The 61,954-nt window shown below is 44.8% G+C and overlaps 1 protein-coding gene and 1 pseudogene across 1 annotated transcript; both read right to left on the minus strand.

Annotated features, from left to right (window-relative positions):
* Positions 1-1,000: 1,000 nt before the first annotated feature.
* On the minus strand, positions 1,001-25,674 carry LOC146042347 (interferon-inducible GTPase 5-like). The gene is made up of 5 exons (XM_083162326.1): positions 25,604-25,674; positions 24,222-24,267; positions 23,589-23,630; positions 10,239-10,335; positions 1,001-3,976 (listed from the first exon to the last, which is right to left on the minus strand). Exon 5 carries the CDS (start codon positions 3,958-3,960, stop codon positions 2,767-2,769), a length of 1,194 nt encoding a protein of 397 aa, XP_083018452.1. The 5' UTR covers positions 3,961-3,976; positions 10,239-10,335; positions 23,589-23,630; positions 24,222-24,267; positions 25,604-25,674; the 3' UTR covers positions 1,001-2,766.
* Positions 25,675-31,460: 5,786 nt separating this feature from the next.
* Positions 31,461-31,667, minus strand: LOC146044450 (U2 spliceosomal RNA; annotated as a pseudogene).
* Positions 31,668-61,954: the final 30,287 nt, after the last annotated feature.

Consider the following 61,954-nt stretch of genomic DNA (forward strand, 5'->3'; position numbering starts at 1 on the left):
AGGTGGGCAGGCATTGACCCCTTGACTATGAGCATTAACCCCTGGCAACGGACATTAACCCCTGGCAACGGACATTAACCCCTGGCAATGAGCATTAACCCCCAGCAATGTGAATTAACCCCTGCAATGAGCATTAACCCCTGGCAACGGACATTAACCCCTGGCGATGAGCATTAACCCCTGGCAACGGACATTAACCCCTGGCAGTGGGCATTAACCCACCAGGCAATAAGCAGGTAATTTACAATTTATTAGAAGCCTTACTGCAGGACATCGTGTGCAGCATCTTGTGTCAGAGGTATTGCGGTGAGTGGCATAATGCATTCCTCTAAACTATGTGATGCTGCACACTATGTTCCACAGTAATGCTTCTAATAAATTGTAAATTAGCTGCTTATTGCCTGGTGTCAATACTCATTGTCAAGGGGTTAATGTCCATTGCCAGGGGTTAATGCCCACTGCCAGAGGTTAATGCTCATTGCCAGGGGTTAATTTCCATTGCCAGGGGTTAATGCTCATCGCCAGGGGGTTAATGTCCATTGCCTGGGGTTAATGCTCATAGTCAAGGGGTCACTGCCTGCCCTCATCTTCTTCCCCCACACCCCTCCGCCTCGACAGACGCTAGAAGTCATATTTTCCCTCTAGCATCTGACAAGGAACACAGCGCTGCAGCGTTACCAGGAAGTGCCGGGAGCACTTAGCGCTGTGCTTCCTGTCAGACGCTAGAGGGCAAATATGACCTCTAGCGCCTGTCTCTTCCGAAGCGAGGAGAGTGTGCCTGTCGGAGGTGGGGTGTGCGGGGGAAGGTGGCGGCAGCAGCGGGCAGACTGACAGGTGAATAACAGTGGTTGAGCCACCTGTATTGCTCAGACGAGCTACCGGTAGCTTGCGAGCGACGGGTTTGCGACCACTGCTCTAGTACAAATGTGCCTTCTGGAAACTAAATCAGATTCAGAAACAAAACATACTTTAAACATTTATTGTAGGATTTATTACAGAATCAGTTGATAATGAAACAAAAACAATACACACACATTTTAATTGATTCTTATGTGTATATTAGCACCACAGAATATATACTGTATGAACTAAAATTCTAATAGCAAAATACACAATTGAGTGAATATTCCACGTGTCACCCACGTACACACAGAGCCCTCACCAGAAAACCCCACAAAAAGTTCAATCAACATGAAGAATGGTGTCACGTTAGCGCTTGTGTGTTCTGCAAACACAGATCACTTCTAGGTGAATATAACACCATCATCACCCGCTTCCATGACGTCAGTTCCCGTCGGAAATTTGTCAGATAGCGGCTGGAATAAAAGTCAGTCTAAACTGACTTTTATCACCGAAGGGGAGAAAAATCATTCAATGGTCTGCGACCATTGAATATTTTCTCTCCCGTTCAACTGCATGTGAGGGGATGTGTTTGCGTACACATCCCCTTGCATGCTAGCGATGAGATTTGGGCCCTGGGGGTGGGATAGGAGGTCTGAATCAGCCCCTACAAACCCAACAATATGTTTGATACAGATGCCTCCTCTTTATGTATAGACACGTAGCCAGGGCCGCCAAGAGAAATCCTGGGCCCCGGTACAACAACTTCCTAGGGCCCCCACAGACAGAGCTCCTCTGCAGACCTGTTGTTACGCCACTGCTTCCAAGGTGGATACAGGGACAAAAATGTACACCGTAATGTCTATTACACGTCACACACCCATTACATATTATACCACATGCCATAATGCTCATTAGATGTTATGCCACACACTGTAGTGAGAAGTACACATTATGCCATACACCGTAATACCTATTACATATTTTACCACATGCCATAATGCCCATTACACATTATTCCACACACCGTAATGCTCATCGCATATTAGGGGGTTAATATGCTCATTGCTATTAGATTAACCTGCTCTGCCAGGTGTTACATGCTCTGCCAGGGGTTAACATGCTTGTTGCCATGGATTTACATGCTCTGCCATGGGTTAACATGCTCGTTGCCATTAATTTATATGCTTTCCAGGGGTTAACATGCTTGATGTCATGGAGTTACAGTACATGCTCTGTCAGGGATTACATGCTGACTTCCAGAGTCGGATCTCAGCCCCAGCAGCATGCAGGGAGGCAGCAGACACAGAGCAACCAGCCACCCACCTTCCACCTTGGAACACAGTGACCTAGACATGGGTGGGGAACCAGGTCTGGGACTGCTGGGCTGGAGACATGGCATTGGCACCTGCTGCTGCCGGTGGTGGCTGCGATGGGAATGTGAGGAGTGGGGAACAGCTGACTCTGACGCACTCAGACCCGGCGTACTCGCCACCTAATTTTTTTTCAAACTGTGTGTCCAGACCAGGGCCCCCCTGACAGGCCCGGGCCCAGGTAAACTGTACCTGCTCCCCCCCTCTCTCGGCATCCCTGCACGTAGCCCCCATACGCCGGACTGAGCTAATGTTGGATTACTAGTAAGGCTGATACATTGTAATATATACATTCCTGTAACACGTCTGCTCATAATAGAAGTGTAATATAGCAATCTGCAAATAATTAGTATATAGAAATATATGGAAAGAAGGATCAGGTCCTAACAGGCACTAACAGGCAGTTACTCCTATTCATGGTCAAAACGTGTGCCAGCTGTACATATAATATACTTATCAGCAACAGTGTAGTGTTAGGGCACAACATGACTTTCTATCTGACCTCATTGATTATAAATGTATAGGGATATTATCTATTATGTATTGTATAGGTTTAAACATAATCCTCTGAAGCTTTGGTAAGAACTCTGGCTGCATCATCTGCAATCTCTTCCAGACACTTATTCAACATTGTGTATGTGTTATAAAAGGATATAGCTCCTGATATCAGACAGCCAGATAATGCCAGAAGAAAGAGTAAATTCTGAGCTACCTTCCCTTGTATTCCAATTTCTAATAGAAGACGAGCAACCATTTCTTTATCTACGCTTCTATTGAAAAACGGGGATTTAATTACAGATTTTAAATCATTAACATCCTTGTCAAAGGTTTTGGCTATGTTCTCTACTCCCTGCTCAGTAAGACCAAAATCTCTCAGAAATACATTTATTTCAGAAGCCAGGATAACAGTATCACAAGCAATTGAAAGACCGGGGATAGGAATAGCACCGCATCCACAAGAAGCCAATGAAAGCATCCATATCCGACCCTTAAAAGCTTTCTTTTTATTTTTTACCACCTCTAGGGAGATATTGGGCAGACAACGTCTAAACATGTCTTTCTTTATCTCTGGAAGATCATCATCTAGAGCCTGCTGGAGCTTAGGGAAGTCATACAGGTGCGGGAAGAAGGAAGAAATAAGGAATATCTGATTTCCTCCTATATGCTTCAGGCCATTATTGCAGTCTTCCCGAATTTTTTTCAATATGTTCTCTTCATTGTATGATGTTGGTTTCCTGTTTTTAGAGCAATATAAATCATTATCAATTTTTGATCGAACAAAATAATAATGTTTTCCCTGGGACTGGATGGCTTCTGCCAGAAGAACATCGTTTTCTGTAAATCTTTCTTTGCCAATTATGATAAAGGAATCATATTTCTTAAAGCCAACTTTCTCCAGATATTCATTTGCCTTGAACTTAGGAGTTCCAACTCCCGGGAGATCCCAGTAAAGGACATTCTCGTAGTTTTGGTGTTTATAAGGAGTTGGCTCCTTTGTGGTCTCTACCACTCCTGTTTCTGCAGCGAGTTCATCTTCATCACTAAGACCACGCATGGCATTAATATATGTGGACTTTCCAGATCCAGATTCTCCGGTTATAGCGATATTCAGCTTTACTTTATTTGCTTTCTCTATAAGTTCCTTAATCTTTTTAGCAGCTTCTTCAATATTATCATCCTTTAAAGTGTCTCGTATTTTCATGATGTCTTCTCCTGAAATTACTTGTTGTGGATCGTCTGACGTCATCTTTGAAGCTTTGTCTCTGTTATGTGGACATAAAACATTGACTGATCATCAGGAACTCTCATATTAAAGGCAACAGTCACAGTATTATATGAAATCTATAATACAAATAGCGCCAGCAGAGTAATGGGATCATCCTGTCCCTAGCAATGGTCTATTAGCAGAGTCGGCCCTAAGCAATTTGATGCCGAAGTCAAGTTTTTTTTGGTGCACCCCTAGCAGATAATTCAAAACAGCTATAGGATCATAAACACACACATATATTTTGAGGGTTAGGGTGCGGGGAGGGAAATGTTAGGGTTAGGCACTTGCAAGAGGAAGGGTTCTAGGCTGCTGGATGGGGTTGCATGTGTATTTATTGTTCCTATGAGTCTGTGAGTGCCACCCCATCTTAAACAGCTATATATATATATATATATATATATATATATATATATATATATATATATATATATATATATATATATATATACAGTATAACTGTTAATAAATAAATATCTAGATACACACACACACATACATACACATAACTGATTAAGGCAGCCTTCATTTTGGGCTGTGAGTGGTGGTGGCAGAAAGCTTCCCCGTTTGTTGCAGGGACCCAGTCTCCTTTTTCACTGCAGCCTACCAGTAACAGAGTCATAGGCTGTAGCTCCAATACATATGTGACAGCCGTCACTGTCCAGCCAGCAAAGCTCTTCAGTGCTGGCGGCTGTGATGGCTGTCATTGAATAGAGCAGCAGGATGATGTGGAAGGTGGTGGTGGGCCCTTTCAGAGATGTTGTGTTACCCCCAGAGCCCCCACTACCACACCAAGTAGGTCTCCCTCCTCTTCTCCGGCCATACCTGTATGGCCCCTGGTACCGATGCCCGCAGCAGTGAAGGAGACGAGCATCAGCATACTGTCATTAGTAAGTGCTGATTATCCTTCACTGTCATGGGCCACAGTAGTTCCGCCCCTGATGGAATTAGAGGAGGGGCTGCTGCAGCTGGGCATGCACAGCAGCCCTTTTCAGTGACAGCAGCCATACTTGTTATGGAAATATCTGACGGTCTCTCTCTCTCTCTCTACCCCCACCGGCATGATTATTACGGCCAGCACAGAGGAGCCGCGGAGTGCACCACACCTGGAGCTACCACTGCCGGCTCAGCTGTGCAAAACCACAGGCAGGTGGCGGCGCTGTCTGGCGGGTGCCCCACAAGCCACCAATGTTGAAGCTGAGCTGGACCTAGGTATTCAATGGATTATAGGCATTACATATCGCCCTAGACAATTGCCTAGTTTGTCTATGTCCTGAGCCGGCTCTGTCTATTAGTACCACATGATGATCTGGTGACTAAGTGGTATGGGTCATTAGGTAGACACAAGAAAGGTTGACACTCCTTAGTTTGACACCAGAAGGTAAACAGGCAAAAGGTTGATAGGGGCTGAAGGTCGACAGGGTCCTTAGGTCGACCAGCGGAAGGTCGACAATGCAGAAGGTCGACACATATTTCTGTATTTTTTTAGATGCCTAACTCTAGACTTCTAGTTCTGGACACAGCCCCTCGCATCTCTCACTACCCTCGTAATGCTTCGGGCACGGTGCCTCTCTATGCTCTGCACACTATTCTATTCTCACTCTAGGCCCTAGTGGATGTTAGGGTATAAACTTCTCTAAAGGTACCCCCATACAAATTGCATGTGTTTCGGCTCCAATTCAGTCCTGATGTGTGATCCCATTTGCATCAGATCGGAACTCGGAGATCGCAAGTCCTGCACTCAATATTTGTCACATGCGGCAGCCTCCAGCAGCCTTGGCTGGGATCACATGCAATATATTGTATAGTGGGGCCTTAAGTGAGTAACAGGGACCACTTTTCTTAACAGATTATAAAACATTTAAATTGCATCATGTACATGTTTTTAATTGTACATTTTATTCAATGGGCAAAATTTACTAAGATGGGAGATTTATTTTATATGGGGTGTTGCTTTGGGCAACCATTCTGAATCTACTTTCAACAGATCGTTGCGGTGTTGGCTCATGCACCGGTGAGGGGGGCAGGGGTGATATGGGGGGGGGCTCGGGGTGCAGCTCAGGGACGCAAATTTTAGTGGGGGGGGCGCAGCCTATGTAGTTACGCCACTGGTGGAGACCTGGAAAACGTTTGGGGGTCCTGAGGGCCGAGGTTGAGAACCACTGTTCTAGAAGATAAAAGATAGTATCTGATTGGTTGGCCATAGCAACATCCCATCTGAAATAGAACTTCCATCTTAGTAAATGTACCCCAATATCTTAAAGCTTGAACTAACTTTACTACTAACTACTAATATAATAAATAAATAGGCGCACCTGTAAAGGAATATGTTAATATACAATGTTAAAAACACATGTACATGCCATAGTTAAAATGTTTAAGCTCTCTTGCAAGGTAGCTTGGTTAAGGGCAAGGTTCCGGGTCCTTGATGCACCATGGTGAAGGTATAAGTGGACTCACTGTCTGTCCCTATACAGTTAACCCACCTATAACTTCACCAGCATACAGTTCCACCACCTTTATTGGTAGGGGGAACTATTCTCACCTCCACCACAGCCCTGCACAATAATTCCAACAGAACAGACTGTCCCAACAGCTTTCTTTTCTGGCATGGGGCATGTGATTTCAAGCTGTCACAAGATACTATTGCTGTGGGCATTGTCTATAAGCAAAACTACTGTGTCACATACATGTAAAAGGAGTACTACTGTGTAGCTTAACATGAATAAAGGGCACTACTGTGTGTCATAACGTGAGTAAGGGGCACTACATGTGGTGTAATGCGAATGAGGTTCTGCTACTGTGTGGAATCTTTAAATTGTGGGTACTATTGGGTGACCACTTTCCCTTTATAAATGATGGGAGTTAGGGTACACATTTATAGTTTGCTGGGGGGGGGGGGGGGGGGGTGCCATAAACCTTGTCACTGGCCCAGATTCGCCTAATGGGGAGTGTGCAGTACATGCAAAAGTGGACAGTATTTACCCTGCACAGAAAACATATAGGTGTATGTTCTCCCCTGGTTTGTTCCAGACACAAAATTAGTATTACTTGCTTTTGTTGCTTTACTTTCATATAAGAATCAGGCCGCTGGCGCTGAGTGGCTTAAACTCCATATTCACATTCCGTTGGTGCCCGTTTCAAACCTCATGGCTGTATAGAAATAGCCCATATAGATCAAGGCCTCTGTCACTTGGCGTTCTTGTGTCTCTCTGTTTATCAATAATAACATGAATAAATGTGGCTGTATGTTGCTCACATCTGCGCTAATGGTTTTCCAGTGTCACTGGGCGGTATTCAATGTGAATACCGGCAACGTGCAGCGAATCCTGTTTAGGATTCGCTGCACATTCGCCACTGCTCGCTGCGTTCCAGAGTCTCGCCGGCTCCGGTATTCAACGAGTCAGGGGCTCGCTGCCCCTGACCGGCGAATTTGAGCTCCTGCGGCTGACGCCGCAGGGAGCCTGAGGACGGTGGCAGGCAGGGAGATGGAAGTCTCCCTGCCTGCCACAGAACGTTTGTGGGGGGGAGGTGGGCTCCCCGGGTGCCAGGCAGCACAGGCTGCCCCCCGGGGGTGCCAGTAGGGGACCGGGTATATTCACTACACCCGATCATGCATATGTAATGATCGGGTGAAGTGAATATATGAATATCTAATGAGCGGCTCGGCTCGGGCCCCCTGCTGGCTGGTCTGTGTAAAAAAAATAATAAAAAAATATATATATTTTTTGATTAAATATATATTCATGTGCTTACAGCACATGAATAAAAATAGCATGCCCCTCCTCAGAATAAAATTCCAGATTTTTTTACACGAATTGTAAAGAACAAAACACTTTATTTTAAAAGTTCACATTCCACTTCACCATAAAAAGATAGCGATTGCTACTCGGTGAATCATGGCGAAAAAAACCTTGAAATGTATTCGCCATCTGGTCATTCAATAGGGTGATTCACCGTTTTAGTCCGAAATTCGCCTTACAGCACAAAATCGCCCTAAAAACCTGGCGAATCAGCCTCATTGAATACCGCCCATAGTATCACCGCTTCCCACGTACATGTCCCTTATGAAATCATGCTGGATATTCTCCTTAACGCAAGACATTGGTTTATGTTCCCGCTTTCCCTCTGTCAGTACCAGCTCTCTCCGCTTCTAATTGCATCTAACTTGTACTCCCGTCCTCTCGCTATGGGGGGTAATTCATTTAGCCCCGATAATTTAGGAGGTGTGTAAAATGGGGGTTGCCTCAGGCAGTACACACATTTTATCTTCAGGCTATTCAATTACAGTCTGTTTCTATTCAATTATCTATTTTAGAGCATTAACACAGAGGGGAATTCCCATGTAAGCAGGTCGCCATCCTGCCAGGGCTGCCGAGCTGATTTGTAACAAGTGACCTGGGACTTTCGCGTCATGCCCATTAGTTTGGTCAGGTTTAGTTGCTATGGTCGGCTAAACCCGACTATAATGAGGGCAATCCGCAGGGTCGATAACATCAGTTGTATATACTGTATACCTACATGATGCCCCATCACTTTAGATGGGAGATTGGTGATGAAAAACAAGTGAGGGCCTGATTCAGACCAGTTTGATAGGCTGTGCATACTCGCAGCCTAGCGGACAGGTCAGTGCAGCCCGCGGCTCCACTCCCTGCCCCCATGCCCGCATCCCTTCGCTAGCATGTGAGGGGATGTGTATGAGAACACATCCCCGCTCGTGCAGCCGATGGGGAGAGAAATCATTTGATGGTCACTGAATACGGGGAGGCGCTAAAGTCATGTGACGCCAGCCTCCCGCCCTGAGCAAGCAATGCCAAGCCTGCGTTCCCCTGCTACCGCCCCCTGTCAGTGTGAACACTTCAGCGGCGTTCGCACAGGGGGTCTGCACGTGCACATATCTGCTTATGTGCAGACCCCCACCATCAGAAACGGAGCCGAATTCGGCCCCGTGCGATCAAGCCTGAATCAGGCTGTGAGTTCCCCCCATACAATGTATAAAGCTTGGAGGTGTGGTGAAGTGATCTGCATTATCGGCCACGCTGCTCAACTGTGCAATTTGTGACATCACAGAGCTGGGGCGGGAGAATTGGGCGAGATGCATCCAGAAGGTTGACATGAGTTTTACATGATTTTTCAACCAATCAGCTCCTGCCTGACATTTTTCAAACACAGTCTGTGACATGGCAGGTAGGCGCTGATTGGCTGGTTGTTTATCACTCTCCATTTTATCACTTTGTATAGGGTTACCACCTCATCCCTTTAATTCCAGACACATATTAATTACACAGGTTCTGTGGCTGGCTGATTTCAAGACTCCATTTCAACTGGGGGTACTTATGTATTATTTGGACTCCCATGTTAAATGCACCCCATTTTTTCACCCCCCTACTATTCAACTACGCATGGAGTTGATTTTATATAGTGTGGTGAGCACAGCGAGCCCCGCGAGGGGAAGCGGTCTCATAAGAAAAACGGGAGTCCAGATATTACATAAGTACCCAACTGGGTTTTTTTATCAGCCACAGAACCTGTGTCATTAATATGTGTCCGGATTTAAAGGGATGAGGTGGTAACCCTACTTTTGTAGCTTAGTACATCTGGACCTATGGGAGAATATGAGTGAGCTGAGCCTGAAGCATGGCATGTGTCTACATCAGGGTTGCCGACTTTTAATAAATCCTCTCCGGGAGAAGCCCGGAGAGGAATCTAGCGTTACTCGTTTTGGGGGCGGGGCTTAACTGTGACGTCATTAAGCCCCGCCCCCATTACAAGAAATAGCCGAAATGACAGTTATCCATGGAGGGGGCGGTGCTAAAACGTCACGATTGTGCCGTTTTAGCTCCGCCCCCTCCCCTGAGACCCGCGGATTGCGGCAAATAAATGCCGCGATCGGGGGGCTCAGTGGGGGTCCCCCTGATTCCGGGAGGGTTGCCCACCCTTCCGGGGGCCGGGAGGAAGGACCCGATTTTCGGGAGACTCCCGCAAATTCCGGGAGGGTCGGCAACCCTGGTCTACATTTTTTCTTTTGACCACATCGACCTTTCCAGTGTCGACCTTTTGACCCTCTCAACCTTTTGACATGCATGTTGACCTCTTGTCAGTCTTCCATAGAAACGGTCTATGTAATAATCCCCACCCTCTTGTATTATGCAGCAATGCGTATTATTATACCACATTACTATTTAGCTGTCCCTTCTATTCTGACACTGTACAATAAGAGCATTTCATTAGGTTAGTTATCAGTCAGTGACCATACTCACCAAGCGATAGATCTACTCAATAGCGGGTGTGAAATCACAGTGATTTTGCTGCTGTTTAGTGATTGGACGGTGTCCTGCAGCTTTATTGAGCTGAAGCCTGCCACAGAAGCCACAGAGAAAACACACTTTGTATTACAGCTGAATATAATATAACATAGGCACATATTAAACATAGAGGGGGAAATGTACCGATATGAAAAACCTAGTTTTTCGTATTGGTATTTCCCCTATGACTGCATACGACTGTTTCAGTCGTATGCAAAGTCGTGTTCCGGAGGGGAATGTACAAAGCAGTCATATACGACTGCTTTGTAACCCTCCGTATACGGCCGCTAATACGAATTCATACAGGCAGTCTGCACGGATCAGTCAGATCCGTGCAGGCTGCAAGGTGTAAAAAAAATAGAAAAATAAATAAATATTTTGAAAAAATCAGCGTGGGGTCCCCCCCACAGCTGTAACCAGCACCAGGTTGACAGAGCCGGGGCCGGTAATTAAAAATCAGGGAACCCGACAAATAGGGGTTCCCCGATTTTTAACAAACAGCCCCAGGCTCCAGGTCCGGGGCTGGTTCCCAAAATACGGGGGACAAAATGACTAGGGGTCCCCCGTATTTTAAGAACCAGCCCCAGGCTAAACCAGCCAGCAGGGTAATGCCACAGCCGGGGGACACTTATGATATAAGGTCCCGCGGCCAAAACATTAACCCCCTGACCGGTCAGCCTGGCCAGGGGCCCTGGAGGAGTGGGGACCCCCCCAATGAAGGGGTCCCCCCCCTCCAGGACTTACCTGACCAGGCTGAAGCCTGGTGCTGTCCTCGATGCCCCTGGGCGGTGGGCATCAAGCTGATAGTGGTGTAAAAAAAAAGAATAATCTATTGTCTAATACTGGGGCACTATGAGTCCCAGCAAGCCTTCCCCGCAAGCTGGGACTTGGAGAACCACAAGTCCCAGCCTGCAGGGCATTAAAGGGCCCGCTGGGTCTTGTAGTTCCACAGTATTAAAAATAGTAAAATAAAACACACTGACACACACTTAAAATAAAACTTTAATACATACAAAGCCCTTACATACTGATACTTACCTATCTTCATCCCGTAGGTAGCCCTGGTCCTGATGTCCTGGTCCTGTGTCGGCGTTCTGCTCCATGTCGGCATCCCTGTCGGTGATGGCGTCGGCGTCCGGAGTCCGACGAAATCCATGGTGGAAGCTGTGGAAGGAAACCATACTCACCTGTCCCAGGGCGACGTAGTCCAGGGATGGGTCTTTGCAAAAAAACATACCGACACGCGAAACCAGACCGGACAGATGAGCCGCACGGTGTTTGTGTTTTTCGTGCGGCTCCGCCTCCCGAATGCCGCTATTGGCCACCTTGCGGCCTAGCGGCCAATCAGGAGCCGCTAGGCCACAAGGCGGCCAATAGCGGCATTCGGGAGGTGGAGCCGCACGATGTACACAAACACCGTGCGGCTCATCTGTCCGGTCTGGATTCACGTGTCGGTTTGTTTTTTGCAAAGACCCATCCCTGGACTACGTCGACCTGGGACAGGTGAGTATGGTTTCCTTCCACAGCTTCCACCGTGGATTTCGTCGGACTCCGGATGCCGACGCCATCGCCGACAGGGATGCCGACATGGAGCAGAACGCCAACACAGGACCAGGACATCAGGACCAGGGCTACCTACGGGATGAAGATAGGTAAGTATCAGTATGTAAGGGCTTTGTATGTATTAAAGTTTTATTTTAAGTGTGTGTCAGTGTGTTTTATTTTACTATTTTTAATACTGTGGAACTACAAGACCCAGCGGGCCCTTTAATGCCCCGCAGGCTGGGACGGGTTCTCCAAGTCCCAGCTTGCGGGGGAGGCTTGCTGGGACTCATAGTGCCCCAGTATTAGACAATAGATTATTCTTTTTTTTTTTACACCACTATCAGCTCGATGCCCACCGCCCAGGGGCATCGAGGACAGCACCAGGCTTCAGCCTGGTCAGGTAAGTCCTGGAGGGGGGGGGGACCCCTTCATTGGGGGGGTCCCCACTCCCCCAGGGCCCCTGGCCAGGCTGACCGGTCAGGGGGTTAATGTTTTGGCCGCGGGACCTTATATCATAAGTGTCCCCCGGCTGTGGCATTACCCTGCTGGCTGGTTTGGCCTGGGGCTGGTTCTTAAAATATGGGGGACCCCTAGTCATTTTGTCCCCCGTATTTTGGGAACCAGCCCTGGACCTGGAGCCTGGGGCTGGTTGTTAAAAATCGGGGAACCCCTATTTGTCGGGTTCCCTGATTTTTAATTACCGGCCCCGGCTCTGTCAACTGGTTACAGCTGTGGGGGGGACCCCACGCCGATTTTTTTTTTTTATATTTATTTTTCTATTTTTTTACACTAAAGCCTGCACGGATCTGACTGATCCGTGCAGGCTTAAAGCAAATACGACAGGGAAAGCAAGGTGTCTTTTCCTGTCGTATTTGCGTGGGTGTTTCACACCACTTAGCAGCCGTATTATCAGTACGGCTGCTTAGTACATCAGGAAGCACCATTCTTTTGAATGGTGATTTCTGTCGTATTCTATCGATGGTGTAGACATTCGTATTTGTAAATACAAATACGAATGTTCCATCTTTAGGACTACGAATTGTTGTATTTTCGGGATTGTAAATCCCGAAAATACAAATGTGTAAAAAATAGGTGTATTTCTGCCTACGAATACACCTATTTTTTACGAATCCATTTTGGTAAATTTCCCCCAGAATGTGACAGCAGGTAAGAACCACTTGGCCCCAACAAGTCCTCCTAATTTTTTATTATTTTTTAATAAAGTAATTTTTATTAAGCAATCAGCGCAGTATAAACCAGCACTGCAAATATCCAAAAGAAATAGAAACAACATAATACGCAGAACTTACACATAGAACTGGGGACAATCTGCATATACATAACTGTTCTCATTACAAGTGTTCAAATAGCATTCACCAAAAGGTTGGAGAGTGTACAATCCCCTGCATGTAATAGCATATTGAAATGTGCTGGTGGATATTCAATCCTGGGTCACAACTGTCAGCTGCGGCCAGGAGCTCAACAATCCACGGCCGGTCTCAGCAGAAAGGAGCTGACTGCTTCTAAAGTCTTATCCATTCTGCCGAGATCCCTGTTCAATGCTGTCGGGAAAAACAGCATTGAATAGGGCCCCGCCTCTATTTCCCCCGTCATAAATACCCCTCATAACCTGTTATACCAAAAATACCAAACGTAGTGCCATTGAGAAATGCATAGAACCAATTTATATAAATGTATAAAACAAAATAACCCAACACTAAACACACATGCATACTTTCATACAGTCACAAATATATAGAAGTCACTCACACACTTATAAGTAAATACTGAACATTGCCCCTTCCCTGAGTCACACTCACCATTTAGGGTGAGTAAGGGTGCTGTTATATATAGATAGATATCATACCTCCCATGTTGCTGGCACTGACTGCACACTGTACGCTACAGTGCAGTGTAGCCCTGTCCCCTTTGCAGACTGTGCCCTTACACTGCAATGGAAAAGTTGGTGTTGGGAGATGCTGTCAGAGGCTCAGATGCCACCTCCGGAGATAATTGTAGAAGAGAAAAAATTGGAGATTTTGGGGTGCACTCTAAAGTATATTATAGGGGACGTCCAACTGAATATATCACAATCTCTAAAATATAACCTTTATTAGTTTAGTTTTTTAAAAAGAGGTGTGTAACATAGAAACATAGAAACATAGAATTTGACGGCAGATAAGAACCACTTGGCCCATCTATTCTGCCCCTTTTTTAACCCCTTCACGACATTTGACGTATATATACGTCATGGCCGGGAAGTACTTCCCGACACATGACGTATATATACGTCATGACTTCTAACTGTCACTGCGTCTAGAGACGCAGTGACAGAGGGACGATGTCTGCTGTCCCTGACAGCAGACATGTCCCTGCATGCCCAGGGGGGGCTGCGATGCCGCCCCCCCGTCGGCGATCGCTGTGATTGGCTGTTCAGTGTGAACAGCCATTCACAGCGTTTTCTGTGTCACCGGCGAATAACGTTCGCCGGTGACACGGGATCGGAGGTGATTGGTGCTGTAAAGTACAGCACCAATCACCGCGGGGTGTAAGGGTGACACTGGTGTCACCCCACCTCACCCCGCCCGCCCCCAAAGGCCGTGATTGGTTCGTCGGACCGACGGACCAATCACAGCCATGGAGGGGGGTTTAAACTAACGGTGACTGCACTGCAGACGCCATTCCGGTCTGGAATAGCGTGCAGTGCGGTCACCGTGCCCAGCTGCCGCCATATACTGACCAGAACCTTGCTCAATACTTACCTGATCACTGCTTGGGATCTTGCTTCATCTTGTGACATCCTGTGCTGTGTTGTGCTGTGTTGTGCTGCTGCAGTGTCATCGAGTTAGAGAGAGAGAGATAGAGAGAGAGAGATAGAGAGGCCTAGTGACAGAGAGTGCTATAGTTTGTGCTGCTGCAGTGTAATAGAGTTATAGATAGAGAGATAGAGAGAGATAGAGAGAGAAAGAGAGAGAGAGATAGAGAGATAGTGACAGATTGTGCTATATATTTTTTATATAACTGACTGCTGCCCCCCCTTTTGTGCTGATCAGTATAAATTAACTGATCAGCAACTTTTTGGGGGCGCAGGTTTTTTTTATATATATATATACCTGTCAGTGCTGCTGCTGCAGTGTCATAGAGTGATAGATAGTGAGAGATAGAGATATAGAGAGATAGAGAGATAGAGAGAGAGATAGTGACAGAGAGTGATAGAGACTGCTATATTTTGTGTCTGCTGCCCCCCTTTTGTGCACCCCCAGCAACTTTTTGGGGGTGCAGGGGTTATTTTTCATATATATAACTGTACGTGCTGCTGCTGCTGCAGTGTCATAGAGTGATAGATAGTGAGAGATAGAGAGAGATAGTGACAGAGAGTGATAGAGAGTGCTAAATTTTGTGTCTGCTGCCCCCGCCTTTTGTGCTGATCACTATATCTGAGGTGATCAGCAACTTTTTGGGGGTGCAGAGGTTTTTTTTTTTTATATATACCTGTCAGTTGCTGCCAGTTGCACTGTCAGTTGCACCAAAGGTTGTGCACCTGCTGCCCCTCACTGGTAATCAGTGTCGCATCACTGATCACCTTTTTTTTTTGTGGGTGCTGTGGGGTCTTTTTTTAATTTTTTTTTTACACACACTGTGATTTTGTGGGTGTCCTGTGGCCACTGTGCGCTGATCAGTGACGTACATCACTGATCAGCTTTTTCGGCACAGGGTTGATCTATTTTTTATTTTTTTTTTGATCAAATTCCTGTTGCCTTTGAGCGCTGTTCAGTGACAGACGTTACTGACCAACATCTGTGCTCAATTTTTGGCGCAGGACCTTTTTTTTTTTTTTTTTAACCCCTTCAATTTTTTTTTTTTAACCCCTTCAATTTTTTTTTTTTTTTAACCCCTTCAATTTTTTTTTGTATAAAGTATTTTTTTTTTCTGCACTACATACACACTACACACTACATACCCCCCGGGTTGAAATAAAGTTTGTACCCCCCCCTACACTATACACGTGTTGAAACATTTCACTACCAGTAACACAAAAATAAAAATGTCATCCCAAATGTCATCCCAAATGTCATCCCAGTCATCCAGAAGAATGTATTCAGTGGAGGAGGCATATGCCATGCTTGCCTCTGACTCTGACACAGCCAGTGAGGCAAGCGGGGAATTTGAAGGATTCGTCTTAAGCTCCTCTTCCTCCTCTGGTGATGAGGGACCCCCTCAAAGACGCCCCCGTAGAGCAGCTGAGACCCCCCCCCAATAATTGATCTCGTATGGACCCCACCACCAGACAATTTTGAGCCCCAGGTTCCTGAGTTTTTGGCCATGCCAGGAATCCAATTTGATTCCACAGGTCTCAGAGAAATTGACTTTTTCAAATTATTTTTCTCTGATGATTTTATAAATTTAATGGTGGACCAAACTAATTTATATGCCCAGCAGTTTATTGCTCAAAACCCCACATCATCATTTGCTAGGTGGACCCCTGTAGATGCAGTAGAGATGATGACGTTTTGGGGTCTGGTGTTTCATATGGGCATAGTAAAAAAGCCACAAATTAGGCAATATTGGAGTACAGATGTTCTGTACAGCACCCCATTTTACCGTATGGCCATGACTCGGGCTCGTTTTGAGGCAATCCATAAATTTATACATTACACCGATAATGCACAGTGCCCACCCAGAGATGATCCCACCTTTGACAGGCTATTCAAAGTCAGGCCGGTCATTGATCATTTCAGTGCCAAATTTGCAGAGCTATACATCCCTGATAAATGTATTAGTATCGACGAGTCCCTTATACATTTTAAAGGAAGGGTTAAATTCCGCCAGTACCTTCCCAGTAAGAGGGCAAGGTATGGCATAAAAATGTATAAGCTGTGTGAAAGCACCACAGGGTACACCCACAAGTTTAGGGTATATGAAGGGAAGGATTCAAGAATTGAACCGCTAGAATGCCCCCCCTCCCTCGTAGGTGTTAGTGGAAAAATTGTCTGGGATTTAATGCACCCCTTCCTGGATAAGGGTTATCACCTCTATGTGGATAACTTTTACACCAGCATCCCCCTGTTTAAGGCCCTTGGTTCAAGAGGTACAGCAGCTTGCGGTACTGTACGCAAGAACCAAAGAGGCCTCCCCAAAACGCACATTGCCCAACTACTAAGAAGGGGTGAAAGCAGGGGAATATGCACCGAAAATATGTTGTTGGTCAAATATAAGGACAAGAGGGATGTCCTTATACTGACAACAATTCATGGAGACAGTACCACCTCCATCCCTGTACGAGGTACCAGTACCCACACCTCAAAACCAAATTGTATCCTAGATTACAATAATTACATGGGCGGAGTGGATCTTTCAGATCAGGTACTGAAGCCGTACAGTGCCCTGCGGAAAACAAATATCTGGTACAAGAAGCTGGCCGTGTATATCATCCAGATGGCACTGTATAACGCTTACGTGCTATTCCGTTCTACCGGCCAGAGGGGGACATTTATGCACTTTCAAGAGGAAGTCATAAAGGGCCTAATATTTGGGAACCAGCAGGCAGAGGGCCCCAGTACTTCTAGTACTGGCCCCCGTATTGTACCAGGGCAGCATTTTCCCAACGAAATCCCCTCCACTGCAAGAAAGGGCAGGACACAAAAAAGGTGCAAAGTTTGCTATAAAAAGGGAATAAGAAAGGAAACTATTTTCCACTGTGAAACTTGCCCCGACAAACCCGGCCTATGTATAAAGGAGTGTTTCAAAATATACCACACATCTATGGATTATTAGGTTCATCATTTCACCGTGCTTCGGGGGTCTTGCTAATGCCACATAGCACCCACCATTCATTCCACCAGAATCTGAGCTGCAAAATCCAAAAATCACTCCTTCCCTTCTGAGTCCTGCCATGCACCCAACTGGTATTTTTTGGTCACATGTGAGGCATTGCCGTACTCTGGAGAAATGGGGGCACAGATTTTGGGGTGCTTTGTCTCCTTCATTCCTTGTGAAAATGAAAAATTTTGGGCCAGAAGTACATTTTTGTGTAAAAAAATGTAATTTTTCATTTTCACAGCCCAGTTGTACCAAAATTGGTGAAACCCCTGGGGGTTTGAAATGTACACTATACCCCTAGATGAATTCCCTGAGGGGTGTAGTTTGCAAAATGGGGTCACTTGTGGGGGGGTTCCACTGTATTGGTAATGCAACATAGCACCCACCATTCATTCCACCAAAATCTGTGCTCCAAAATCCAAAAATCACTCCTTCCCTTCTGAGTCCTGCCATGCACCCAACTGGTATTTTTTGGTCACATGTGAGGCATTGCCGTACTCTGGAGAAATGGGGGCACAGATTTTGGGGTGCTTTGTCTCCTTCATTCCTTGTGAAAATGAAAAATTTTGAGCCAGAAGTACATTTTTGTGTAAAAAAATGTAATTTTTCATTTTCACAGCCCAGTTGTACCAAAATTGGTGAAACCCCTGGGGGTTTGAAATGTACACTATACCCCTAGATGAATTCCCTGAGGGGTGTACTTTGCAAAATGGGGTGACTTGTGGGGGGGTTCCACTGTATTGGTGCAACATAGCACCCACCATTCATTCCACCAAAATCTGTGCTGCAAAATCCAAAAATCACTCCTTCCCTTCTGAGTCCTGCCATGCACCCAACTGGTATTTTTTGGTCACATGTGAGGCATTGCCGTACTCTGGAGAAATGGGGGCACAGATTTTGGGGTGCTTTGTCTCCTTCATTCCTTGTGAAAATGAAAAATTTTGAGCCAGAAGTATATTTTTGTGTAAAAAAATGTAATTTTTCATTTTCACAGCCCAGTTGTACCAAAATTGGTGAAACCCCTGGGGGTTTGAAATGTACACTATACCCCTAGATGAATTCCCTGAGGGGTGTAGTTTGCAAAATGGGGTCACTTGTGGGGGGGTTCCACTGTATTGGTAATGCAACATAGCACCCACCATTCATTCCACCAAAATCTGTGCTCCAAAATCCAAATATCACTCCTTCCCTTCTGAGTCCTGCCATGCACCCAACTGGTATTTTTTGGTCACATGTGAGGCATTGCCGTACTCTGGAGAAATGGGGGCACAGATTTTGGGGTGCTTTGTCTCCTTCATTCCTTGTGAAAATGAAAAATTTTGAGCCAGAAGTACATTTTTGTGTAAAAAAATGTAATTTTTCATTTTCACAGCCCAGTTGTACCAAAATTGGTGAAACCCCTGGGGGTTTGAAATGTACACTATACCCCTAGATGAATTCCCTGAGGGGTGTAGTTTGCAAAATGGGGTCACTTGTGGGGGGGTTCCACTGTATTGGTAATGCAACATAGCACCCACCATTCATTCCACCAAAATCTGTGCTCCAAAATCCAAAAATCACTCCTTCCCTTCTGAGTCCTGCCATGCACCCAACTGGTATTTTTTGGTCACATGTGAGGCATTGCCGTACTCTGGAGAAATGGGGGCACAGATTTTGGGGTGCTTTTTCTCCTTCTTACCTTATGAAAATGAAAAATTTTGAGCCAGAACTGCATTTTTGTGTAAAAAAATGTAATTTTTCATTTTCACAGCCCAGTTGTACCAAAATTGGTGAAACCCCTGGGGGTTTGAAATGTACACTATACCCATAGATGAATTCCCTGAGGGGTGTACTTTGCAAAATGGGGTGACTTGTGGGGGGGTTCCACTGTATTGGTGCTTTGGGAGTCTTGCTAATGCAACATAGCACCCACCATTCATTCCACCAAAATCTGTGCTGCAAAATCCAAAAATCACTCCTTCCCTTCTGAGTCCTGCCATGCGCCCAACTGGTATTTTTTGGTCACATGTGAGGCATTGCCGTACTCGGGAGAAATTGGGGCACAGACTTCGGGGTGCTTTGTCTCCTTCATTCCTTGTGAAAATGAAAAATCTTGAGCCAGAAGTGCATGTTTGTGTAAAAAAATGTAATTTTTCATTTTCACAGCCCAGTTGTACCAAAATTGGTGAAACCCCTGGGGGTTTGAAATGTACACTATACCCCTAGATGAATTCCCTGAGGGGTGTACTTTGCAAAATGGGGTGACTTGTGGGGGGGTTCCACTGTATTGGTGCTTTGGGAGTCTTGCTAATGCAACATGGCACCCACCATTCATTCCACCAAAATCTGTGCTGCCAAATCCAAAAATCACTCCTTCCCTTCTGAGTCCTGCCATGCACCCAACTGGTATTTTTTGGTCACATATGAGGCATTGCCGTACTCGGGAGAAATTGGGGCACAGATTTTGGGGTGCTTTGTCTCCTTCATTCCTTGTGAAAATGAAAAATTTTGAGCCAGAACTGCATTTTTGTGTAAAAAAATGTAATTTTTCATTTTCACTGCCCAGTTGTATCAAAATTGGTGAAACCCCTGGGGGTTTGAAATGTACACTATACCCCTAGATGAATTCCCTGAGGGGTGTACTTTGCAAAATGGGGTGACTTGTGGGGGGGTTCCACTGTATTGGTGCTTTGGGAGTCTTGCTAATGCAACATGGCACCCACCATTCATTCCACCAAAATCTGTGCTGCCAAATCCAAAAATCACTCCTTCCCTTCTGAGTCCTGCCATGCACCCAACTGGTATTTTTTGGTCACATGTGAGGCATTGCCGTACTCGGGAGAAATTGGGGCACAGATTTTGGGGTGCTTTGTCTCCTTCATTCCTTGTGAAAATGAAAAATTTTGAGCCAGAACTGCATTTTTGTGTAAATAAATGTAATTTTTCATTTTCACTGCCCAGTTGTATCAAAATTGGTGAAACCCCTGGGGGTTTGAAATGTACACTATACCCCTAGATGAATTCCCTGAGGGGTGTAGATTGCAAAATGGGGTGACTTGTGGGGGAGGTTCCTAACTTTTAGCACTTATGGTGCCTAGAAACCTACATGGTGCCTAAAAAAAAATCTCATAAAAAGGAGGCTCCAAAATCAAGTAGGTGCTCCTTCTATTATGAAGCCTGTGGTTTGGTCAACGTGCACACTAGGGCCACATATAGGATATTTTTGAAAACAAAAGAATTGGGGGAATCAATTTTTAGTCACATTTCTCTAGTAAAATCTACTGTATTCGTTAGAAAAATGTATTAAAATTGAAACTCTGCAAAAAAAAAGAAATTTTGAAATTTCACCTACACTTTGTTTTAATTCCTGTGAAACACCTAAAGGGTTAACAAACTTCCAAAATGCTGTTTTGAATACTGTGAGGGGTGCAGTTTTTGAAATGGCATCATTTATGGGGGTGTCTCACATACAAGTCCCTCAAAGTCACATCAGAACTGAACTGGTCCCTAAAAAAATCAGTGTTTGAAATTTTCTTGAAAATTTGAGAATTTGCTAGTCATATTTGAAGCCTCCTAGTGTCCAAAAAAATGAAAAGGAGGTTGAAATAATGATTGCAACATAAAGTAGACATATGGTCTTTGTTAATTAATTAACTATTTTGAGTGGTATGATTATTTGTCTCACAAGCAGAAAATGTGACATTTTGCATATTGCTAAATTTTCCATTTTTTCACGATATTTTGGTATTTTTCACAAAAAATCACATACTGTATCGACCAAAATTTACCACTAACTTGAAGTACAATGTGTCACGAGAAAACAATCTCAAAATCACTGGGATAAGTAAAAGCAAAAAAAAGTTATCCCCACTTAAGTGAGACATGTCAGATTTGAAAAAAAGGGCTCTGTCATGAAGGCACAAACTGGCTCTGTCATGAAGGGGTTAAACATGTTACCTCAAACCATATTTGATCCTTATTTTTTTGTAAGGATATCAATATGCCTATCCCAAGCATGTTTAAATTGTACTACTGTATTTGCCTCTACCACCTCTGATGGGAGGCTATTCCACTTATCTACTACTCTTTCTGTGAAGTAATTCTTCCTCAAATTTCCCCTGAATCTTCCTCCCTCTAGTTTCAGTGCATGTCCTCGTGTTCTGCTGCTCCTCTTCCAGTGAAGAATGTCTCCCACCTGTACCTTGTTAAACCCTTGATATATTTGAAAGTTATGTAGTTCACATCCTCTTAATTAAGACGACAGAAAAGATGTGCAAAAAAGAAAAAGAAAGTGTAGTTAAAACCAGGATGTAGATACTAATATTACGCTTCTTTTTTACATTAATGTCTGTGGAACCCCTGTTTTATTTCATGGGATCAGTTCACTGTGATCCCTGGGCTTTCAAGAATTGCTAGTGAGACTGGTTTGATATTTGCAATTTTTTTACCATATGTTTTATGTTGCATTCATTGTATCACTTATTTGATATAAGTGTAATAACCAGCACATGTGGTAATGTTATACATGTATATATAGTAAATACCGTAAGTTAATGAACTATGGTCCCTCATAGAGGGAATAAAATATTAGAAACCAGAGACCCTATTTACAGAAAAGTATGTGAGTGTCATCAGAGACTGTTAGGTGAACTGAAATGCCCCTCACTTTAGGCATCTTGGACTAGTCTGTTTGCTTAGTCCATGCGAAGGAATCACGGACTGAACTATTTCTCCTGCCACATAGGGGAGAAAATCTCTGAGAACAGCCACTGTGAAGTACTAATAAAGTTGGGGAGCTCATGCCACAAATCCGCATGCAGAGGCATAAAAAAAGGCAGGGGGCCGTTTGGAGGTGACAGTTGACCAGTTAGAGAGGAGAGAGACTGCAGAGCGGCACAATATGGCTGAAATGGAGAGCTGCTGTGTAAAGCAGAGTAACGCAGTATAGAGGAAGCGGAGAGCGGCTGCTGGGACAGGAAGGCCGGGGAGAACTTGGAGAGGTGATACTTATCTGCCCGAAATCCGGTGACCGGGTGCTGGAGCCTATCGCACTCTGGTCCGCCAGGAGGCGTGACACCGCTCGCTGGGCGGACCCGGAATCGCGGCCAGAATCATTAAAGTAAGGAGTGACACTGAGGGGCGCAAGAGTAAACATTACAGCAGGAGGCGGGCTGTAGACGGTGGAGGAATGTGGCTGAAATCCCGGCAAGTAGCTGAGACCAGTTGCCCTAGAGGTGGGTGGTAACTGAGGCGAGGCTTTGGAGAAAGAAACCAACGGTAAGCGCTTGAGGCTGAGAGGGGGAGGAGAGTGCTGTGACGCAGTTAGGCCCCCATGGCTGTCAGTGGAGTGGAGCCCCGGAGGTGTGCTGACGAATAGCAGCATCAGTTAACCCAGCGGTGAGCAGTTGTACCCCTACCCCTGCCTCCATCCCCCTGGCTAGTGAGCTGTCTATAGAAGTTAGCAATTGCAATACAGTGAGGTGTTGGTGAGATTTGCCCAGCATAAGAAGAGCCGGAGTATAAGTACTATTCCAAATAAAGTAGCCAAAGATTTATAGTGCAAAACGTGCAGTCTTGAGACCCTACATAAGGAGATAGCAAAGTATAAATTGGCAGTCTCAGAACTACAAGTGTCACACTAAACAGTTGAGAGGCTGGAGTCCTAGAGAGGAGCACCTTTATACAGTTCACAGTTCCATTAATATTGCAAAGAGGTGAAATAGATAGAGATAAAGTGATGAAGCAGTGGAATAAAGAAAGAAGAACTTTGCTAAGGATGTTATACAGTTAGATATTTATTCTACCTATAAAGGAAAGCATTTAGTGATGATTGACGAAAAAAGTTTGGTACCGTGTTAGCCAGTTGATAAGAAAAGTTTTATTGTTCCTCAGTGAGAAAAACAAAATAGCAATCTAGCAAATATGATGATGATGAAATGTGATGATTGACAAAACACTTGCCTGCAAGGAAAAGGGTTTTATACTTCAGGGTCTTCTCAGCTTCTGCAAATAAAAGTCAGACAAAGTAAAGCAAAGTCTTGTTCAAAGTGTGGGATTGCAAGCTGGAAACAATAGGTTAATATTCCTTCTGTTGTAACCAACAAAGACTAGGAACTTGACATATTATAGGATAAGATAATCCATTGTTGCAAGAGTAGTTCTACCTTAAGGAGAGAATCGTTGTGAGGAGCAGTGCACAGTGTATACTCAGAACTTTGCGAGTTAATAGGATAGACTGTTACTAAATCTTTTGGGACTCAATTTATGCTGTTAGCAGAAGAGTGAAATATGCGTTTTAAAGTGGCAATGCCGACTACAGTATATTAGTTGTAAATGTGTATTGTAATTGAGACGTTAGATGTATGCAAGTGAATTTTTGTCATATTCACTGTGGGTTAACTATTGTTATTCGCTATTTGATCTATAAAAATTCTAATGTATTGCTAGAAAATGGTAAATTTAATTTAATTTGTTTTATGTTGCAATTTCTTGTTGCATAACCTGTTGAAGTGGAATTATTATATACTTCGCAAATTTATAAATTTATTCATAAATAAATATTTCATTATAAACTAAAAACCTGTTTATACTTACCGACAATGGAATAATCCTGGAAGTGGAAGAGGAAAGAAGAAGTATCCTGCAAAATAGAAAGGTAGAGAAACATTAGAATAAAATTCCAGTTTATTACATAAGGTTATGGTTTCATACAATGTATCAGTACACTAGCTACCATCCACTGTAATGTAAACACAAATTAGGTTTATATTGTGTGCTGAGTCAGTTGCGTGTATGTTTGCTAGCTGACTTAAATGCTTGGTAGCTCGCACACTATTCACCAAGGGTTAATTTTTATTACAGTCTGGAGTGCCTGTGTCCACCCAGTCGGCACATACACTGTTGACAGTTCTATAATAGACACAATAGATATTAGGTACTGGATTGCTTGTATTACGGGTTTATTTGTGGAGAATTCACTAACACTGTGATATTTCCAATGAGCTGCGTGTCCACCGGCTAGTACCGTAGGAACACGTTTGCTTCCTTGTGTGTAAGCAGTACTGGGGTTTTACTCGCAAACCTGTAGTATCCCCTATTGCCTTTACACCTCTGTTACTGCTGGTGCACACTCTCTCCTATGGCCAGTGGTATCAGACAGCGTTAATAGGAGTTAGTATTTTTTCTATCTCAGATGCGTTCGGCTTCTGCTGCCTCGTGCAGTGAGATCGTCCCTCCCTTTATATTGGTAAGTGCATGCTGATTCTATCTCTAATCCTCCTATGTCACACACTAGGTCACACACTATTATATGCTGCAGGGGTTCTGGGGTACATTTTCATACATTTACGACATTAAGTAAACATTGTATATATTTAAAGTATCTAACATCAAGCGCCTATGCGCATTTCTCCGGCTGTGCCGGCTTCCTCAGGGCAAATCTCCGGAGATGTCAGCCACTTGGCATTATGCCGGGTGGGGATGCAGTGGGAAAGGGGTGAAAAACCAAATTATGAGATTTTAGCAGTTTTTATAAATATTTGGAAATCAACCCCAAAACGCACAAGGGCAAATCCAATTACAGATCCAAAACCAGAAGGAGATCAAAACCCATGAGGGGGGCGTGCGCATATCCCTTTATAAAATGTGAACAAGCAGAAGCCCAACCGTACTCCACCACATAACTGATTGTAACGATGATACGCAGGCACAATTAATACAATTTGATACTGTTTTTCAAAACGTTTATCCTAGGGGTGCTGTGAAAAAAAAAAATGCTGACTCTCTAGGGTGCATGATTCAAGAAAGTTTGGAAACCACTGGAATATACAAATTCTGTAAGTACTGCAAACTTGTGTTTCTCTGGAAATAATAATATTTTTATAAAAAATCATATTTGGGAGAATTTTAACTGAGCTTCCCTGTAACCCGTCCTGATTTAGTCTCCCGCTTACAAATGTATCATGTAGATAAATTACCTGTCAGGATTCTACTGCAGTTGTCTTCTGTATCTCTGAGGACTGGAGTTCCTAGCTTTATATAGCCTGCAATTAGTTTCACTTTCTATTTCAAATGGCAGCACACAGCATAGGATAATTTAGGAAGGCGGTGTAGGATTTTGGGAGGCAGCTGCTCTTTCCAGGAATACATAACTAGGGATTTGCAGGAACACATAACTGCGTATTCTGTTTTTTTTTGTTTTATATATATAGATGTAACTTGTGGTGCACAAAGAGCGCTACCCCTCACTTAATGAATACCAGTAATTTGATAATACAAAAGAAATACTTGTGTATATAAATAAATAAATACAAAAGTGATAATAGTGATAAGTTGAAACACTCCAGAGTATATACAGTGTCAGCAAAAGTCATCAGGTTGGCCAAAGTTCCATAGGGCCATGGGAGACGCACAGAGGATGATATGACTTCTGCGCCTTCAGTGTTCAAAAAACAATATTGTGACAATCCTTTTTAGTGTCTTAAATATGTGTACCAATATTTAACAAGGAAGTTCTGACATAGGCCCTTATTCTAGTTCACTCTTAGAGGAAATTTCCTTTTTAGATGGACAAAACCATGTGCACTGCAGGGGGGGCAGATGCAACTTGTGCAGAGAGAGTTAGATTTGGGTGGGGTTTTACTTCAAAGTGAGATCTACAGTATATTGCAGTGTAAAAATAAAGCAGTCAGTATTTACCCTGCACAGAAACAAAAAAACTCACCCAAATGTAACTCTCTCTGCACATGTTACATCTGCCCCACCTGCAGTGCACATGGTTTTGTCCACCTAAGAAGGATTATGTCAGAAAGAGTGAACTAGAATAAGGCCCATAGTGAGGTCGTTCACTTGTTAACGCTTCTTCCTTTTCCGACGTTTCCCTTCAGCCCTATTCACAGACGCATTTCAGACATAGGGAATGTTTCGGGAGGAGTGTATTATTTATAAATTCAATGAAATATTTTCAGTGTAGCTCGGTGCTACACATATAAAGTGCTTGTGCATGAATAGAATTCTGGGTGAGCAGCGCCACCTTGTGGGTATTAGTATTGAAACACAGTGATCACCCTGTGATAAAAAAGGTTTTAAGATATGGAAATAAACTCACACTAGGAATAATCATATCCTGGTGAACTTCCCATCAGGTGTGCCCAGGACCCCTTAAAACTCCCCAAAAAACTGGTTAATTAAAGAGGGGGAGTAGGCATAAAGCAGGTTCTCTGAAGCATTCTGCACCTCTGCCCTCTGTGAGTTTATTTCCAAATCTTAAAACCTTTTTTATCACAGGGTGATCACTGTGTGCTAATACTAATAACCACAAGGTGGCGCTGCTCACCCATAATTCTATTCATGCACAAGCACTTTATACAGTGGCCGAAAGTTACAGTCAAATACAACTGCTTTGTAATCCCCGATGTCATATCCATTCGTATTAGCGGCCATATATAGGGCCGCTAATATGAATTCGTATAGGCAGCCTGCATGGATCAGTCAGATCTGTGCAGGCTACAGTGTGTTAAAAAAAAGGTAAAAAAATAAATAAATGAATTAAAACGGCGTGGGCTCCCCCCTCATGGCCGTAACCAACCCCAGGCTCACAGAGTACTGGTTGTAAAAAATCTGGGAACAAACTGAGTAGGGGTTCCCCGTATTTTTAAAACCAGCACCAGGCTCAAGGGCTGGTCCTGGTTCCAAAAATAGGGGGGACAAACTGACTAGGGGTCCCGAGTATTTAAGAACCAGCACCTGGCCCAACCAGCCAGCAGGGCAAAGCCACAGCCGGGGGGGGGGGGGGGACGACAACTTTTTATACAAGTCACCCCGGCCACAGTATTACACCGGTCAGCCTGGGTCCCCTCTCCAGAATGTCCCTGCCCAGGCTGAAGCCTGGGGCTGTCCCCGGTACCCCTGGGCGTTGGGTACCGGGCTGATGAAAGTAGTAAAAATTTGAAATAAAAAATATTGTCTAATTCTGTGGAACTATGAGTCCCAGCAAGCCTCCCCCACATGCTGGGACTTGGAGAACCACAAGTCCCAGCATGCAGAGCATTAAATGGCCCTCTGGAACTTGTAGTTCCACAGTAATAGAAATAGTTAAATAAACACACCGACGCAAACATGAAAAATAAAACTTTAATACATACATAGCCCATACATACTGATACCTACCTATCCTGAGCCCGTAGGTAGGTCCCTGTCCTTTGGGCCTGGGGTCCGGGTGTCCTGGGGTCCGGGGTGGCGTTGCTCAAAGTTACACCACATACAGAACCCAAATATAGACCTCTCGGAAGGCTATAGTGGATACATTGTTCAAATAGAAACAATATACACTCTATTAAGTTTAATTAAAAATATAAGTACATACTATCCCCAAAAGATAAACTACTAATACTTCTTTAATTAAGTCTTTAGACACAGATGTCCTGGAATAACAGACACATATAGACATGTTTTAAAAAAATATATATTATTTATTATTAGTGTATTATCTACCATATCCTCGCAATCTACTACAGACGCTGTCTGTCTTCCCAAATCCCTGCTCTCTGTCTGCTTTCACTAATCTACCCTCTCACCTCATGGCTGTTAATCTCTCAACTTCACTTTCTCCTACCACTCCTCCCCCTCCCATCACATACCTATCCTGACCCCTCTGCCCCGCTCCCCCTCCCTCCCAAGGACCCCCCCTCGCTTCTGCAATCCAAAAAACCTTATCCACATAAATACCCAACCCACCCCCTCTTTCCTGTGCCCTATGGAACACCAGATCCATCTGCAACAAACTCCCTGCCATCCATGACCTATTCATCTCTAGCGCATTCCACCTCCTTGCTATCACTGAGACCTGGCTCTCCACCTCTGATTCTGTCTCTCTAGCTGCTCTCTCCCACGGTGGCCTCTCTTTCTCTCACACCCCCAGACGCCGCCTACCCTACCCCTCCATCCATTTCCATATGTTCCTACTTATCCTATTATTTTTCGTTCGTCCACCCACCTCCTTTTAGTATGTTAACTCTTATGAGTAGGGCCCTCCTTCCTCACGTACTCACCCTACCTCTTTACCTCACCTGTCCTCCTGCCCTGTTCTTCCCTTCCTCTACTTCATCTTGGAGAAGCCTGGCCAAGGCTTGCCTGGCATCATCTGAAGCAAGTCATCGAAAGCAAGCAATGAGTTAGAACTGGAATGAAGTTTTAAAACCATCTCTCATCTCCTCTGTACAGGTACATGAATGACATTTTCCAAAACCTGATGCTTTTCATTTAAAAGAACAGTCTGCAATGGGAATGTGTTTTGTTACTGGGAGCCTACAACATCCCCCACCTTTAATCAGATAAGCTGAGCAATGTGTGCAAACACCAACCCCTCCCCCTGTACCAGCTGACCCAAACTTTCCTTTAAAATGGGACATTTGGAGAAGCCTGGCCAAGGCTTGCCTGGCATCATCTGAAGCAAGTAATCGAAAGCAAGCAATGAGTTAGAACTGGAGTTTGGACTGGATTTGGACATAAACCGAAACACTGCAATGTTTTATTTTTGCTTTTCCCAAGATACCATCTATCTCAGCCTCTTAGGAAAGCTATGTATTACTCTTTGTTTTACTGTTTCTTTATCATGATCATCATCATATACCTCTGCCCCCACTGTATGCAAAGCCTGTATGCTGTACATTCGCTGGTTGCACACCCCGCCAGCAACAAGCTGGCAGGGTGTGCCAGCTTTGGAAGAAAAGTGCTACATAAATACAATTATTATTACTGCTGCCTCTGAGCAGCATGATCAAGATGGCGCCGCTGATGGCTGCCCAGGAGCTGTGCAGCTCAGCCAAATATGTTCCCTGTGTGATAACTGTACTGTCTCTGCTTGTATTGTTACCTACCTGGCTGTTTCGGCGACCAGTGGCGCCGCTGATGGCTGCCTAGGCGCTGTGCACCGCGGTCTCGGTGGGTATGTGTTCCCCACATGTAATGTTTTATTGTAATGTATGTAATGCCTTCTCCCCCTGCCCCCCCCCCCCCCTTCATCCCTGCTTGATGCTGCACTGTAAATCCACAAAAAATTCCTAGTGTGCGCAAGCATACATGGCCAATAAAGTTGATTCTATTCTATTCTATTCAGTCTCCTCAAACAATTTCGACACCTACTTCAGAACTGATGCTGATCTTAGTTCTACCAGCTATACCCCTATTTATGCTGTATTTTATCAACACACCCTGTACGTTACCTTGTAATTTGTTTTTTTGTTTGCTATGTACGGCGCTGCGGACACTTTGTGGCGCCTTATAAATAAATGAACTACTACCACTACTATTGCACTTTGTTATGTGTCACTAACTTCACTTTCATTTGGGCTCTTTATATTTCGCTATTTTAAATATGTGAATGAATAAAAGTTATATTTTATGTCTATTCATTTTTTTCTTGGGAGACTTCATCAATGTATGGATAATATTAATCAATACAATTGACCAAATTCGTCCGGAGTGCCCCAAGCAGGAATTCTTTTTTTTCTCCTCTTTTTTCTTTGGAGACACACAGCAGCACTTGCTACAGAATGCTGCAGACAGTACAGCACCTTACTTACCAGTCACATCGCAGCCCTTATTCCAGCAGCTGCAGTGACCCGGATAACCCCACCCCCAAACTAAAACTCCACCCCTTCCACAGAGGAAGGGGATGGAGTTTCGGTTTGGGGGCGGGGTTACCCGGGTGACTGCAGCTGCTGGAATAAGGGCTGCGATGTGGCTGGTAAGTAAGGTTTGAAGAAACTCAGGGAGCCCGAGGTGTGCTCCCACCACCAGTGCTGTGCCTAAACACGTACATAGGGGGCTGTGCGATCGAGTGGACCCTCTCCCAAAGGAGAAGGGCCCCGTTTTTCCCCTAACCCCTCTCAGCCATAAGGCCGAAGAAGGGAAAAAGGGATCCGTGGGTCCTCTTTGCCGGAGCTCAGAGAGACCCTCTTTCCTCAAGCCCCCGGAAGGGTCAGGACGGTGGGTCCTCCGCACCCAAAGGTTTGGAGAGACCCGCATTAGGCTTCCCTCCACCTTGCGGCTCAGGGTCGCCCTCGAGGGGACCGAAGCTCTCCCCAAAAGGATGAGAGCTTCGGTACATTGGGGAAATGGAAGGCCCATAAGAGTCAACCACACAACCCCCCCCCCCAAAAAAAAAAAAAAAAAAAAGTGACACACTACAGAAAACGTGAAAAGTGCACGAAGGTGAGAAGGAAGAGAAATAAATAATAAAGAGGACCCCATCCAGAAGGCCAGGGGTGGGGGTGTGAAAAATTGTCCTACCCCATCCAAAAGGACGAGGTAAGGACGTGCAGCCTAACCTAGAGGGGAAGTGCGCAGTGCAAGTGCTTACTAGTGCATGGTGATTTTGGGATCACCCGTGCATGTTCGGCACCCCCGAGTTTCCCCGGGGGCACAGTGCAGCCTCGGACTCCAGGCAGCCGTTCAGCGTCCGACTAAGTGTTTCTCTGCTCCCATCGTAGGGCACTTTCCAGCCCCTGGCATGGGAATGGGTACTCCACTGGGCTTTTTGAATGACTCCCTTAGGGGTTGAGTCCCCCTCGGAAGAGCAATCTACTCAGTCTCAGTGTTTCTCCAATCCCAAGGTTAAGGTACTAAGCTGGGCTTTTCGTGATCTCCCCATCAGAGGCTACGAACCTCTGGAACAGGAGCCATCTACTCAGTCCCAGCTTTTCTCCGCTCCTTGGGAATGGATACTAGACTGAGCCTTTCGCTGTCTCATCCTTCGGGCGCTACGAACCCCGTCAAGAGAGCCAAACTATTAGGCCCAGTGTTTCTCCCCCCCTCCTACCAGTGGGTTTACGTAAACAACACCTCCTACCACTGGCAGAGGTGAAGGTACTCAGCCAGACTTTTCACCACTCCCAGGCAAAAAAGCGGGGTCCCACACCCTCCGCCCATCAGAGCAGCTACTCAGTTCAGCCTTTCTCTATTCTCTGCCAGAAGCCAGTCCATACCCACTGATAAGAACAGATACTACACTTGATCTTAGCCAAAAGGCAGAGAAGTGATCCAGTTTCAAACCTAAACCATCATGGTGACAGTTAAATAAAGATAATTATATAATATAACCAAGGAGTACCTTCAATGAGACAGAAAGGGGCATTGAGTCAGAGCAAGATCGTGCGTCTCCCATAAAAAGCCTGTGTTATGCAGCGAGGTCATAATATAAAAAGAAACAAAGTATCACCAAACAGTTACAACTGAAAACTGGCAGTAAGCCCAGAAAGAAGGATCAAAGGGATCAGCAGTATATGAATAAAACTGAAGGTGATACAAAGTTCCAATAAATATTGCACAAGACACACACTAGCAGATAATCCAGCCTATGTCACTAGAGATAACCAGATATAGGGCCTTATTTTGGTTCATTCTTTCTGACAAAATCCTTCTTAGATGGACAAAACCATGTGCACTGCAGGGGGGCAGATGTAACATGTGCAGAGAGAATTAGATTTGGGTGAGTAATTTTGTTTCTGTGCAGGGAAAATACTGGCTGCTTTATTTTTACACTGCAATATAGATCTCACTTTGAAGTAAAACCCCACCCAAATCTAATTCTCTCTGCACAAGTAACATCTGCCCCACCTGCAGTGCACATGGTTTTGCCCATCTAAGAAGGATTTTGTCAGAAAGAATGAGCCAAAATAAGGCCCATAGAGAGCCATTTACTCAAGAAGAGTTTGAACATAAATTGAGTGTATCTTCAGCAAAGGTAAAACACAAGGGGTGACATTTATTAGAGATCGATGTTGGGTTTTTGGCGATTTTTTTTCGCAAAAACGTCAGTTTTCACACTTTTTACCAAATTCGCATAATTAATGAGATGTGAAAATCTGCAAAAAATGCGGTATTTCCCGCGAAATCGCACTTTCTGAAAGTGTGTTTTTTTTATCTCCGGAACTCGCATCCAGATGTTTTCCCATTGAAAAATATACAATTCGCATATTTAATGAAATGCGAATTTGGAAATCGCCAAAAAAAGGTCTAAACATCGCAAAAAAAATAGACCTGATCCTGACTGGCGAATTTGACAGAACCATGCACAGATCATTGAGATCTGTGTATGGTTCTTTGGTAAAATATGTGACAGCGCGACAGAAGCTGTTAGCTCCATCGGTGAAAGCCGGTTGTCCCTGCTGTCAGTGCGGGGGTAGTCGGCTATGTAGGAGGGAGACCAGCGCTGGATCCTGGATCGGTAAGTACAGTATGTTGGTGTAAAAGTGAGGTGTGTGTATGTGTATGTGTATGTAATAAAGTTTTACTTTTCTGTGTGTGTGTTTTCTTTTAACATTCTTTTTACAGGTGGACTACAAGTCCCAGCGGGCCCATTAATGCCCCGCATGCTGGGACTTGTGGTTCTCCAAGTCCCAGCATGCGGGGAAGGTCTGCTGGCACTTGTAGTTCTCCTGTATTAAGCAATGTTAGGAATGTCAGTTTAACCCTATCAGACCGGCGTCCACTGGCCACGGACGCCGGTGACAGCCCCGGGCTTCAGCCTTGGATGGGTGAAGCCTGGGGGGGACCCCTTTACTGGGGGGGGTCCCCACTCCCCCAGGTACCCCGTCCAAGGCTGACCAGCCATGGTGCTCATGTTTTGGCCGGGGGACCTTATGTAAAAAGTGTCCCCCGGCTGTGGCATGACACCGAGGGCTGTGGGAGCCCGGTGCTGGTTTCAAAATACGGGGGACCCCCAGATTTTTTGTCCCCCGTATTTTTGGAACCAGGACCGGTCCAAAAGTCCGGGGCTGGTTTCAGAAATGCGGGGAACCCCTACGCTTTTTGTCCCCCATATTTTTGGAACCAGGTCCGGCTCAATGAGCCCGGGGCTGGTTATGTACAGGAGGGGGGGACCTCACAACATTTTTTTTTTTTATCACAAAATCGCACATTTTACCAAACTCGCACATTTTCATGACAAAAAAAATTGCGCTTTTTTCATGGCTAAAATCACCCTATATCGCACTTTATCACACTTTTCATGCCAGAATACGCACCTCATTAAATATGCGAATTCGCGGCAAAAATGCGATAAAAAAAAACGGCGGCGATATAGGGCGATTTGAGAAAAAAAAATCGCATTTTCTCAAAAACGGTCAACCCACTAAATCTCGCCCAAGGGGTACATAAACGATCAACACAGAAATAAAAGCAAAAGCACTAAGAATCAGAACACCACTATCAGTTTTTTTAAATCACTATTTCTTATCTTTAATGCACTTCTTTATTCTTTTTTTGTGGAGAGGAGAGATGAGATATATTTCCCCTCTCTCTTTTATGAAGTTATAATTAAAGGTTACATTTTAAAAGAACTATTGTTTCTTAAGTTAGCTGAATGGACCGCACAGCAATCCCCAGTGTGCACCCATAAAATCTCTTAATTTTTTCTTTCTTGCTATATATGTACATATATTTAGAGAAGGGTAGCACCGCATTTGCTGAGAAATATTTTAAAACTATACACACACGAGATAGAGTGTGATATAAACTAGAAAATACAGACAAATAGAAGGGAATTTGTGTGGTCCATGCAAAGGAGCACTCAGTGCGGAATAGACCAACTCCACTTTCAAAATGGTAACTGTTCTTGGCTGGTGGGAATATAAGTAATTCTGTTTTGGAAATATTGAGTTTGAGTTGGCGAGAAGACATCAAAGATGAGATGGCAGAGAAACATTCAGATACTCGGCCCAAAACCACTGGTGACAACTCTGTGGTTGATAGATAGATTTGATTATCATCCGCATATACTGTAAGTGATACTGAAATCCGAAAGAGCTGATTAGTTTGCCAAGAGAAGAAGTATAGATTGAGAAAAGCAGAGGACATAAGACTGAGCCTTGGGGAACTCCGACTGTCAGTTCTGTATCAGTGGAGTGTTGAGAGCCAAAGCCTGACTGAAGTGGGTCTAATAGGGCATGAGAGTTAAGAAAGTGTGTGAGGCGAGAGTAGACAAGTCTCTAGAGTAGTTTGGAGAGGCATGGGAGCTGAGTGAGAGTCAGAATTGTGTTTTTCCAGAATGGAAGTAATCACTGCATGTTTGAGCAGAGAAGGAAAAGTACCAGTAGCAAGAGAGAGATTGCAGATTTTAGTTAAGGTTGGAATAATCACAGGAGATAGATTTTTAATGACTTGCGCAGATATTGGATCGAGAGGAGAGGTAGTAGTGTAGGAGGATAAGAAGAGTGTGGATACTTCCTTTTCATTTGCAGACTCAAATGAAGAGAATGCGCCAGAGGGTTCATCAGTGGAAAAAAGTGGGTAGAGGTTGAGGAAGAGCATACCATTTCAATCTTGTCCTTAAAGTAGGAGACAAGTTCTTGTGCACTGATGGTAGCCGGTGGGGGAGGAGGGGGAGGGTGCAGAGTTGGTGGCATGAGAAGAGATGAGAGATCAGTAGTATGTTTGTTTGGCAGTGTTAAAAGCATTGCAGTAGAAGTGGTAGCTAGTCTTATATGTGAGGAAGTCAGTCATATTACGAGATTTCCGCCATTGACGTTCTACTTTACGTGACTGATTTCGTAGCTGTCTTGTTGTTTTGGAGTGCCACGGTCTAAGCTTACGTGGGGTGTAATGGGAAGCTGGAGCCACTTCATCAAGGGCTGTTTCTAGTGTCTGGTAGAAGGGGGAAACAGCAGAGTCAGGAGAGATAAATGTAGAAATTAGTGAGAGCGGTTGTTACAGGGAGGTGGAAAATTGTGGAAAATTAATACCATTATTTCTGCGGGTTAGAGTAGGCTTGCATGATTTCAGTGTCAGTGTGCTTGGGGTAATGGAGGAGAGCGAGAAGGTAATGAGATTGTGATCAGAGAGAGGGAAGGGAGTGTTAGAAAAATCAGAAACTGAGCACAGCCTGGTGAAAACAAGGTCTAGGCACTGGCCTTCCTCATGAGTAGAGGAGTCGGACCACTGGGAGAGGCCGAGAGAGGAGGTTAGAGAGAGGAGTTTGGAGGCATGCAGAGATGGTGGACTGTCAATAGCAATATTGAAGTCACCCAGGATGATAGTGGAGATGTCAGAGGATAAGAAATGGGGGAGCCAGGTAGAGAAATCTTCCAGAATTGAGGCTTGGGAAGCCCAGGTGGGCAATAGATAGCAGCAACACGCAGAGGGAAAGGGGAAAAACCCTAATAGAGTGAACTTCAAATGATGTAAATGTGAGTGAAGGAACTGGTGGGAGAACTGAGTATGTGAAGTCTTGTGACAGTAATATACCAACTCCACCTCCTTTACAGTTACCAGGCCTGGACGTGTGAGTGAAGTGGAAAGCACCATGTGACAGTGCTGCAGGCGAGGCTGTGTCTGATTGTGTGAGCCAGGTTTCTGTAATGGCCAGCAGGTTGAAGTTGTGAGAGATGAAGAGGTCATGGATGGATGTTAATTTATTGCAAACAGAGCGTGCATTCAATAGGGCACATGTAAGTAGTTTGGTGGGTGGTGGGAGGCATGTGATACTTATGAGGTTAGCTGTATTTCTATAAGGCTTAGAACCAATTAAATCTGAGTGGGACAGGTGGTTGGGGCCTGGGTTTGGTGATATGTCACCAGCTATAAGATTAAAAAAGGAGAGATAGATATAGGTGGATGTTTGTGTTTTTTTTGTATTGGTGGTGGGATGTGGATGTAAAAGTACAAGTAGAGAGGTAAGTAAAGAGCTCATGAGTGTTTAGCAGAGGTGAGTGAATGATAGAAGCAGCAATGTGGTGAGTGTCAGGGAGATTATAGGATGGTTGTAGTTTGGTGAGTACACCATGTAATGAAATGAGAAGTAGCCGTTTGGTGAGCATGATGTGATTGTGTGTATGTTTGAGCAGGGCCGGTGCTAGGGTGTTTGGTGTCCTCCTGCGAACTATAAATTTTTTCGCCCTCACTCCCATACCTTATGCGCATGCAGCAAAACAAAAGGGCTTGATCTAACAAGAAGCATGGCCACACAATAAAACCCACATTTCCTATTACACCACAGAGTAGCACACTCGTATTCACAATACACCACATAGTAGTCTACCTTATTCACATTACAACAAACAGTAGTACCCTTTATTCATGTTAAGCAACACATTAATATCCCTTATATACAATGCCCCCAGCAGTATTGCCGCTTACTTTAAGTTGTGTGGTCCCCCCTGGCGGGGGAGGGGATGGAGATAGAAAGGGAAGGTGAGGCAGACTGGGGTAGTGGTGATGGCACACAGATATACTCACAGATACTGACAGACGCATACACAGATGCTGACACACATACAGATGCTGACACATGGACAAAGTCTCACACACACAGATGATGACACACTGACTCAGATACAAGGACAGACTGACAGACGGACACTGATACACAGATGATGACACACAGGCAAATGCGGACAAACAGATGACACACGGACAGACTCTGACACACTTAAAGATGCTGAAACACTGATATACGCTGCCATGTGGACATACAGACAATGACACACGGACAGGTGGTAAGAGTGGTAGGGGGAAAGAGAGAGAGAGGTGTGGGATAGACCGGCACTCATAGAACTGAGAGGAGGCACGCCAATGTTGGTAAAAAATTATTTTAGTGTTTAGTGCAAAACATATTCAGCATGCATGGAAAATAGTCTGTTTCAGGGCATATACAGTACAGCCCTTTTTTCAAGACAGCCATTTAGCAAAAAACAGGTATATATATATATATATATATATATATATATATATATATATAAATAAATATAACGTGGTGACGGCGGCACTCGAATAAATGACACAAACTGCCAGGGGTATCCCAACGTTTCAAGCCCTTGCGGGCCCTTTATCAAGGTGCAGAAGACAAATAAACAATAGTGACACACATACCTTTATACAGACTCCATCACCGTTCGCGCTCCCCCGGCGTCCCGCCCTGCGCAGTAACGTGACGTCATTCCCGACGGAACGTCGCTGAAGCCGCGAAGGGCAAACAGATCTGCCCACACTGTAAAATACAAACAAATACATACGTGATTAAGACAATGTAATGCGGGACCAGCCGCACATTGATGGTGATAAGCAGGGGCGGATTTAGGGAGGAGGGCGCCCCTAGGCACAACAATAATGTATACTAAGTAGGACAGTTTATAGGGGCAGTATCTGCATGTCCTATCCATTTACACTCTATTTAAGATGGAATATAGTACAGTACAGTGGATATTTTGCAGTTATTGGTACATTTTGGGCTGACAGTACTATCACAGGCATCCAAGTGCCGCCCCCAAACATGTGCCGCCCCTAGGCCGGTGCCTCACGTGCCTAATGGGAAATTCGGCTCTGGTGATAAGACTGAGTACAAAAAGGCTCAGATATAATAATTAAGGAGAAAAACATGTGTTAGAAACAAACATAATGACAAATACTTTTAAAATAGCAAAAAGATAGAATCCGCCCAGGGTGACCGCCCACCTAGTGACGGCTTCAGCATGATGAATGGTGACAGTCAGCTGCATGATGGGTCACCATAGTAACTAAGTTAAACAACGGGCAATTCAATCGTGTGGGCATTGCAGGCATGTACGTGTATATCACTATAGGCAACACCTCAGTTTAAAATAAAGCGAGGAGAGCAGGCGCCATATACCGATGGACTATCTGAACTAGGATAATCTCATAAAAAATATGAGTACCCAGCGTGTTCATTAAGGCCCTTGGGGGCCAGTGTGTCAAGCCGGTATATCCACCTGCTCTCCGCACGACACAACAACAGATCTCTGTCTCCTCCCCTTTTGGGTTTGGGGATCTGTTCAATAACTCTGTACCTCAAAGACGCCAGAGGATGCTTGGCTGAGGCAAAGTGACGGGACACTGGTTGGTCCCCAACCCCTGAGAGTAGTGCTTGTTTAATGGCTGAGCGATGTGCTGCAGCTCTCTCCTTGAATGCCCGTGTGGTTTTACCGACATAGTGTCGACCACACGGGCACCCCATCAAATAGACCACATGGGTGGATGTGCAGGACACCCGCTGTCTGATCTTGAAGGGTTTCCCCGAATATGGGTGACAGAATTGGTCTCCCGTGACCATGTAGCTGCAAGTTGTACAGCCGCTGCATTTATAGCAGCCAACTCTTGGGGTCCCAAAAAAAATGAGGGGGGGTCTGGACTGGGTCCACTACATCATTTTTAACAAGGTAGTCCTTGAGGTTTCTACCCCTGGTGTAAGCGCACATGAGCTTCTTATGATGAAATGATTTCAACGCTTTGTCAGAACTGACAATTGGCCAATGAGCTTTGGCCATCCGATTGATGGCTGTACTCTTAGGATGGTAGGCATTGACCCAGACAACCTTCTCCTCGTTGACTCTGGGGGCCGGTGCCAATGCCTGCTCTCGGGGGAGTGATAGAACTCTCTGTTTGGATTTCAATAACTCTGTTAACGGGTAACCACGCTCACTAAATTTCTTAATCATAGCTGTCAGGGCAGGTTCTACTTCGCTTGGGTTACTCACTATCCTGCGTACTCGCAGCATTTGTGAGTATGGTAGCCCTGCCTTCAGTGGCTATTTTGTTTATGGTTTCCGACACACCATTGGAGTGCCACACTCATCCAAAACACTATATATATATATATATATATATATATATATATATATATATATATATATATACACATATATACATATACATAGATAGATTGTGTTGGAGACACTCACCAGTCTTTTAGCAGAGTCACATAAAGATTTTAATCAGGCAGCATGCCAATCACAGGGGGTCAACGTTTCGGTCCACCTCTAGGACCTTTGTCAAGAGCAATGGAATACATCAATGCATCGATATTTATACACAGCATAACCCGGAAGTAATACTACTCAATTAGTGTGGTCACAATAGATGCATAACGTACAACAACAGAATCAGCCTAATAGAAAATGCACTAAGCAGTATATACAGAGGCGTAACTAGACATTCATAGGCCCCATAGCAAAAGTTTGTATGGGGCCCCCTATTTAGCAACGGTTGGTAACAAATGAATATAGCACATACACCTTAGACTGTAAAGATGGGCCCCCTTTAGCTCTGGGCCCCATAGCAGTTGCACCCCTTGCACCTATGGTAGTTACGCCTTTGAGTATATACAACATCAACAATTATTTTTTAAGTGTTGTACTGTACCTTATTGATTATCACGTCAGGGAGGTTAATGGGCTGCGTGGAGCGCAGTGAGGCGCATGCCGCCGGATGTTGTGAGGCAGCGTGCGTCTAGGAATGTATTCCTCTATTGAGGGATACAGTTCCACAAAGCGGAAGCGTGTACCAGCATCACCTAACCAGGAAGTGTCTGGCTGGTGCGTGTCACATTTCTGGGGGTAGTAATTAGAGCGGACAAGGCAGAAGGAAGTGTTGACAGCAGCGCTTCCTCTGTATGGAACACAATGTGCGTTCCACCTCATAATGTATGCGTTATAGTGAAAGTTTGAAAACACCTATTCCGCTATTATTTGCATAAGAGTGCTTGTATAGTGCCACAGGCACATTCAATCAACATTGGCAGTTATATTAGAAAGTCCACTTATCGGGTTATGCTGTTGCATAATGACATTTATGTTCTCTGTCTTATGCTAAATACATGAAGTGCAACAAATAATAAGTGAAAAAGTAAGAAAAAAAAAGTGGAAAAAATGTGATAAAACATATATAAAGGAAACTTAAAGTATTAATAAAGATAAAATATGGCATACTATAGCATAAGCATATTAGTCATTGCTAACATATTAGGCAAAGGTGCATTATGGTTATAGTAGTGTCACAGACTGTATCGCAAATGGTGTATCTTAATAGAGTACAGATGAATAAAGGTATTATTCATCTAAAAAGATATTATAATGGATTGAGTCATTCAGGCCCCGCGGCCAGATAGTGTCCAGCTTATAAATCCACATCGCCTCACGGCGTAGAAGTATTTTTGCTCTGTTACCACCTCTAGGTAGTGGCGGTATCCTGTCGATTATCATACATCTTAGTGAAGATAGAGGATGTTTTTCGGACAAAAAATGCTTGGCCACCGGTTTATCAGTTGTACCGGTTTGAAGTGCCGTCGAAATAGATGACCTGTGGTTGGCCATGCGTTGCCTGAATGGGCAGGTGGTTTTACCCACATAGGTTAGAGAGCATGGGCACTTTAAGATGTAAACCACAAAGTCCGAAGTACACGATAATCGGTGTCGTATCTCTATCTTCTTCCCAGTGTAGGGATGATGGAATGAAGGGCCAGTATTCATGCTACGGCATGTCGTGCACCCAGTGTATTTATAGCAGCCCAATCTTGGAGTCGTCAACCATGTGTTTGAGCTGGTAATAGGTGTCAATTTTGGTCTCATTAATTGGTCCTTGAGGTTGTGACCTCTCTTGTAACTGACAAGGTTTTTTTTTGGCAATTTACCCTTAAAGACAGGATCGGTGGAAAGAATGTGCCAATGCTGCCTGATGTTTTATGCAATATATGGCTCGCTGTGTTGTAGGTCGTTGTGATTACAAACGGGTCACTCGGTTGTTTCTTGTTGTTCATTTGACTGGTATTATGTATTTTGTGTGCATTCTGTAGGCATTTCATTATGGAGGGTTTATCGTATCCTCTGTGCCTAAAGCGCAAAATCATCTCCTGTATTTGTACTTCCGCATTGTTAGGGTCTGAATTATTTCGGAACACGCGTAGGAACTGTGATATTGGTAGATTTCGCTTCAGTCCTACTTGGTGGAAGCTCTCTGATCTTAAAAGCGTGTTACGGTCAGTGGGTTTGCGATACAGCCTGTGACCATAGCCTCTGTCAGTGCAGTACACGGTGACATCTAAAAACTCAATTGACTCTTTTTGGATATTAATAGTCAGTCTTATGGGTAAGTTTAGGTCATTCAGATGGTTGAACATCGCTTGCAGAGACTCATGGGTATCATTCCATATAAGGAAGATGTCATCGATAAATCAATGGTAAAATGCCAATTTACCTCCAAACTGCGGGTGTATATGGGTCCGCTCATACGCGTCCATAAATAGGTTCGCATATGAGGGTGCGATGTTGCTACCCATAGCGGTACCCGCAGTCTGGAGGTAATATCGGTGAGCATATGGGAAATAGTTGCATGTCAGTGCAAGTTCCAACAGTGCAATCAAAAAGTCAATTGGAGGATGGGTGTGATTGTTGAGTATAAGTACTTCCCTGACTGTCTGGAGGCTCAAATCATGAGGGATAACCGTGTATAAGGACGTGACGTCCATGGTTACCAATAGGTTACTCTCATTGAACGGTACAGTCATGATTTTCTTGATAAAATCGGTGGTGTCTTTCAAATAGCTGTTGGTTTTTTGGACCAGCGGCTGTAAAAAACTATCTAAATAGATGGCGATATTTGAAAATAGCGAGCCCCTGGCAGATATTATAGGTCTGCCAGGGGGCTGCTGTAGTGTCTTGTGTATCTTGGGTGTTAGATACAAAATCGCACAGATTGGAAAATCAGTCATAAGATAGTTATACAAGTCCTGGTTTATCCATTGGCTGATTAGGGCCTCAGAGAGCAGGGTTTTGACTTTAGTTTGAAAAGCACTCGTTGGATCCCCATCAAGGCATTTATACGTGTTAACATCACTTAATTGGCGTGTTGCCTCAGCATGGTAGTCAACAGTGTTGAGGACCACCACAGCTCCCCCTTTGTCCGCCGGTCTAATTGTAACATTCTTGTTGTTTTTTAGTGATCGCAAGGCGGCTTTTTCAGGGTAGGTTAAATTTTGCCTCCCTGGGTTGGGGTGAGCTGTGGTGGTCGGTATATCACTGTCCACTAGTCTGTTAAAGATCTTGATGCTTGGGTTAAATGACTGTGGGTCGTATGCACTCTTGCGTTTAAACGCGGTCGCAGGGGCAACAGATGTAGAATCACAAAATTTCTCTGCAAGGCGCAGTTTCCTAGACATCTTATATTTGTCTATAGACCACTGGAAAGGGTCAAAGGGTACAGTGGGTATAAACGAGAGGCCTTTAGCTAATAAATCTGTTTCAGGTTTAGACAAATTGTGTGAAGATAGATTAATCACTGTGTTTTTGGCGTCTTGCCTCCCCTCTTCTTTGAGTCCCTTGAAGCGGCCCCGGCTCGGGTGGGGCCGCTTGCGCCAAAAGGGGGACCTGTCAATTTAGATCTTGTGAATCGTGGGAGTGGCGGACGGTTGTAGCTTTTGTCAACCTGTTCAAAATCTGATGAGGACGCAGAGGTACCGCTATCTGTATGGTATGTCCTGGCACGTTGTCTATAGGGCTGTTGGCGAAATCTGTTGGTGTCACCACCAACCAGCCACCTATAGACTCTGTGCTCCTGGTAGTCACTTTTGACTTTTTCTAATTTGTTACGTTTAAATGTAACTAATTCCTTGCGGTATCTCTCAATTTGTTTTTTAAGTTTATCCAACCAGGGTTCTGCAGTGTCTATTTGTAATTTGAGTACTGCGGTAGGTCTTAATGTAGCTAAATCTGCTCTGATAGTTTTCAGTTCAGTGCCTACTTCCTCGACCACTAATAAAAGTAGGTCGAGGGAGCACTTGTTAAGCACTGAACACCATCGACTGCAGAACACTGGGTTATTACGCCCTATGGTGGGGACGTTTTTTATGCGGAATCCCCTAGGGTTTTGTTTTTGCCGATAGTAATCGGACAAAAATTGCCCATGTAGTACCAAATCTACTTCTTTTTTTTCTAGATTTAATAATTTATGGTAGATATCTATGGGGTTCTCGGCTGGTAGTGTACCAAATTCATTAGTATCAAATAGCACTCGGTCCGCGTCCTCATCAGTTAGCACAAGCTGTTCATGCTCTGCTCTAAATAACAATTCAGAATTAACCAAGTTCTCCATCAATCCGATATAGCTAATAGACAAGAGTATCAAAGTCACCATGCACTGACAGCGGTCAAAGTCATATATTCAATACTTGGTATACCATATCAATAGGCAGCATATGAAATAAGCAATACTGGTATATAGATGCTAATAAATGCCATACATAAAAACACAAATCTGCTGTTAACACATGCAGGGAATCATAAATAGCAGAATATCTAGCATCGGTCCCAGTGCAGAACAGGTGTAGATTGGTTACTGTAAAAATATTAAAGGGCAGTCCTTGTATTATCAATCTCAAAGTGCATGGGTGCACAGCTTAGCAGGAATGGAAAGTACAGTCCTGTATTTATATTCTTCGTATTGCTGGCACTCACATATCGCTGTGGTCAAAATAGCTGGGGTGCCATTCCATAGAGGGCCAAATGGTAGGTCCAATAGTCATAGATAGATTGTGTTGGAGACACTCACCAGTCTTTTAGCAGAGTCACATAAAGATTTTAATCAGGCAGCATGCCAATCACAGGGGGTCGACGTTTCGGTCCACCTCTAGGACCTTTGTCAAGAGCAATGGAATACATCAATGCATCGATATTTATACACAGCATAACCTGGAAGTAATACTACTCAATTAGTGTGGTCACAATAGATGTACCACGTACAACAACAGAATCAGCCTAATAGAAAATGCACTAAGCAGTATATACAACATCAATTATTTTTTTAAGTGTTTTTTTAAGTGTTGTACTGTACCTTATTCATTATCACGTCAGGGAGGTTAATGGGCTGCGTGGAGCGCAGTGAGGCGCATGCCGCCGGATGTTGTGAGGCAGCGTGCGTCTAGGAATGTATTCCTCTATTGAGGGATACAGTTCCACAAAGCGGAAGCGTGTACCAGCGTCACCTAACCAGGAAGTGTCTGGCTGGTGCGTGTCACCTTTCTGGGGGTAGTAACCAGAAACTGATTTATTAGCTAAAGGCCTCTCGTTTATACCCACTGTACCCTTTGACCCTTTCCAGTGGTCTATAGACAAATATAAGATGTCTAGGAAACTGCGCCTTGCAGAGAAATTCTGTGATTCTACATCTGTTGCCCCTGCGACCGCGTTTAAACGCAAGAGTGCATACGACCCACAGTCATTTAACCCAAGCATCAAGATCTTTAACAGACTAGTGGACAGTGATATACCGACCACCACAGCTCACCCCAACCCAGGGAGGCAAAATTTAACCTACCCTGAAAAAGCCGCCTTGCGATCACTAAAAAACCAACAAGAATGTTACAATTAGACCGGCGGACAAAGGGGGAGCTGTGGTGGTCCTCAACACTGTTGACTACCATGCTGAGGCAACACGCCAATTAAGTGATGTTAACACGTATAAATGCCTTGATGGGGATCCAACGAGTGCTTTTCAAACTAAAGTCAAAACCCTGCTCTCTGAGGCCCTAATCAGCCAATGGATAAACCAGGACTTGTATAACTATCTTATGACTGATTTTCCAATCTGTCCGATTTTGTATCTAACACCCAAGATACACAAGACACTACAGCAGCCCCCTGGCAGACCTATAATATCTGCCAGGGGCTCGCTATTTTCAAATATCGCCATCTATTTAGATGGTTTTTTGGACCAGCGGCTGTAAAAAACTAACAGCTATTTGAAAGACACCACTGATTTTATCAAGAAAATCATGACTGTACCGTTCAATGAGAGTAACCTATTGGTAACCATGGACGTCACGTCCTTATACATGGTTATCCCTCATGATTTGGGCCTCCAGACAGTCAGGGAAGTACTTATACTCAACAATCAAACCCATCCTCCAATTGACTTTTTGATTGCACTGTTGGAACTTGCACTGACATGCAACTATTTCCGATATGCTGACCGATATTACCTCCAGACTGCGGGTACCGCTATGGGTAGCAACATCGCACCCTCATACGCGAACCTATTTATGGACGCGTATGAGCGGACCCATATACACCCGCAGTTTGGAGGTAAATTGGCATTTTACCATCGATTTATCGATGACATCTTCCTTATATGGAATGATACCCATGAGTCTCTGCAAGCGATGTTCAACCATCTGAATGACCTAAACTCACCCATAAGACTGACTATTAATATCCAAAAAGAGTCAATTGAGTTTTTAGATGTCACCGTGTACTGCACTGACAGCGGCTATGGTCACAGGCTGTATCGCAAACCCACTGACCGTAACACGCTTTTAAGATCAGAGAGCTTCCACCCAGTAGGACTGAAGCAAAATCTACCAATATCACAGTTCCTACGCGTGTTCCGAAATAATTCAGACCCTAACAATGCGGAAGTACAAATACAGGAGATGATTTTGCGCTTTAGGCACAGAGGATACGATAAACCCTCCATAATGAAATGCCTACAGAATGCACACAAAATACATAATACCAGTCAAATGAACAACAAGAAACAACCGAGTGACCCGTTTGTAATCACAACGACCTACAACACAGCGAGCCATATATTGCATAAAACATCAGGCAGCATTGGCACATTCTTTCCACCGATCCTGTCTTTAAGGGTAAATTGCCAAAAAAAAACCTTGTCAGTTACAAGAGAGGTCACAACCTCAAGGACCAATTAATGAGACCAGAATTGACACCTATTACCAGCTCAAACACATGGTTGACGACTCCAAGATTGGGCTGCTATAAATACACTGGGTGCACGACATGCCGTAGCATGAATACTGGCCCTTCATTCCATCATCCCTATACTGGGAAGAAGATAGAGATACGACACCGATTATCGTGTACTTCGGACTTTGTGGTTTACATCTTAAAGTGCCCATGCTCTCTAACCTATGTGGGTAAAACCACCTGCCCATTCAGGCAACGCATGGCCAACCACAGGTCATCTATTTCGACGGCACTTCAAACCGGTACAACTGATAAACCGGTGGCCAAGCATTTTTTGTCCGAAAAACATCCTCTATCTTCACTAAGATGTATGATAATCAACAGGATACCGCCACTACCTAGAGGTGGTAACAGAGCAAAAATACTTCTACGCCGTGAGGCGATGTGGATTTATAAGCTGGACACTATCTGGCCGCGGGGCCTGAATGACTCAATCCATTATAATATCTTTTTAGATGAATAATACCTTTATTCATCTGTACTCTATTAAGATACACTATTTGCGATACAGTCTGTGACACTACTACAGTATAACCATAATGCACCTTTGCCTAATATGTTAGCAATGACTAATATGCTTATGCTATAGTAGGCCATATTTTATCTTTATTAATACTTTAAGTTTCCTTTATATATGTTTTATCACATTTTTTCCACTTTTTTTCTTACTTTTTTCACTTATTATTTGTTGCACTTCATGTATTTAGCATAAGACAGAGAACATAAATGTCATTATGCAACAGCATAACCCGATAAGTGGACTTTCTAATATAACTGCCAATGTTGATTGAATGTGCCTGTGGCACTATACAAGCACTCTTATGCAAATAATAGCGGAATAGGTGTTTTTAAACTTTCACTATAACGCATACATTATGAGGTGGAACGCACATTGCGTTCCATACAGAGGAAGCGCTGCTGTCAACACTTCCTTCTGCCTTGTCCGCTCTAATTACTACCCCCAGAAATGTGACACGCACCAGCCAGACACTTCCTGGTTAGGTGATGCTGGTACACGCTTCCGCTTTGTGGAACTGTATCCCTCAATAGAGGAATACATTCCTAGACGCACGCTGCCTCACAACATCCGGCGGCATGCGCCTCACTGCGCTCCACGCAGCCCATTAACCTCCCTGACGTGATAATCAATAAGGTACAGTACAACACTTAAAAAATAATTGTTGATGTTGTATATACTGCTTAGTGCATTTTCTATTAGGCTGATTCTGTTGTTGTACGTTATGCATCTATTGTGACCACACTAATTGAGTAGTATTACTTCCGGGTTATGCTGTGTATAAGGCGTCTATACATTTATTTGGCTTGAACCTTAACATTCACTTTAAGCTAGCTTAACTAAAGAATAAACTCACACTGACACAATAAAGACACGGACACCAAAGCAATTAGATTTAAAGGTCATAGGATATTTATTAAGTGGTATGACCCTTCTTCGTAAAGGGCTGACATTAAGGCGTCACGGCTGCCCAGCTCTAGTCACATCAAAAATGGCGGCGACTTAAACGCCCCAACTGACTGATATTAACATGGGGACGACTGAGACGGCCCCATCCGACTAAGGCACAACCTAACGCTGGGAAGTCTCACCACCCCTTCTCTGGCTGGTGTGGACACTCCGCTGACGAAGTGCCCACAGCGCCCCCCCGCAAAGGCAGGACACCCCGCCGTCTTTCCCGGGGGTAGTGCCTCCCAGCGCCCTCTCATGCCACAAGTGACCGCTGGACCGTGACGCCCTACCGCCCCAGTTCTGCTAATGGTAAATGTACCAATGAATTGACTATAAAATTGAAATGCCAAAGGCAAGGGAGGGTGGGTGGGGCTGAAGAAACTTTTGCAAGAGGAAGTATTTCCTGTAAGGACCTGCCTATATACCCCTCTCCTAAGCTCACGCCCCTAAGCTCTCCCATAGTCTGACCACAAAACTGAAACTAACTTTAGCCCACTAGCAGTCATTAACTCTTTCCTGCCAACCCAAAAAATGTAAGCCTCTTAACCCCATTTACGTCATATGTCGGTTGCGGGGGAATCAAGCCAGCTCACGGAGTGAGCTGGCTTGAAAGAGAGCAGGTAATGGCTGTATATTACAGCCAGGTACCTGCTCTCACGGCCACGAGCGGCGAGTTCGCCGATTGTGGCCGTTTAACCCTTTAAGCACCGCGGGCAAAGCGCCCGCAGTGCTTAAATAGCTGATCGGAGGGGGGGCGCCCCCCTCCGGCGCCGATCGGGGCCCCCCGCGGCGAGATCGGAGGGTGCCGATCGGTTGCCATGGCAGCCAGGGGTCTAATGTAGACCCCTGTGCTGGCCGTGTCAGCATTCCTATTACATCCTGCCTGAGGCAGGATGTAATAGGAAGTGCTGAAAATCACTATGTTCAGCCATAGAGCTCTATGGCTGAACCTAGTACAGGCGATCGCGCCCCCTAGTGGTCAAGTACACTAGGGGGCCTTGTAGTAAAAGTAAAAAAAAAAAAAAAAAAAAAAAAAATATATTAAAAGTTCAAATCACCCCCCTTTCCCCATTTCACAAATAAAAATAAATAAAAAATAAAAAAAATAAACATATTTGGTATCGTTGCGTTCCTAAAAGTCCGATCTATTAAAATATAACATTAGTTATCCCGCACGGTTAAAGGCGTAAACGGAAAATAATTCCCAACGCCAAAACTACGTTTTTTGGTCGCATCGCCTACCCAAAAAAAAATAACTAAAAGAGATCAGAAAGTCGCCCATATCCCATAATGGTATTAATTAAAAAGTACACTTCAGCCCGCAAAAAATGAGCCCTCACCCAGGTCCGTAGGTGGAAAAATAAAAAAGTTATAAGCCGCAGAACATGGCGACGCGACGCAAATTAGAAAAACCGTAAAATTTTCTATTTTTTTTTTAGTGGTAAACCGTAACGAAAACTATATAAGTTTGGTATCACCGGAATCGTAACGACCCATAGAATAAAGATAACCCATCATTTTAAACGAACTATGAACTCCAAAAAAACCGTAACCAGCGCAAAATTGTGGAATTGCGTTTTTTTTCTTTTTTACCCCACATTGAATTATTTCCTGATTCCCCAGAATGTTATACGGTATAGTAAATGGTACCATTAAAAAGTACAACTTGTCCCGCAAAAAAAAAGCCCTCATGTGTCTATATAGCCGGAAAATTAAAAAAGTTACGCTTATTTGAACGCGAGGAGGAAAAAAAAAAAATTAACAAAAAAGGCCTCGTCACCCTACATACATACATACATACATATATATATATATACTAGCTGACCCGCCCGGCGTTGCCCGGGAAACCCTTGGGGTTTCTTTATTTCCAAAATTGCTGAAAAATGTCATCTTACAATATGCTGTGCCAAAGACCTAAGATTGTAATTTGTTATAGATTCCACCATAATGTTAGAATGTGTTTGCATTGATACTCAATGACGGCAATGAAATCACGTGTGGTGTTGTTGTTTGAAACACAACGCTCCTGAGTTGATAACTTGTATGTGTTGATGAATTCCACATCCACTCCTGAGATTTAGCACCTACTGTATGACATATCCTCCAACATCTGAGGGTCAGAAATCGGTACAAAATCAGAAAGGGACGTGGCCACACCTCCATTTCTATACTTTCAAATTGTACAGTTTCTAGGGTGTGTAATTACAGGCGCTGAGTGCGAAGGGACCGGGATGGGCGTTACTTACCCCGCCATAATTAATTAAAAATTCACTGCTCCCTGCCACTCCCCTCACCGAACCTGCAGCAGTCTCTGAGGTCTGGGGATCTGTAAAGCACATGCACCGGGCATCTCTACCAAACAGTGGGGCAGCCCCTGAGTGTGGGAGCAGGTCCACGGGCCTGGCCACATGATGTCATGACGCGACGCACGCTACCCGCACCACTGTAATGCCCCACTGGGAATGGGTGCAATGGGCAAATTCTTCCCTACACCTGCCGAGCCAATCCACTGATCCAGCCATCAGAATCATCAATGGGTGCATTGATAAGGTTTGAGTGTAAGAAGTTGAAGAATAAGACTGAGAAAAAAAATTGCCATGTTACAAAGTGTACAATAAATCAATAACTCAATAAATCGTGAAAAAAATGTAAGTGTACATACTGTAGAAGTACAATCAAGAAATGAAAGTAGGATTAAAAAATAAGTTCTGATTCAAACTGATAATTGTTTGGATGGGGTGGGTTGTGAAACAAATCTATAGGTGGGGGTATGGATATTGTGGGCATAATTGGTGTTTGTTACACCTACATGGGGCCCTCAATTGATGGGATTTTCACTACAGTGTCACGGTCACATTGTCACCATAGGGGGATTCCCAATTGGGGTCCAGGTGGTCTTTTAGGGACCCTTTACAATCCTGTAGGTCTCTTCTCCTTGAGCTTACGGTCTCCCTTAATGATAGTCAATCACTGAGGGAGACCATAGGCTCCAGAAGAAGAGACCAACGGAATTGTAAAGGGGTCCCTAAAAGACCACCTGAACCCCAATTGGAAATCCCCCTACGGTGACACTGTAGTGAAAATTTCTCAATATCTGGGTACCCCCTGTAGGTGTACCAAACACCAATTATGCCCACAATATCCATACCCCCTCCACCTATAGATTTGTTTCGCAACCCACCGCCATCCGAACAATTATCAGTTTGAATCATAATTTATTTTTAATCCTACTTTCATGTCTTGATTGTACTTCTATGTACACATATTTTTTTCACGATTTATTGAGTAAATTGTACACTATAACATGACAAATCTTCATCTCAGTCTTATTCTTCAACTTCTTACACTCATAACATTCAAACAAATGCATGCAGCGCTCATGCCCATCGACCAAACATTATCTATGAACCAAAAGAGTCTGGGAAACCCTTAAGGCAGAGCAGTGCCTGATATCCAACTGACTAACAGGGTGAGTGCAGTGTACCCACTTTGTATTGATCAATGGGTGCATTGGCCAGGACAAAGATTTCTCAGTGCAACTGGAGGACTGGAGAGACGGATATGGGGAACAAAGTAGAAATGGTACATTAGGTACAGTTTTTATTTGCCGGTACAGACTGTTAAATAAACGGCAAATAATTTTTATGTGTTCTGTGTGTTTGTGTGTGTTGTACTGTTTTTGTGTGTGTGTTGTAATGTATGTGGTTTTGTGTGTTATATTGTATGTATCTGTCCAATGCGTAAGTGTGTGAGGTGTGCTATGTATATACAGTATGTGTGTGTTGTGTCTTTGTGTATCTGTGCAAAGTTAAAATGTGTGTTTTGTGTGTGTTGTACTGTTTTTTGGGTGTGTGTGGTGAATGTGGGTGTGTGTTGTGCTGTTAGAGGTATGTTATGTGTGTGTATCTGTGCAATGTTTAAGTGTGTGTTCTGTGTATTATACTGTTTTTGGGTGTGTGTTGTAGTGAATGTTGGTGTGTGTTGTACTGTGAGTTGTGTTGTGTGTATATCTGCCGAATGTGTAAGTTTGTGAGGTGCGCTACGTATATATGTGTGTGTAGTGTGCTGTGCATATCCTGGCAATGTTTAAGTGTGTGTTCTCAGTGGCGTAGCTTGGTTTGGGGCGCCCCCCCCGCCATTAATGGGGGGGCGCCTCCCCCCCTCCCCGCCGGCATCCCCACCCCCGCCATTAATGGGGGGCGCCTCCCCCCTCCCCACCCTGGCCGCAGGTGCCACCCCCCCTCCCCCCCCCATCGCCGCAGGCTTACCTGTCTGCGCGTCCCGGCTCCCCTCCTGGGTTCAATTAATAATTCTATGCAGACGGACCACGATTAAATGGCCGTCCCTATACCGCAAACAGTTTCAGAGAACTGTCTGCTTTATGGGGCGGCCATTTTATCTTGGTCTGTCTCCATAGAATTGATTGAAGCCAGGAGTTGTGTGTTTGTTGTACTGTTTTTGGGTGTGTGTTGTAGTGTGTATGGATTTGTATTGTACTGCATGCGGTGTGTTTCCAGCGATTTCAGCCCCTATCTCCCCCGTGTGTACACAGCTTAAGTATAAATGTGTGTGTTGTGTGCTATGTGTGCGTATGTGGTGTACTGTGTGTGTGTGTGCGTGTACAATGTGTACGTGTGTGTGTGTTATGTGTGGTCTATGTATATCCTCAATTATTTCCTAATTGTTTAAAGCCTTCACCATAATGTTATAATGTGTCTGTCATACTCAATGACAGCAATGAAATCAGGTGTGGAGTTGTTCCTTCGTCCACGGTTTCCCAGATCGTCGATCTTTTCCCCAGATCATCAATGAAGGAAAATTAAAACTTGGTGTTTTTTAAAATTCTAAGTGAAATTTCCCCAAAACGGCTTCGAGGTGCACACCACCGGGTCCAGAGGTATCTTGTTGCCAAATTTGGTGTCCCTGAGTGCCACGGTGTGTCCGCAATGCGACGGACACGCACACACACACACACGCACACAGACTCTTCAACTTATTATATAGATACACACATACATACTGTATAAAGTGAGTAGGCTGCCTACCTGTGTCCAACCAGGCTGAGGCAATCAGCGGCAGTAGGTGTGCAGGGGCTGAGAGTGTAGTCATATGCAGGTGGCATTGCATGGGACGGAGCCTGCTAGCACGTAGGGGGAGAGAGGTGGTAGAGGGAGGAGAGAAATGCTACTGATACTGGTGGGCAGCAGAGAGCACATAGGAGGAGGGCGGGGGTGGCGCTGTTATTAACAGTCAGAGACTGTTTCCAGCGCTGCGCTGTCATATAGGGGGTTATTCTAGTCCATTCTTTCTGACAAAATCCTTCTTAGATGGACAAAACCATGTGCACTGCGGGTGGGGCAGATGTTACTTGTGCAGAGAGAATTAGATTTGGGTGGGGTTTTACTTCAAAGTGAGATCTATATTGAAGTGTAAAATCATGCAGTCAGTATTTTCCCTGCACAGAAACAAAATAACTCACCCAAATCTAATTCTCTCTGCACATGTTACATCTGCCCCCCTGCAGTGCACATGGTTTTGTCCATCTAAGAAGGATTTTGTCAGAAAGAGTGAACTAGAATAAACCCCATAGTGTGACAGGCTCAGCGCAGCCAGTAGTAGTGGCGGTGGCGCACAGCAGCAGAGTCGGCAGAGCAGAGAGAGAGCGCCTCTCCAGGCCGGCGCCTCCCTGCTTTGCAGGCTCTGCTGAGCGGGTATCGCCGGCCCTGACTGATTCAAGAGAGTTTGGGAACCACTGGAATATACAAATACTGTAAGTACTGCAAACTTGTGTTTCTCAGGAAATAATATAAAAAAATAATTCATATTGGGAAGAATTTTAACTGAGGTTCCCTGAAGAGGGTAAAAGCCGGGAACATAGTAAATGCATTCAAAAAGCTGGAAATCATATTAAATGTATTGAAAAGGCCAGAAATCATAGTAAATGCATGTAAAGTATATTAGAAAAGCCGGAAATCATAGTAAATGCATTGAAAAAGCCGGAAACCATGTAAATTGTATTGGGTATGGATCATTGGATAGACAGCAAGTAGGTCGACAAGCATTAGGTCGACACCACTAGGTCGACATGACTGAAGGTCGACATGCAGGAATGTTGACATGACTGAAGGTCGACGTGGGTCAGGTCGACATGACGTTAGGTCGATACAATCATTAGGTCAACATGGGGAAGGTCGACAGTCAAAAGGTCGACATGGGGTTTTTCACCTTTTTTTGTCCCGAATTTCGACACAGTCGACATGGGCACTGAAACTTAGCACCGCATCCCCTCGTAGGGCTCGCTGCGCTCGCCATGCTTTGGGTGCGGTGCCACGCTGCGCTCAGCACATTATTTTATTCTACCACCACGCCTAGTGAATGGTAGGGCATGAAATACCGCCTGTCGGCACATGTCGGCTCAAAGGAAAAGGTGTAAAAACCCAATGTCGACCTTTTGAATGTCGACCTTCCCCATGTCTACCTAATGACCTGTTGACCTAACCCATATCAACCTTCCTGCATGTCGACCTAGCGGTGTCGACCTAATGCTTGTAGAGCTAGTAACCGTATCCCAGCATACTAGAAAAGTTGGAAATCATAGTAATGCATTGAAAATGACAGAAACCATGTAAAGTGTATCCGAAAAGCCGGAAATCATAGTAAATTTATTTAAAAAGGTGGAAATACAAGCAAATGTATTGAAAAAGCTGGAAATCATAGTTAATATATTGAAATAGCCAAACACCATGTAATGGGTCTTAGATTGCGGCATTTAAATGCCGCAATCAGCGGGTCTCAGAGGAGGGGGCAGGGCTAACATGGCAAAATCGTGTCATTTTAGCCCCGCCCCCTCCACGGAGATCCGTGAATGCAACTGTTTAACACAATAGGGGCGGGACTTAGTGACGTCGCGCTCAAGCCCCGCCCCCTGAGCAGCTGCTAAAACTCTCCTCTCCGGGCTTCTCCCAGAGAGGAGAATATAAAAGTCGGCAACCCTGCATTTACTATGATTTCCATCTTTTCCTAATACACTTTACATGGTTTCCGGCTTTTTCAATGCATTTACTATGATTTCCATCTTTTCCTAATACACTTTACATGGTTTCCGGCTTTTTCAATGCATTTACTACGATTTCCATCTTTTCCTAATACACTTTACAAGGTTTCCGGCCTTTTCAATGCATTTACTATGTTTCCGGCTTTTACCCACCCTCCCCTCTCAGAACAGGCTACCACTTACAAATGTATCATGTAGCTAAATTACCTGTCAGGGATCTACTGTCCTCTGTATCTCTGAGGCATGGGACTGGAGTTCCTAACGTAGCTATTATTTATAGCCTGCAATTAGTTTCACTTTCTCTTTGAAATGGCAGCATATATACTATAGGATAGTAGTACTTCCCTGGTAATTTATAATTACCATCATCTGTGGTGAAACACCTTTCTTATCAATGAACCTGTTTAAAACAGGTGATGGTAATCAAAATTGTATAGGGAAGTCCAGGAACAGAGCATTGTGTCCCAGCTGGAGGTTCAGTATGATCAGTTTACTGAAAGGTTCCAACATAATATTAGCATTGCAAATTAAAAAGACATAGAAAAGAAATATATACATTTTTAAACTGAAAAAAATGGATTCTCCACATAGGCTATTGACAACACACCATTTAATGCTATTTAATCTTTTTTGCTTTTTTACATTTCCATACCTCCCAACATGACCCTCTCCAGGAGGGACACAATGCTCTGTTCCTGCACTTTCTTCTTACTGTATGATTACCTCCATCTGTGTTGAACAAGTTAAGTGATAAGAAAGGTGCTTCAACACAGGTGATGGCAATCATACATTAGAAATCTACCCAAATCGAATTCTCTCTGCACAAGTAACATCTGCCCCACCTGCAGTGCACATGATTTTGTCCATCTAAAGCTGTGTACACACAGGGGAGATATATTGCTCAGCAATGTATTGCTACACACAGGTCAATCCAGAGGCCACTGATATCGATTCAATATCGGCCGCCGATGGCATCGGTTGGCAGGGAGTGACTGAGGCATTGTGCAGCATGGCCCTCGTTCCAATATAGTAGAAATAGACTGTGCTGCAGTGCATACTTGCCTACTTTTGAAAACTAGTTTCAGGGAGATTATAGTTGGTAGCAGAATTTTGCACATCGCCTCATTGAAGGCGTGTCTAGTTCCATATATGGAGAGATTGTGAAAAGAGATTGTGAAAGTGGCACCTAGAAGCGTGGGTGTGTACTGCTACATCTAAGAGGAACCTTTTAAAATTACTTATATCAAAATGTAGATCAGCCCCAAAGCAGTTAGTAAGAGATACTATACTTGGTAACGTGCTGGGAAATAGTGCAGATGATTCAATGTAAATTTATCTATCTCTCGTTCCTTTTTTCCCCAAAAATGTAACAGTGTAATGTGGGCTAGGTGAAATGAGGGAAATTGCTAGACTAATGAGGGAGAGAGGGAGATTGCTGCTATTTCAGGGAGTCTCCTGCAGGATGCAGGAGGGTAGGCAACTATGATGTAACAGTGTAATGTGGGCTAGGTGACATGAGGGAGATTGCTAGACTAATGAAGGAGAGAGGGAGATTGCTGCTATTTCAGAGAGTCTCCTTCAGAATGCAGGAGGGGAGGTAACTATGATGTAACAGTGTAATGTGGGCTAGGGGACATGAGGGAGATTGCTAGACTAATGAGGGAGAGAGGGAGATTGATGCTATGTCAGGGAGTCTCCTGCAGAATGTTGGAGGGTAGGTAACTATGATGTAACAGTGTAATGTGGGCTAGGTGACATGAGGGAGATTGCTAGACTAATGAAGGAGAGAGGGAGATTGCTGCTATTTCAGGGAGTCTCCTGCAGAATGCAGGAGAGGAGGTAACTATGATGTAACAGTGTAATGTGGGCTAGGGGACATGAGGGAGATTGATAGACTAATGAGGGAGAGAGGGAGATTGATGCTATGTCAGGGAGTCTCCTGCAGAATGTTGGAGGGTAGGTAACTATGATGTAACAGTGTAATGTGGGCTAGGTGACATGAGGGAGATTGCTAGACTAATGAAGGAGAGAGGGAGATTGCTGCTATTTCAGGGAGTCTCCTGCAGAATGCAGGAGGGGAGGTAACTATGATGTAACAGTGTAATGTGGGCTAGGTGACATGAGGGAGAAGTAGGCCGCTATGCTGCAGTGTCTATTTCTATTTTAGATTCCGATGCCACGAAGAGGCAATTAAGGATCGGACTGCGGCCAAACACAGTGTGATTTTGACTAACTTGCTATCAAATTTGACTACTGCATATACTGTAGTCGAAATTGATAGCCAAAATCACGCCGTGTGTCTTTGCCATAACCCTAACCATACACCTTCCCCCTTGCAGCCTAGCCTTAACACCTGATAAATTAGGTACTTGTGTATTATCAGGGCGCCCGATGTAATGTAAATCGTATACGATATCGCAGATTTGCGGCCGATTTTTGGCCGATTCGATCTGCGATTTTTTTCCGATTTTCTGCCATTTCCTGCCGATTTGCATGCTATTTCATCTTTGTACACCCCCAGGTACGTGTTTCCTAGCACGGCGCCCATCGCATACCATGGCATAATATATGCCATGGTATGCTATGGTATGCGACTTTCGGGAAAATGCCCGATTGTACAATTAAATATTGCAAAGCATTGCATGCCAGCAAGTGGCATGCGATGTGATTCACAATGTTAAATTCACCCCCATTGTTGTCAACGCCACCCCCACTATCAACACCAACCCGAAGCGTGGCGAGCGCAGCGGCGGTACGCATCCCCGACCTTTTCATACCCCCACTATCCACGTCGGCGTGGAGTTAATTTTTAGATAGCGTGGTGAGCGGACGCGGATTACTATACATGTATTCTGCGACCTCTCGCGGGGCTCGCTGGCGAGGGGACGCGGGTTACTTTACATGTATTCCGCGGACCCTTGCGGGGCTCGCTGCGGTCGCCACACTTCGGGCTCGCTGCGCTCCCCACACTATCTAAAGTGGGGGTATGAAAAGGTCGGAGGACGCGTACCGCCGCCCCTCGTGGGCTCGCTGTGCTCGCCACGCTTCGGGTTGGCTTTGACAATGGGGGTGCATTTAACATTGTAAGCACCCATCAGGGTGCTTGTACAATTAAAAATCAAATCGCTTCACATGAATCGCATGCCGCTATATTGCATGCAATGCAATGCACTACAAAGGAAATCGGGGGTGTGCAATGATGGAACAGCATGCAAATCGGCCGGAAAACGTGGAAAATCGGCCGCAAATCGGCCACAAAATCGCATCCGATTTTTGCATGCGATTTGCGGCCAATTTTCGGCCAATTTCGCGGGCGCCCTGATAATACACAAGTACCATAAATTATACTTTCTATTTTACAACCTCCATTATATCACTTTTATCATACTTTACAACTTGTGAGACACCAAACTCGGGACCCTCATGCATGCCTGAAATTAAAGGGATGTGGCCTAGTGGATAGTGGGCATGGATGGTGGGCATGGCCTATACTCCCATTGCTCCTGCGAGGCCATGCCGCTGTGGTGGTATGGTTACCGGCTCTGTGAGCTCTTGGCCATGCCCCCAGCCCCTCTGTCTCCAGGAATAGATGCTGTGCGCATACAGCGTCTAATCATCACTGCTCTGCTGAGCAGAGCAAAGCCGGGCAGGGAGGACCCCAACTGCCCAACACCCACTGCGGGGCACTTTCGGCTCCGGGTGATACGCGGGACCATCCCCCCAAAAATGGGTTGGTCCCATGAAAATTGGAACAGTTGTGAGGTATGCATTTATTGACAGGGGCCCCCACAAGAGTAGTTCAGCCAGTACTGCTGCTCACCCTGTATCTGCTGCTATTAACATCGGAGAGGAGAGCGGAGCATGCAGAGGTGCTGTGACTGGCAGATATTTCATATATGGGCGCAGGTTCACAGCCAATGGGAGCTTGCGGTCCTTCAGCCAATCACTAACTGTGGCTCTGATAAGCTGGCACCACTTTTGAAACATCCGGGTCTCAGCAAAGGAGCAGAGTGGTGGAGATCAGCAGCACTTTTCATATGATTTACCAGCCCGTTCCATCAAAATCATGTGAATCAACACCAAATCACACTAGTGTATGAGGGCCTTATAAAAATACTGTAGTACCTTTACATCTTGGCTAAGCAAGAGGAGTTGCTGGAATTATTAGGAGTAGAGTAGCCCCCTCCCGTCTCACCATCTGTGCATCTGAACTCTGACATTCAACACTTCTAAAGCAAGTGAAATATCCCATCATTGTCACCCTCTTAAAATAAACACGCACATTATACGTGACTGCTGCAGCCGAGTCATTAGATTTAGTTGGCAGCGAACTCACTACTGATACCTGACAGGACACTGGGCTCAGATGTATGAGGTCCTGATTCTGAGTCATATGCAAACATGGCTGCGTATTTTAAGGAATCTTTTTATGCCAGACTTGCCTTCCATCCTCAATGGCCAGGAGGCTCCCAAAAATTGGGTCCTGCCCCCCCCCCCCCCCCCCAGGAAGTACCCCGCAAGGACCTGCAGCATTTAACAGCAGGGGGCGTGGCCATGATGATGCGATTGCAATGTCTCAGTTGTTGAGCTCTGCCTTCGGGCCCTGCTCCTTTCGTGGCACACCCACCGTCCCCACCCCCTGCTTCCTCTATATGGGCTACCCTGATTTATACTAATACCAGTGAAATTACCCTACCTGTGTAAAAGGGTGTGTCCAGATAAGCATGGGCTGCACATTCACCAGGAATCTGATTGAGGCCCAGAAATGCAAATCTAGACATAGTGAGCCCTATTCAAACCTGATCTCACACCCAGCGTTTAGAAAATGCTGGGCATTTACTAAATGCTCCACGGGAGGTTTCTGTCCTCCCTGCGCTCGCCTTAGGACACCTGCATTACGCTTTGACAGGTGTGCCGCCCCAGTCAAGCTCCCCACCTGCCACTGTCCGCAGAGCGGTGGCAGGGAGGCTCTGAGTAAGTGTGGGCTATTGATGCCTTACCCCGCTGCTTGCCGTTGCCGCCATCACTGGTTCTGTGGCAGGGACCCGCAGACATGCTAGAGGACCCCCCTCCTCTAGCATCCTCAAAAAGTGTCTGCTTTAAGGGAGTGTACATTTTGTGAGAGCTATTCAACTTTAAGGAGATCACCGAGTCCCGGCCACACACCCGGCGGCAGCAAACGGCGCCAGCGGGGTAAGACAGGGTTGGGGAAGGGCAGGCTTTATTTTACCAGGGGAGGCGCTGCAAATATTTCTGGTGGGGGGTGCTGGTTTTATATTTACACCACTGGCTGTGCGTATGGATGTGTACAGTTACACAACCATTCACAGCTGTGTGAATATATCCAAAACCCATTGTAACAGGTTCACCATCAAATGATTTTATATTGGGCACAAGTCATCGCAGGCTCAGAGTAGCAGGAGACTTACTGGGTGGTGCGATGAAAAAAGGCATATCTGGCCCTGTGCTGATGTCACGCACCCTACGCACGCACCCTACGCACGCACCCTACGCACGCCAAAGCTACGTTGTCAGCGCGGCGTAGCTGGGCGCCCGGCTAATACACAAGTACCCTTGATTCATATTAAATCACACAGTAGTGCCCCTTATACACATAATGTACACAGTTGTGCTGCTTATACACATCTGTCTCTATCACTCCAGCAGCTTCCCCACCTGAGTCCATCAGCAGCTCTATGCCCTGTGTCCCTCCAGCCCCCTCTCACCCTGTCCTCTCCTAGCGCAGAGCTTGCTCTTCTTAGTGGCTCTTCTTCACTTCTGTAGCGGTGATGGCATGACATCACATACGCCGTGCCAGAAGAAGAAGCCGCTGGAACAGGCTTTTCTGTTGGAATTACTGTTCAGGGCTATGGTAGAGGTGGAACTCAGCTCCCCCTACCGTTAGAGGTGGTGGAACTCAGTTCCACCCCTTTCCCCCTCACTTTAACCCATAGAACTACACACACAAAAAAAACAGTGTAGCTGCGTGCCCTGGTTCACAAGAAGCAGAGTGTAGGTATCTAAAAGGCCAAACAGACCCCAGACACAACCCGACGCTGCAGCGGTTTATCATAGAATTGTTTAATTTAGCTTGAGGTTTCAGGGTCAGTATGCCCCCACATGTAATCTGTGCACATACAGAGATCAACACAGTTGTGCTAGGGAGTGTGTTTAGTTATGGCGCATGTGCCCCAGAATGTCACTCGCAAAGGCATTCTGGGGTGCAATTTAGGAAGTGATGTCAATGGTCAAGGACCACGACATCAATTATAGGGGGCCACAAGAGCAGGAGAAAGTCTGTCCTGCTCTCCATACAGAGGGAGGGCACAGCAGGACTTGCAGGTCATGTGTGATGCGATCACGTCAGGTGATGAACTTCTGGCTGCGGTCTTATCACATACAGTTGCTCCAGACAAGTGGCTCAATGTCTCTTTCATGCTACAGGTGAGTAGTATTTATTTTTGTTAATAATTAAAAAGCTAAAATAATAAATTACAAAAAGGAAGCCAGCAACCCAAATGGGTTTATTATAAATAATTAAAGGGTTAAAAACTGAAACAGCATTTTGGGAAAATACACAATGTACAGCTTGTGGTACACTGGTATACAATGGATTTAGAAAATGGTTCGGCCCAAGATAAGGAAAGCAAAAGGGAAGTTTGCAGGAAAGCAGCTGCAGAGTTCTATGAGTGTATAAAGAAACTGCACTGTCATGACTCACGCTGGCTGCTCGGATCTCCGAATCAGAAACTACGCCACCTGGGATTTGATGATGGCGCCACTGGAACAGAAGGCAACATGACACTCACACTGACTGCTGTCATCATGTCCCTCCTCTCCCACCTCCTTCTCCCAGCTCGCACCTTGGTGGCTGGCGGAGGCGGGACAGTGTGTCAGTGTGGGCTGTGCCGGCACATCACGTGGGGGTGCACCGCAGCTGGCCGGAAGGAAGTTATACGCCATGGCTGCAGTGCCCTGACGGCAGGCAACAATCAAACTATACTGTAAGTGTTCAAAATGCCCTGTAAAGGCTGCCGCCCTAGGCAATTGCCTAGTATGCCTATGCCTAGGGCCAGCTCTGAGGACAGTTCAGAGTTGAGGATGACTCCTAGGCAGCAAGCTTGTGGGGTAGGATTAATTGTTGTGTTCTCGACAGTGATAGAGATATCAGGTTGGTAACTACTCTTGTCTGGTGGGTATATAATTAATTCTGTTTTGGGAATGTTGAGTTTGAAGTGGCAAGATGACATCCAAGCTGAAA

Source organism: Crinia signifera, chromosome 19 (assembly GCF_055691185.1).
Source record: "Crinia signifera chromosome 19, ASM5569118v1, whole genome shotgun sequence".
NCBI classification, from domain to species: domain Eukaryota; kingdom Metazoa; phylum Chordata; class Amphibia; order Anura; family Myobatrachidae; genus Crinia; species Crinia signifera.

Coding starts and splice junctions, on each gene's coding strand:
- LOC146042347 (XM_083162326.1), bottom strand. CDS start 3,960: ATGACGTCAGACGATCCACAACAAGTAATTTCAGGAGAAGACATCATG.